At 39.7% G+C, this 72089-nt stretch overlaps 1 protein-coding gene across 1 annotated transcript; it reads right to left on the bottom strand.

The window, feature by feature from the left end:
- Positions 1 to 25006: 25006 nt before the first annotated feature.
- On the bottom strand, positions 25007 to 51135 carry LOC124776264 (hypoxia-inducible factor 1-alpha inhibitor-like). Its single transcript, XM_047251159.1, has 6 exons — positions 50998 to 51135; positions 50425 to 50684; positions 34678 to 34826; positions 33470 to 33615; positions 33211 to 33381; positions 25007 to 30420 (listed from the first exon to the last, which is right to left on the bottom strand). Exons 1-6 carry the CDS (start codon positions 51112 to 51114, stop codon positions 30265 to 30267), a joined length of 999 nt encoding a protein of 332 aa, XP_047107115.1. The 5' UTR covers positions 51115 to 51135; the 3' UTR covers positions 25007 to 30264.
- Between the last annotated feature and the right edge of the window lie 20954 nt (positions 51136 to 72089).

Below are 72089 nucleotides of genomic sequence, written 5' to 3'. Positions count from 1 at the left end.
CTTTTTTTCACAATGTGTCAAAAAATAAATAAATGTATGTGTTCTAGGGTTTCCATCGATTCCAAAAATGTCTTTGCATCTGTAACTCAACTGTAGGCAGTTTTGGTCATTTTAATGAATATATAATCCTTTAATGTACCACATTCAGTTGGAAGGCCATCTTGGCCTTCACCTCCTTTGTCACCAGGTGCATTAGCCTTGGGCTTTCCCCAGGGCCATGCTCTAACCAACATTTCCGATTCACCTGGCCCAGCTGTACATGACAACAAACTGGCTCTCCACCACTCATCTCTATACAGTGTTCAACAGACCAGTCAAATCATTGGTTTTGTCAAAATCTTTTTAAAAAGGCAGCCGAAATATTCTGCAGAAGAAATACAAACTTCACAACTAAACATGACATAGAAGACTTAGTGTAGTGGTTATACTGAAAGAGAGAACTAAAATATCCTAACATCACAATCTAATACTTTTACAGGAAGAGCATTTGCCAAGGTCTAGACTGCATGCAAGTAATGTCTTGTAGTTCTCCTGAATTCAACATCTCACTATTCTAGGGGGGATGCTGATGAGAACATGAAGACATATGTGAGGCATAAATGTATGTATACAGGGCTAGAGTCAGTTTTCTAAAAGGAGTGGAGTTGCCAGTGGGTGACTCAGTGTATGTAGCAATAAAGAGCAAAGCTGTGTTTTATGTTAAAAGTATCTGGAGCTAACTGTGCATTAATCAAAGAACGCTGCACAATAGGGACTAATTGAATGAGACAGTGCACTCATTAGCACAGTGACCTTGTATTCAGGAATATGGGGTGTGCTCTGCATAACTATTCTGATTTACATTTTCAGTGGTTTTCCTAAATCAATTCAGCCACAAGTTGGGGTGGTTCCACTATCAAGGCCATGGGCAACTACCTGTCTTTTACTCATAAAAGCACACTTATGCACTCTGTGTGTATTATGTTTTTCAACTGTTTCTGTTCATTGTGCTACAATGACAAATCCTCTTTCATTGTAAGATCATCCTTGGATGAATAAATAAATAAATGTTGTTACATTTGCATAAAATCCCTTACTGATACAGCTTTACATTAGCTTGGAATGATTCATAATTCATGTAGTCAGATGCCTTAGACAGGTCCAAAGAGATCACATGATTCTTATGTTTCCTTTAAAAAGGGCTCAGAATGTTTTCAACTAAATTTGTAGTTACCATTATCCTAGACATCCCTTCTCTGAAACTGTGCTGTTATGAATGTAGTATTTTAAATTTTGTTGTAAACTTAAAATTCTGTTCTTCATTCACATCTCATAGATTTTCACAAAATTGAAAATTAAAGGACCAAGAGTCAGTTTATAATATTTACAAAAGAATAGAGATATAATTTATACAAGCATGTGACATAAGATATGACAAATTGTATGCAGGTGTTTGTATACCACAACTGTATGTGTTTGTGTGTGTCTGATCTGCAGTTCTCTTTGCTTTTGCTTTGTACAAAATATTATATGCCTCAGTATGCAACCCATGCTGTCATCTCTTGTCAGGTTGATGTTTCGTTTACATTTTGCACATGCATCCATGCCATGCTGAGTTGTATTCTGCGCATGTTCTTCTTATTCTCATTGCATTTTTTTCTTTTCCTTCTTCTGGTGTTATAACTTTAAGCAATTTTTGTGGCAGTTAACTTTCATTTCCACATTTTTGTAATATGAAGTACTTTTGTAATACAGTCTCCCAATTACACTTCTAAATGGAGAGAGAAAGAGGATGTTTACTAAGGTGATGTTGAAAATGCTTTGGAAGAGAAGTTGGAATTTTTGGACATGTACTAGATGGTTACAAAATGGGTATGAGCTGGTCATAAGGATACCAATGTTAGTGTTCTTGGTGCTGTGCTGTGGACATTTATATTACTTTATGCCATGTGGCCTACATTTACAACAAGGAGTGAAATAACTTTGTGATGTCGTAACGGGGGTTCTGATGGTCATGAGATACATACAGGTAAGTGTTCCAGTAGATCTGAATGGGACCACACATTTGAAATATCAACTGAAACTGGAATCTGTATGCATTAGCAACATTTTGATTGGAAAGTAACTTTTACACATTCACAGTGTATTACCTGTTACTGGGTGACCAAAAGAGACACTTCACATGTACGTACTTAGAACTTAGGTACCAATAATAGCTAGAGGTTTGCATGTGTGTTTCTTCTTGTCTATAGTTTTATATTCTATACTTGATTATGAACAGTTTTCAAGCATTATTAAGTTGTTAGTCACATTTTACCCAAGGACAATTTATTTATGCTCATTGCATTTTGAAAAACCTGAACTCTATCATTCAATGGTTACACATGTGTTTTTGTCGTCGTATCGTGTGATGGTGCAGTGTGCTATTTAGAAAGTGGTGTTCTAAAATCTTTTACATGTGTGTGTGTTGAAAAAGAACTGTTAAACATTGTCATAGAATCTGTGAGAATAATATTTAAGTTAAGTTTAGCAAGTGCTGTAGTGCATTTAATTGTTGCTGCATTTTGCACCTTTATTTTAAGGAAATTAAAGGCAGCACACCTGTGGGCATGGAACATTCTAAACAGAATTTTGTATGTGTGTTGTCATAGAATAATGCGAGTTGTATTTGCTTTGATGGTGCACCATTCTTTATTTGTTGCATGAATGTTTTAGTTTTAAGTAATACTAACTTGCAATTTTCCACATGTGGATTTCATCTTTCCAAGTGTTCTGACTGAGGCAGTGACATTTTATCAGATGATATGGCTAATTTAGATTGCTATTTTCCCTACTGAGGCAGCATTGTTAGTCAACCTTGGGCTAGGAACAGGGTTTAATCATGTATTTGCTTCAAGATTCATTCAAACTCATGTTCAGTATTGTTCCCTTACTGGTTAAAAACCATGAGAAACTGAATTGCATCCACAACAGACAGGGGATAATTTGGACATATTTTCAGTGGTACAGTTTTTTTCTGTTGTGCCGACCTGGGTTGGCGATTGCCATCATTGGCTATCTAACTTATTTTTGCTCTTCCCTGTCTAATTCTTATCCTCCTGCTGTGTCAATGACACTATTCTTTATTTCTCCTTTGCCAAAAAAGGGTAGTGTTGACTAAACCCATGAGGCAGTATTGGTTTTGCTACCTCATCTTTACATGCATAATTTTGAGGCATTGCACCTCCCTTATCACAGAGACCATCCATCACTCCTCTCTTGTGGTTTGCCATCAATAGTGAGCTTCCATTCACTTTTCTTGTGCATAATTAGTAAACAGTTGATTTGCTTACCAATGAGTTTATATTTTCTGTCTGTTTGGTACTGGTCCTGCCTTTACTTTTGTAGTCTCATTAATGTTACATGTATATAGGTGTTATGTCTGGCATGAAGAATATGCACTGCCATTCCATATAGGTCTGAAGTGTTTTCTCAAGTACTCTTTTGCTTCATGTCTTACTGTAACTAATGAATAAATAATATTTAGCAGATTGGAACTTTATTAATGGAAATAATTAATAAGGGAAATATTATGCAAATTTTGTTTATGGTCAAAGAAGTAACAGTGAGTGAATTTAGACTTGTTTCTACCAATTACTTTGAGGTTATTTAAAATTAGTGGTTATTTTCAGTGTAAATATCCACCAGATTAACATCTAATTGCCAAAGTGTTACTGTCTGCATGTATTATGAGGATTATTCCATGTTTGAACAATCTCACTTTAAAACGAAACATTTGCGACAACTCTTGAACAAATTTTGACAATGTAACCATTTATAATTTTCCCTGAGCAACACTACAGAAAATCAGATGTAACAGATCCTTTTCATAGAGTTAAGCCTCCACAAGCACCAGTCCCCCATGAATGTGGTCCTTGTGGAATGGGGAAGCATTGCACATGTTACCTAACCAATTTGAGTTATTGGGAGTAATTCATTGGTCATTTTTGAGAATTTAAAATTTTCTTTCACATATGTAGCTGCGACCAAGCTAGAGGCGTAGATTCCTAACCCAAGTTCTTGCAATGCCTATGTAACAAACCAAGCCTGTCCCTTCAGGATAGAATCAGTTGATTCCAGTAAAAGCTGTTGACAGGATATGCTTTCAGCTCCCTGCTGAATGCACTAACATACCCACACCACCAGCTAACCAATATGGAGGCACAAAAGAGGAATCATGTGGTTGCTGCCAGCTGAGTCCTAGGGAGCAGAGGACAGTGCAGTCCCTCTCTTGATTCCTAGCTTTCAGATGGAGCAGATTTCCTTATGCCGTCTGCCTCTGACCCTCCTCTCTCTGCCCAGCCACTGGCTAGTTCAAAGGTGAATCATCTTTCTTTCCCTTTCCTGTTCCCATATTCTGCTAACACTAAGACTAGCAGAAGTCACTACAGTCCAGCCTGGATGAGCCCTCATGTACACTGTACTGTCAGAATATAGTTAATGGTTTTTTTTCTTTCTCTCTTTGATTTCAAACCAGTGCCCCCTCTCCCATCCTTTTGACCCAGGCCACATGCACACCAAGTGTGGTCTGTACAGAAGAGAGCCGCTCAAATTTTATGATGTAGGAAAACACTTTGTTTTAGGAGTATTGTCACTTAGTAATCACAATGAAGTCGAAATCTGAAAGAGGGTAATGAATGAAGTACAACATTTAACAATGAAAACAGAGTTATTATGAATACCGATGTAGAGATGGAAGACTACTGAACTCCTGGGTGGAATGTACTGTCATTTATACAAACATTGAATGTTCCAGAATATACAAACATAAGAAATTTTGAGAATCTTCCAGAAATGATAAACACTAAATAGCAAATAATTGATAGTGCTTGGGCTTGAAGTCACGGCCTGCAGAAGACAGCAGTGATGCTAACCACTACACCACATCACATGAAGTGCAGCTTGCAGCAAAATTATTAGAAATATGAGTTATGCATATCAGTAATAGACATTTGTTTTATTAATACATGTTAATTCAAACTAACTAAATGATAATTTAAAAAAGGAGATAGTTTCATTTTTCCCAGAATGACTTTATACTTTGCAGTGGAATGTGCACAGATTTGGCAGATCAAAACTGAGTGCCAGATCGGAATTCGAATCTGGAACACAGGTGCCACCAGAGATAAAGCTATGAGTATGGGCTATGAGCACTGCTTGGATAGCTCAGTCAGTAGAGCACTTGCATGCTAAAGGCAGAGGTCCTGAGTCCACGTCCCAGTCTGGCACAAAGTTTTAATTTCCCAGAAAGTTTCAGTCTTACATTTGTGTATATTATAGTACTACTATCACTTCATTTTACACATATAGACATGAATGATTGGGGCAAACTATCTTCACTGCAATGAATTTATCCTCTAATCTGTGGAAGATGTCTTAGGGTTCTTAAGCGAGAACAGTTCACCTGTGGTACCTGACCTGATTAAAGCTTTTAACTACTGTATTAGGGAAAGCCCAGTAGTATGGCATCAGGAACTCATTTGGTTATATCCTGAAATTCTACCTTACAATATTATGAAAAGATAGTTGCTACTCACCATATAGCAGAGATGCTGAGTCACAGATAGGCAAAGGTCTTGTAGGCCAAAAGCTCGTTTTGTGACAGTCTTTTTATTGTGCCTATCTGTGACTCAGCATCTCCGTCCATTGTTTGAAATGCTACCTAACTAAGAGGAAGCAGAAAGTAATTTTGCGAGCTGTGGATTAAAAATTGGAAGCATCTGTTGTGCCGTTCTTGAATGTTATTCATCATAGAGTCCCATGGGGCTCTTTAATGTTTCTGATTTATGCTAATGACCTGCCTACAGCTGTGAATAGTGACGAGTGCAAATTTACCATGTCTACAGGCAATACATCTACATCTACATGGATACTCAGCAAATCACATTTAATTGCCTGGCAGAGGGTTCATCAAACCACTTTCACAACAATTATCTATTATTCCAGGCCCGCACAGTGCATGGAAAAATTGAACACATATCTTTCCGTGTGAGCTCTGATTTCCCTTGTTTTATTATGATGATTGTTTCTCTCTGCATAGGTCAGCATCAACAAAATATATTTGGAGGAGAAAATTGGTGACTGAAATTTCATGAGAAGATTGTACTGCAATGAAACCACCTTTGTATTAATGATGATCACCACAAATCCTGTATCATTTCAGTGACACTCTCCTCCCTATTTCACGATAATACAAAACGTGCTGCCCTCCTTTGAACTTTCTTGATGTAGTGCAACAGAAAATCTGCCCCACACAGTTACCAACAAGATCTTCTCAAAAGTTTTTAATTGGTTTACTGTTAATTTTCATTCTGCCAACCCAAACAAGACAAATTTTATGCAATTTTGACCAAGTCACATAAACTCAAAAGAGCACTCAATAACCCACTACAGAGAGTTAGCGCCAGATTCCTGGGCATTTACTTGGACTGAAAACTAAACTGGGAACAACATTCATCAAACTGTGAACAGACCGAACTCAGCAGCTTTTAGATTCAAAATACTCTTCCGTATTGCAACTATGCACCAGGCAAGACATCTGAGTGTTTGTGAATTCATAAAGATAAGTTATTTAGATGCAATAACTGTTATTTTAGTATAAATTAATCGTTAACTACATGTATAGTGTGTTTTTTAAGCTTACTGTTAAACATATCAATTTTCTTTACATATTATTCCAGAGAATATGAGAAGATCATACGGCCTAGTTGCAGTCTTATTTCTGTTTCTGTTTTGGCTTAGTAACTTAGAGAACTGTGTTTAATTGCCCTGTTTTTCTTTCCAGTAATTTAAGTAGAGTGCATCAATTCATTCATTAGTAAGTTCATATTTCCAGAAAATAGCATAAATCTTGAGTTGTTTTGTTTAGAAACCTTTGCTCTAGTAGTTTGTTTACCTAAAGCTTGTGTACATCCTATTGTGAATAAATTAATTAACAGATATTTCAGTTATGTGAGTGCTGAGCTCTTGTTGTAAATGCAAATAATTAAATGTTTTACATTATATCACACACCTGAAAGTATTGGTGTATAAGCCTAATTTTTGCAGCTCGTGAATAATGAAAATTTGTCTGGTGTAAAGCATGTTAAGTAATTTAGTTCTGTTTTCGAATGTGTAATTGGTGTTGCAATGCATGATAAGTGCAGATTTTGCTGTGGGATAATCAAAGAGGGAGTGGTATGTGCAGACTGTGGGCTGGAATTCCACTGGAGTGACTGTAGTGGGGAACTGAATAGCAAACTCAATGAGGCTCTCCCATAGAACTATAGGCTACGCAAAAAGAAGAGAGATTTGCTGAGCGGAAGGCAAAGATTTGTGCTCTTTAGGTTCAATCATAACATGCAAATTTGAACTAGATATGCTGAAGGGGGGAAATAGATCATTTGTACTAGGTAAAGGTAACAAGCAATGCGCAAAAAGGGAACAGCCCTTCAACTTCATCTACATTTCAGCGTAGAGTAGCGAATAAATTTGACATGTTACCTGAAGTAGGAGGGGGAGGAGCCTCATCCAGCTGTACATTACAGTAGGGTGCAGCAGACTTCTAGCAAAGAAACTCAATGTAGGTTGGTACTGAAAGAGAGTAGGAAGAAAAGAGTCTTGCTGCTAGATATAAGTATTGTGAAGCCCAGTTTTAGCCTTAGCCACGTGACAGAGGACACTGGGAATATGTGCAACGATTTTGGCAAAGAGGGTCATGTCGTTGTAGTACGTGGAGCACAGAACAGCCTGGTTAAGGACAGTAATTACAGCTTTATCGATGACCTGGATAAAATAGGAGTAGCAACTACACACACAAAAGTGAGTGTTATGGAGATCCTGCAGTGCCATGACCAGCCCTGGGTCAACACTCCTGTGAGCTGTGTGAACACTGAGTTGATCAGGCTGCTGCTGAGTGAAACGAAATCGCATATGAGTGCAGTGTCTGTTGCTGAAATTAGGAACTGGGGATATACTGTACATGGCCTACACCTGATTGGGAGAGGGAAAGATAAGGTGGCTGAGCTTCTTGCAGTAAATGCATGGGAGGCGACCAGCACACATAGCAGGGTCCCTGTAGTTACTGGTGTCAGAGGGACACTTTCTTTAGGCTAGAATCAGGATTCAGGCACCCTGTTTCGAAAGAAGTGAAAATAACACGTGTCCCACAAAATGCTTAAGAATGCACAGAAAAATAAGGTTGGCTTATTTCTTCAGAATATTAGAGGACAGAATAATAAGGCAGAACAGCTTCTTGTCCGTTTGGAAAATTTAGAGAGCTATGAAAAGATTGACATCCTATGCCTATCTGAGCACCACATAACCACAGGGTCAGAAGCTACATATAAAAGATTACATTAAAGCAGCTTACTCATGCAGAACATATGTGAAAAGGAGGAGTTGTTACATGTATTAAGACAGAACAAAAGGTCCAAAGCATTGAAACCAGCTAGTTTTGTAGTGATAAGCACACAGGGGTGTGTGCTTGTGAATGAATACTGTTTCAGTTCACTTTTAATTGTTAACTATTTATAGATCCCCACTGGATAATTTTGCGCTGTTTATGAGGAATCTGGATTTCTTACTCAGCTATCTATCAGACAATAGCAAGGAGTCTGTGATGACTTCAATGTTGATTTCCTAAAGGTTTCTGACAGGAAAAATGATGATGATGATGATGTTTGGTTTGTGGGATGCTCAACTGCACAGTTATCAGCGCCCGTACAAATTTGTAACATTTGCTCAGTCCGATCTCGCCAATTTCATGACAGATGATGAAATGATGAGGACAACACAAACACCCAGTCATCTCGAGGCAGGTGAAAATCCCTGACCCCGCTGGGAATCAAACCCGGGACCCCGTGTTCGGAAAGCGAGAACGCAACCACGAGACCACAAGCTGCAGAAGACAGGAAAAATGATCTGGAAACCTTATTTGGATCCTACAATTTGATCTCAATAATTAACTTTCAAAAAAAGATTGATAAATACAGTAGAACCCTAAATTACAATGTTTTCTTTTTGTGAAGCTCAAGGAAAGAAAATAACTGGTAACCCAATAAAAAATGCTCTCTCTGATCATGATGGACAATCGGTTAGGGTAAATAATGTAGTGCCTTACAGTGTGGGTATTCCTCAGTGGAAATCAGAATAATTAATGGCTCCAGGACAATTGTTTTTAAGAATAGTTTACTAGAGATGATCTGGGATGAAATTTATAATGAACCAAATGATAACATAAAATTAAATATATTCCATGATAAATTCATATCATTATTTTCAATAGTTTTTTACAAAAGCTAAACAGAAAGGACAACAACAGGAGAGATAAAATTATGTTGTGAAAGGAAAAAGGAGACACACTGCAGCAGTTGCACACTACGAAAACTGCTCAAAATTACTAAGAAAAGTTATTTAAAAAGGCAGGAACATCCACATTATGTCTGACGACAGACTAAGGCTATATGGAATGTAGTGAAATGAGAAACAGGACAACCAGCTACAGAACAGGATAACATCACTATTAAAGTGAATGGATGGGCTATAAACGATGAGTCACAGGTAGCTAATATACACTCCTGGAAATTGAAATAAGAACACCGTGAATTCATTGTCCCAGGAAGGGGAAACTTTATTGACACATTCCTGGGGTCAGATACATCACATGATCACACTGACAGAACCACAGGCACATAGACACAGGCAACAGAGCATGCACAATGTCGGCACTAGTACAGTGTATATCCACCTTTCGCAGCAATGCAGGCTGCTATTCTCCCATGGAGACGATTGTAGAGATGCTGGATGTAGTCCTGTGGAACGGCTTGCCATGCCATTTCCACCTGGCGCCTCAGTTGGACCAGCGTTCGTGCTGGACGTGCAGACCGCGTGAGACGACGCTTCATCCAGTCCCAAACATGCTCAATGGGGGACAGATCCGGAGATCTTGCTGGCCAGGGTAGTTGACTTACACCTTCTAGAGCACGTTGGGTGGCACGGGATACATGCGGACGTGCATTGTCCTGTTGGAACAGCAAGTTCCCTTGCCGGTCTAGGAATGGTAGAACGATGGGTTCGATGACGGTTTGGATGTACCGTGCACTATTCAGTGTCCCCTCGATGATCACCAGTGGTGTACGGCCAGTGTAGGAGATCGCTCCCCACACCATGATGCCGGGTGTTGGCCCTGTGTGCCTCGGTCGTATGCAGTCCTGATTGTGGCGCTCACCTGCACGGCGCCAAACACGCATACGACCATCATTGGCACCAAGGCAGAAGCGACTCTCATCGCTGAAGGCGACACGTCTCCATTCGTCCCTCCATTCACGCCTGTCGCGACACCACTGGAGGCGGGCTGCACGATGTTGGGGCGTGAGCAGAAGACGGCCTAACGGTGTGCGGGACCGTAGCCCAGCTTCATGGAGACGGTTGCGAATGGTCCTCGCCGATACCCCAGGAGCAACAGTGTCCCTAATTTGCTGGGAAGTGGCGGTGCGGTCCCCTACGGCACTGCATAGGATCCTACGGTCTTGGCGTGCATCCGTGCGTCGCTGCGGTCCGGTCCCAGGTCGACGGGCACGTGCACCTTCCGCCGACCACTGGCGACAACATCGATGTACTGTGGAGACCTCACGCCCCACGTGTTGAGCAATTCGGCGGTATGTCCACCCGGCCTCCCGCATGCCCACTATACGCCCTCGCTCAAAGTCCGTCAACTGCACATACGGTTCACGTCCACGTTGTCGCGGCATGCTACCAGTGTTAAAGACTGCGATGGAGCTCCGTATGCCACGGCAAACTGGCTGACACTGACGGCGGCGGTGCACAAATGCTGCGCAGCTAGCGCCATTCGACGGCCAACACCGCGGTTCCTGGTGTGTCCGCTGTGCCGTGCGTGTGATCATTGCTTGTACAGCCCTCTCGCAGTGTCCGGAGCAAGTATGGTGGGTCTGACACACCAGTGTCAATGTGTTCTTTTTTCCATTTCCAGGAGTGTATGTAATAATCATTTCGTAAATATGGCAGACAGTATAGTGACAAATGGTTGAAGAGAAAAATCACAGCAGTATACTGAAAAAGCAACTTTCATAGAATTCAATCACATAAACGTATCAATGGCATCTCCTCCTGAAATTAAGAAAACCATACATTCTCTCAAAAATTTAAGCTTGTTCAGTTTTGTTTGTGTTTCATATAACAAGCCCCATCTTATATTAAATATGTAATGCATCACTAACTAAAGACTTTTTTCCAGAGAGACTGAAATATACTATAGTCAAACCCCTCAATAAGAAAGGAGATAGGAGAGATTTTAATAACCACCGACTTGTTTCACTGCTGACATTTTCCAAAACTTTTGAGAAGGTCATATATCATAGAGTAGTACCTCACCTAAGCAGCAATATCCTCAGCAAATCAAAGTTTGGATTTCAGAAGATTTGTTCTACTGAGAATGCCATTTAAATGCTCACTCACCAAATATTACAAGTGTTAAATAATAAAATAGAAGCAGTTGGATTTTCTGAGATGTGCCTAAAGCATTTGAATGCATTAATCATGGTATTCTCCGAGATAAATTGAAGTTTTATGGGATTGATGGTATAGTCAACCACTGGATAATGTCATATATAACCAAAAGAATGCAGAAAGCTGTACTTAGCAAATTCAAGAAATATAGTCTAGAGACATTATTCTGACTGGGTAGAAATCACGTATAGCATTCTCCTAAGCCAAATCTTAGGTCCACTATTGTTCCTCATATATGTAAACAATGTTCCCTCTCATACACAAGAACAAGCAGTTTTTTTTTTTTTTCTTCAGATGACACTAGTATTGTTATCAACCCGAGCATACACAGAGAAACAGAAGAAAGGGTAAACAAAGTTCTTAAAAGTATCATTGACTGGTTTTCTATGAATGGTCTCAGACCTTAGTTTTGAAAAGACATGGTGTATTCAGTCTGAACACCTAGTGGTGCTACACCAATGATAGGTGTAACGCGTGGTGAGGAAATAATAAATAGGTTGGAAACTTCTAAATTCTTAGATGTTCATAGTCATGAGAATTTAAACAGGAAAAAGCACATTTTGGAACTCATAGACCAACATAGTTCAGCCACATTTGCATTTAGAATCTTTGCAAATCTTGGGGAGAGACAAATCAGTAAGCTGACAAATTTTTCATTTTTTCATTTCATAATATCATATGATACAAATGTTCTGAGGTAATACATGTTTAAGAAAGAATGTCTTCATTGCTCAGAAATGTACTGTAAGAGTAATATGTGGTGCACACCCACAATCATCTTGTAGACATTTGTTTAAGGAGATGGCACAGAGGAGGTGAGTTGCCTTTTAAAAAACCAGATATTTGCAGATCATTTTCCTTGCACCTTCATTGTTGGTAAAAGTGCACAAACAGCATGTGTTAGCAGACTTTCCAGTCAGTGCTGTAGAATAATCTTGACATTAGTGGCAGTCATAAAATTGTTATGGAAGTTTATGGCTTGCAAATGCATCAGGAAAAATGGTATGTTGCACTGGGCATAGTGTGCGAGACCCCAGCAAACAGTAAAATGACAAACGCAACTTTTCTGCTCAGACTTCCTGGCAGGTTAAAACTGTGTGCCGGACTGAGGCTCGAACGTGGGACCTCTGCCTTTCGCAAGCAAGTGCTCTACCAACTGAGCTACCCAAGCATGACTCACGACTCATCCTCAGAGATTTACAGCCACCAGTACCTCATCTCCTACCTTACAAACTTTGCAGAAGCTCTCCTGCAAACCTTCATATGAGTGCACACTCCGTTGCAGAGTGAAAATTCATTGTGGAAACTTTTCTGCTGCTAGAATGAACATGAGCACAAGTGACAGTTTCTCTTACATCATGCCAAACCTAATGCAAGCTGGATGTGCAGGCTGAGGCCTGGCCTATCTCGTCTTTGTTCTGTCCTGCATTGAAGTACCTGGCACAATGTGACATTTCGTTTAGTATTGTGGTGTGGCATTTTCCAATCTGCACAACTCTCTTCAGCTTGGCAGAATCATGGTGTCAGGGCTGTTTACTCTTCACTACTTGTTTGTGGTTTGAAGGATGTTCACAGATCCAGTGGCTGTTTGCAGAAAAGAGGCAGACTAGTGATTTATCATAACAAGCCTTTAAAACTGAATGAGAATGACAGAAGAGAGGAATGAGAATTATCAGTAGCTCTTATGCAATTATATAATTGAAGGTACTGCAAATTTGCTGTGAAATTACATTACAATACTATGCAGAGAGAATTTAAAGATTTAGCTGATGATGAAAGAGCAACAAATTTCAACAATTGACAGACAAGATTCATTGTTCTGTATGTCAAGAAGCACTTTGTGGTAAATTTGCAAGGATGGAGCACATAAAGAAATTGGTCATACAAACTGTAAAATTTCTTATGTTGCTTGAGTTATTCCACTATCAGTTGCAACAATTTTCGATGGAGTTCAGTGAAGAGTATGGAAACTTCATATGTTTTGCAAAGTACATTGGTTAAGTCAAGGGGTAGGCCTGGAACAATTTTTCAATTTAAAACCAACTATTGTTGAATTTATGAAAGAAAAAGGAATGCAGAGTGGAAATTATAATATCCAGAATGGATTGCAGACTTAGCATTTTAGGAGGACTGCCCACAGCAAGATGCTGGTTTGATGGGGATACATTTAAAAAGAAAATCTCATTGTAGAAGACAACATTTTTGACAAACACAGTCCATTTCCCTAAGTTCATCGGCATTAAAGAAAACATGAGCTTTGAATAATTCATTGTGGCCTTGATAGAATTAGAAGTATAGTTTTCTAAACTTTTGAGGACACCGTCAATCTTACTCTGTTTTTGAGATCATTTGCTGTTTCACTTGAAAGTGCACCACGTAACTTTCCAAAATTGTTAAGGCTTTCTTGGCCACTTGTTGACAAACTGCCTGTTGGCTTCGGTCTCAGGTTCTCCAGCCAAAATTTGTGTGACAATTTTTCTGATGTTTCGCCAGCACGAGTGGCTGGCATTGTCAAAGCTTCACCTTCCATTGCTGGAGGTGGACTGGAGCCAAGCTCACAGCCGCAGACTACTTGTACCTTGGCACGCCAGGTCTGTGGCTGCAAGCTCAACACCAGTCCACCACCGGCAATGGAAGGTGAAGCTTTGACAATACCAGCCACTCGTGCTGGTAAAATGTCAGGAAAAATCATCAGACAAACGTCAGCCGAAGAGCCTGAGACAGAAGCCAACAGGCAGTTTGTCAATGTAATTTCCATTTTAAAGACAAATCCTTCTACATTAAAACTTGTAAGGTACCCTTTATTAGCAGATAAGAGTGCATTCTACTTTACTTCCAGTTTTGCTGTTTCACATAAGTGCTGCAGTATGTACAGAGTAAGGAGTGAGCAGTAGGTTCCCACACTGGACAGCAGAAGGCAGTTGTCCATCTGGTGCTTTCAGAGCCAGTGAGGTGAGGTGCTGATACAGAAATCACGTATGATGCCAGCAAAGAGATAAGTAGAGAAAGCACATTTATTCTGGTGCAAATCAGGTAATTGTAATTAATAAATATTTGCTAACAAAACTTGGCTTTTGCCACTCTCTCTCACTCAAGACATTAGGAGAAATCTACCAGTCATAAATACTGGCTTTGCAATGCCACGAAACATTGATATTAATAAATAAATGACTAACTTTGGCATAACCAAAGATTTATGATTTCATATGAACTATACTGATTGTATGCTCAAGTTACAGACTGTGTGCCATAGTCAGCAGTCGTCAGTAAGATGCCTTTCAATCTAGTCATGCAGTAGTCCATGCTCTCATTCCATTAATAGTTAGCTTATTATCAGTGTGAACAAGTTCATTTTATGGCGTTTCTGAAATAAACACACCATAACAGCATCCCATTTAAAATTATTTGCACCAAAAAAAAAATCCTTTTTGCTTCATCAAGTAAAAAATAGACAGTAGTAATGCACTTTCAGAACCCGAGAGCACTCCTACTGTTCTGCAAGGGGACATAAAACTACAAAAGCATCTCCATGTCACAGGCAGGAAGAATTCCTACATGGCGGCTCACTAAATCAATTCAAGGATGGACTGGCTTAAATATCACAAAACTCGGGTGGGAAAGAGTGGCCAGTTATACTGTACACCCCTTATACCACCATCTTCAGACTCACCTGCTAAACTGAGACATTTCTGGAGGTTTGGTATGAAAGGGGGGGGGGGGGGGAGGGGCAGTTCATGCAAACTGTTCAGGATAACTTTGTTTTCCTCTGGTAAGGTTTCCATGGCTCCATAAGGAGGTTGCTACAATATTTCAATCAATGTATGTGTGTGTGAAAGACCTTTTTCCATTATGAATCTAAATAAGCCACAATTATGTGGCAACCTCAGTGCAAAAATCTGTGAAATTATTTGTGTGTGTCCATATGCCAGCAGTTTGTTCCAGATAAAAATTATATTAAGCATACCAAAAATAATTCATTATGAGATTGATAATTTGTTTTGTTTATTATCTATGTTACTGAGAAATGTGAAATGTAAAACCGAGTTATACACAGTGCTACCGCATTGCCCTTTAAATACAACGTGTTTGCAGTTTCCTCCTCTTCCTCTTCTTTTCACACTCAGATAGCGCACTGTAGCAGTGGGGATAGTGTGCAGCAAAGCTGAGCGCTATGGCTGTTGTGTCAGAGCACGGCTCACGAACTAACTTCATGGCTACTGCTATTCTACATCTCGTATCTTTGAAAAAGTGGATGGCACAATTCGAGTAAGTGATGTCTCAGTTCAGGTATGAACTCTCACATCTAGGATTGGCCAGCTAATATACAATGAAATCACTGTAGATGTGTATGGATGTCAAGTAATATACAGTTAACACTCAGACCTCCATCAAATGTGAATTCAATTTTAGTGCTATGGAAAGATACTGTCCCAACTTTGAAACAACATCAGGTAAACTATGTGCCAGATTCTCAGTCCACAACATTTTCAGTTAGGAAAATTAACAGTAATACACACTCCACAAGAGAGAAAGATTCATCTACGTCTATATTCTGCAAACCATTGTGATGTGCATGGCAGAGAGGGTACATCCCATTGTACCAGTTATTAGGGTTTCTTCCTGTCCCATTCATATATGGAGCGCAGATGAGTGATTGTTTGAATGCCTCTGTGCAGATTGTAATTATTCTAATCTTATCTTTACAATCCCTGTGTGGAGTTGTTGTATATTCCTAGAGTAATCATTTAAAGCTGGTTCTTGGAACTTTGTTAAAATACTTTCTCAGGCTAGTTTACATTTATCTTCAAGAGTGTTCCAGCTCAGTTTATTTAGTATCTCTGTGAAACATAGCTGAGATTAAACAAAACTGTGGCCATTCATGCTGCCCTTCCCTGTATACATTCAATATATCCTGTTAGTCCTATCTGGTATGGATTATACACTTGAGCAATATTCTAGAACCAGTTGCACGAGTGATTTGTAAGCAATCTCCTTTGTAGATTGATTGCACTTCCCCAGTGTTCTACCTATAAATCAAAGTCTACCACCTACTTTACCCACAACTGAACCTATGTGATCATTCTGTTTCATATCCCTACAAAATGCTACAATCAGATATTTGTACACTTGGCCGATTCCAACAGTGACTCACTGATATTATAGTCAAAGGGTACTATGTCTTTTTCATTTTGTGAAGTCCAAAATTTCACACTTTTGAACATTTAAAGCGCATTGCCAATGTTTGCACCACTTTGAAATCTTATCAAGATCTGACTGAACATTAGTGCAGCTTCCCTTACATAGTATTCCATTATAGATAACTGAATCATCTGAAAAATGCCTAATTTTACTATTAATATTGTCTGCGAGATCATTCATATACAACATGAACAGCAAGGATCCCAACACACTTCCCTGAAGTTACTTCCACATCTGATGATGACTGACCATCCAAGATAACATATTACATCCTCCCTGCCAAACAGTCCTCAATCCAGTCACAAATTACACTTGATACCCCTTGTGCTCGTACCTTTGACAGTAAGTGTAGGTGCCACACTGAGTCAAATGCTTTTTGGAAATCAAGAAATACAACATCTGCCTGATTTTCTTGATCCGAAGCTTTCAGTACGCCATGTGCGAAAAATGCGAGTTGGGATTCACATGATTAATCTTCTTGAAATCCATGCTGGTTGGCACTGAAGAGCTCATTCCATTCAAGATACCTCATTCTGTTTGAGCTCAGAAGATTCTACAGCAAATCGATGTCAAGGATATTGGACGGTAGTTTTGGGTATCACACCTACTACTCTTCTTGTAAACCTTCTTCCAAGAACTGGGCAAGGTTTTTTGTTTGAAGGATCTGCATTAGATTATAGTTAGAGGAGAGGTTAACTCAGCCACAAATTCAATATAGAATCCGACAGGGATTCCATCGGGCCCTGGAGCTTCATTCAATTTTAACAATTTGAGCTGCTTCTCAACACCACTGACACAAATACTTCTTTCATTCATCTTTTCAGTGGTACTAGGATTAAATTGGGGCAATGTCTCTGGGTTTTCCTTTGTAAAGGAATATTTGAAAATGGAGTTAAGCATTTCAGTTCCTGTGTCATTCACTAGGGACTGGACACCAACTTTTGTGCCACTGGCAGCCTTTACATATGAACAGATTTTATTTGGTTTCTGTGAAAGATCACTTGACAATGTTCTGCTACAGTAGTCACTGAAGGCATCAGGCATTGCTCTCTTGACAGCCAAGCACATTTCACTCAGCATCTCTCTATCTATAGTCCTACACTTTGTTTTATAACTGTTATACAATAATCTCTGTTTTTATAGAAGTTTCTTTACAGTGACTGTATACCATGGAGGTTCCCTCCCATTATGAACTGTTCTACTGGGTTCATATTCAACTGCTGCATGCTCAACTATTCTTTAAAACTTGAACTAGAGTTCCTGTGCATGCTCCGGCCCTGTGCTGAAAGTTTCCTCATTGAAATACACACCACGGATTTTCTATCTAGTTTACTGAACATATATATCTTCCTGCTTGTTTTAGTTGTCCTCTGCACTTGGTAATCATTGTTGTCACAACCATGTCATGATCACTGATACCAGTTTCCAATGTGGACAACCTCAAAGAGATTAGGTCTATTTGTCACCAATAGAACCAATACATTTCCATCATAAGTGGGGTTCCTAACTATTTGTTCTAGGCAGTTTTCAGAAAAGGCATTTAGTAAAGTTTCACACGATGTTTCATCACGCCCACCATTAACATAACTGTAATTGTTCCAATTAATTGTTAGATGGTTAAAGTCTCCACCTATGGTTACAGTATGGTTGGGGAACTTACATACATGGAACTGAGGTTTTCTCTTAAGTTTCTGGTTACATCAGGAGATGAGTCTGGGTGACAGAAGGATCCAACTATCATTTTATGCCCATCCTTGATACTGAGTCTTGCCCAAACAGTCTCACATGCAGCTGCAATTTCTCTCTCTCTGTCAATTTGAGTTTCTTTTCTACTGCGATAAATTCACCACATCCATTTCCCATTAGCCTATCCTTACAATATACACTTTAATTTTCCCAAAAAATCTCACTGCTATCAACTTCAGGTTTCAATCAGCTTTCTGTGCCTAGTATTACGTGAGCTTCACTGCTTTGCATGAGCGTTTCAAACTCTGGCACTTTGTTGTGAATGCTTTGGCAGTTTACCGTTAGGATTTTAATACTCTCATCTGTGGGAGGCATTTCTTTCGATCTTATACTGATACTTCAGTGTTTCCTACAGCTATCATTATCTGGATTGGATCGAGAGTCATGTAATCTAAAATAAAAACATCTGTGTGCACCCCAAACAGGGTCAGATACCTGAGTAGCAGCCACTAAAGTGTAGTGCACACCTGACCTATTTAGGGTGACCCTACACTTCCCAAGTTGCAAGTCCAGGAAGTTGCAGCCTAACGTGTCACAAACCTTCAAAGTGTGGTTCAGTCTTTCCACTGACTCAGAACCAAAGGACTACAATCAGTTGTGGGGAAAATGCTGCAGATTGTGGAGCTTAATTGAAATTCCATGTGCAAGGCTGGTCTCTCAATATTCTCTGCCAGTCGCTGGATGACCTAAGAGCCCAGACAGTGGGCATCATTTGTTCCAATGTGTGCCACAATCTGCTGTTGGCTGCACGCTGTTCCCTCAATGGCTGCAGGAATAGCCTCTTGAACATGCTGGATGAGGCCCCCAGGCATACACACCTTTCCTGTCCCTTGCTGCCATTTTCTGAAGAGGTACCATCATTCGCCGTACGCTCGAACTACTGACGCTTAATAGACCCTTATCCTTTTACGTTTGCAGCCTCCTTGGGGAAAAAAACACCAGGTGAAGTACACCTCAAATTTGCTGGTTGGGGAGAGGGGGGGGGGGGGGAAGGTTGGGTACAACATCCTGTCTCTTCCTGGCCCTGTCCACCCTGTACAGGATGCCTAAATCTACCACTGACACACCACTGGCAGTCAAGTGGACGAGTAATTACAGATCCTGTACTTTCTGCAGAGGAGGCAGTATCCATGGGAGAGCATGGTAGTTGAGGTACTTACAGTACATATATCACAGGTACACAACTAGAGCTCTTCCATTACACCAATTCACAGCAGCTACCAATCATTTGACAGTAGTCAGTACAATTTCCAGCTCCTTATGAATGCCAACCAACTCATTCCATGTTCGAGAACAGCATTCACAGTGGGGCTGCATTTTGGTGCTGCGATGTATTACAAGGCAGTGAACAAATAATAACTTTAAACTAAGCCTGCTCATTATCTTTTAATCTGTTGAGCTAAAAAGTTGCTAATTCCCAAGAATGAAAGGAAATACACGAAACAAGATTTTTATTAAGGCAACACAAAAGCCTGTGGTAAACACTACTAGCTTTACAAGTTTCCTAAAGCTTTTTGATGTTATTATAGTTGTTAACAAACTTGAAAACAGAGTTAAATGCAGATAATATAAATAGGGCTACTTCTGTTTAAGGGAAAACTACATGTAACACAATATATTACAAAATCTGCTCCAGCAACAATCACAAACGCTGATTTGCTATAAATTGCTCATAGATTATGCAAAGGACAAAGGTAGCTTCCAAAAATTCTCAAAAACGCATGTTTATTTGTGTTGATATACAATGAAGTTTAGGGTGATGTACTTCAGCACAAGTGTGAACCACAAATTCTGATTTGCTACGAAATAAATTACGTATCCAAAACACTCTTACCAGCAACTCAGGAAAATATAAGTTTTGTAAGCATCCAAAATTCTCAAAATAACATATTTCTCACGTGATTTAACAATGAAATTACAGAACGATTGTTTTGAACGAAGATAGATCTACTGTTCTCAAAAATTTAAAAGAGTACAATTAAGTTTCAGTCTACAATTGATGACAACAGTACAAGTTTATCTCGGCACTCTCAAATGTTGGAAATTTTGCAATATATCACAACATACAATACAAATGGATCTTGATACAACCAATGATAGAATCCATTGTCATGCACGTATACAGTAACATTAGAAGATTCCAGGAGTAAGATCTCCATTTCCTTTAATTAACACTTTACTTTTTTTATCATTTGGAATGGATTCCTATCATAACTGTTTTGTCTTCTATTACACTACTGCCATTGATTTCAAAGTTATTGTTTCTAGGTTTGGGAAAAACAGTTACAGACAAAAGTGGTAAGAGATGTTTTCCGACCTGTAAAGTAATTATCAAAACAATAGTGTCAAACTGCAGAAGACAATCATATAATACAGGATCCATGGCCTTTACTAATTGCCGACCTGACAATACTTAAGGTATGTGATAACCTTTCAACATGAAGTTTCATGTTTGGCACACAATGCTATCTCGTCACAATAGGTCATGGTGGCTCTGTATAATTGGTTTGTATTGCACATAGTGATAAGTGTCTGCAACCACCGCAAGTTACCTGAATGATAGTGTTATGCAAATCTGGTTACCACTGGATGGGTTACAAAATACCTTTATTTTACTTTGTAGTTTCACCTGCAAAGCAATTTCCTAGTTCTTTTATACTGTAACCCATCAAAATAGATATATTTGGCTCAACAGTCCAAGAAGTCATTAAAACTTACAACAGTAAAACTGTAAGTGGCTGCCTGCGCTTCACAATTAAACATGACACCCTGTGTATCCGATTATCAACAGTCAGCCTGTCCTCTTCCTGGCCAGTAAGTCTGCCCCGACCTGGAGTTCTGGCGAGTTTTCCAAATTCTCCCAATCTCCTAAACCTCGCCTTTTTTTTATTTTTTATTTTTTTTTCATCCATCTTTCTTCCCCTTCACCCATCCTGCCACAAGGAGCTACCACTGGCTCCAAAAGCTTGCACGTTTCTTTAAGCTCCAAATATGTTTTCTCCTGCCACCACTTGGTGACTAGATTTTTTATCTATCCAATTACGTTACCTTAACTGTCCTATACACTCTTGGTGTCATGTTCGTGTTATTCTGAAGTGCAGCCAACCCCTCAACATTTTTACAATTGCATGATTAATGACTACTTGGACTCTTAAGTCAAGTGTAACTATTTGCATAGGTATAGTGGGAATCGGTGAAGTTGGCAGGAGGAATAAGACTTCTGGACAGGTGAATACAGGGTTATAAATAAGAAAATCAAATAAGGGTAATGCAGAGGTAGGTTTAATAATATATACAAAAAAGTAAGGATGTAGAGATGCTACTTCAAACAGCATAGTGAACACATTATTCTAGCCAAGAAAGACACAAAGCCCAGTAGTACAAGTTTATATGCCAACTAGCTCTGCAGATGAGATTGTTGAAATGTACGATGCAATAAAAGAAATTATTCAAACAGTTAAGGGAGACGAAAATTTAATACTCATGGGGGACTGGAATTCGATTGCAGGGAAAGGAAGAGAAGGAAAAGTAGTAGGTAAATATGGACAGGGGATAAGGAATAAAAGAGGAAGCCGCTTGGTAGAATTTTGCACAGAGCATAACTTAATCATAGCTAACACTTGGTTTAAGAATCATGAAAGAAGGTTGTATAAGTGGAAGACGCCTGGAGACACTGGAAGGTTTCAGATATGTTATATAATGGTAAGACAGATTTAGGAACCATTCACACATGAGTGTGTGTGTGTGTGTGTGTGTGTGTGTGTGTGTGTGTGTGTGTGTGTGTGTGTGCGTGCGCGCGCGCGAGCGAGTGTATACCAGTCCTTTTTTCCTCCTAAGGTAAGTCTTTCCGCTCCCGGAATTGGAATGACTCCTTACCCTCTCCCTTAAAACCCATATCCTTTCGTCTTTCCCTCTCCTTCCCTCTTTCCTGATGAGGCAACAGTTTGTTGCGAAAGCTTGAATTTTGTGTGTATGTTTGTGTGTCTATCGACGTGCCAGCGCTTTCGTTTGGTAAGTCACATCTTTGTTTTTAGATATATTTTTCCCATGTGGAATGTTTCCCCACACCCACCTTGAAATTGCGTTATCAGGCTTCTGTGAGATAGATAGTGTCGCTCTGCAACTGTCTGCCAATTCATGTTTTTTAACTGTAATGTAACGCTTTTCTTCAATTTTGTTTATAATCTTAGTTTTTGTTTATCTAACATTTAAATTTCTTCCTTTCTTCTTCAATTCTTCCATCCAGAAACTGATGTTATGTTGGAGGTTTTCTCCATCAGAGGTTACTATCTTAAGGTTGTCTGCAAAAACCAAGCTAGTCATTTGGAAGGGTTCATTTATGATGGCCAGCTTCTTTACTTTTGCTGTTACATGCCTTAAATATTTGGTCAACATACATCACAAAAGGTTTGGAGCTGAAGCTACTGTTTTGCCTTGCCTGATTATAACAAAAATTTTTTGTTGATATTTGAACATACTCACTATGAAATTAATAAAAGCTCGCTACATTTTAAGTTATTTGTGTAACCAGTCACGTCTCAGTGGGAGAGTTCCCAGTTGATTCAAATATGCTGCAGTTATCTTGCTTTACAAGAAAGACAATATAGAAACAGCACCGAATGATTTCAATTTTGGCAGCATCCAGAAATTTTTTATAAAAGTTTAGATAGTTATTGTTTGGGAAGTATAGAATGCAATCAGACAGCTTAAAGGTTGTACAGAGAGCACTGCCCGACTGTCTATGTAACAGGACAATGTGACAAGTTCTCAGTCCATATGTGAATTATTCATAACCTCGTGCACAGAATGTAACTCTGAAAGCCTTCTGGGAATAACAACAGTATAAGGAAAAGGACACATTGCTACTCACCATAAAAACGAAATGTTGAGTTGCGGACCAGCACAATGAAAAGACTGTTACACTTTTAGTTTCACCTCCTACATTAATCTCTGCAAGCTGTTTTTCAACATTTTCTGGATGGGTCAAAATACCATCAGCTGTAGCTCATGCATATTATTTTACAGAAGATTTTCTACCTTCTGCAGTATCATTTTTGCTACTTGGACTCAACTTTTAGTTTGCTTACTCATTATCCAAAATTTCACCCCCGCCCCCCCTCCCCAATTGACACACGACTGCCGTCTCCAGCAGTTTAGACATTCCAGTTTAAACGAGCATGCGTGCGTGTATGTTTATGTTTGTGTGTGTGTGTGTGTGTGTGTGTGTGTGTGTGTGTGTGTGTGTGTGTGGGGGGGGGGGGGGGGGCTTTCTTGAAGAAGGCTTTGGCCGAAAGCTGAAGATGTAACAGTCTTTATGCTGGGCCTGTCTCAATCTGTCAACTTTATATGAAGCTGGTATCTGTACAGATACCATTTGTGATCTTGCAGCTCTCGAAGGATGAAATGCAGCTAATGGTCTGGATTTCGCAGTAATTTCATTCTTCGAGAGCTGTAAGATCACCAATGGTAGATAAGGCTTGCCGGACAATGATCTTCTTCAGTGTGGATGCATTCACATTGCCCGAACTCTTACCGGAATCGGCAGATTGACAATCACAAGTAATGAGTATGGTGGGCAGGCGCACTACATATGTAGTGCGTGGACAGAAAGTTGGAAAGTGTGGGTCTCACTGGGAGCGTGCCAGAGATAAGTCCCTGCAGTCGCACTATCCTCTGTGTCCTCGGTGGCTCAGTCGGATAGTGTGTCTGCCTTGTAAGCAGGAGGTCCCAGGTTTGAATCCCGGTTGGAGAGGGGGGGGGGGGGCGCACACTTTTCAACTGTCCCCATTGCTATTTATGAATGCCTGTAAGCAGCTAAAGATCTGATTTCACTGTAATGTCATCTTTATGGTGAGTAACTATCTATCCTTTTCCTTATATTGTAGATATTCCAACCTGGAGCCTTCTGGAATTGTACGTGAACTGGAGGAATTTGGCTGATATCCTAGGACAGTTTAATGATGTAAACTTTTGTATTCCCAGTCTTGCAATCTTCAAGCTAAACAGTGACTAAATGGCACAATAAACATTGAAAAGAAATCAATTCTGGAATGGTCCTTAATGTCTGAATTTGAATCACTAACTGGAACTGCATGGAACAGTGCACCTAACATCAGGGAAGTCACCTGCACAATTAGTGTCTTCAACATTTAGAACCTTGTCCAATATATATCACAAGATATCTTAAATTTATCGAGGTTCATAGAGACTGTAAATGTGATTGAGACTACTGTTAACTCTAGAGGGGCTCTCCTTGTGGCTCATTGGTAATCCTCCAGACTACAAATCTTGAGGTCAATCCTACCATTTTTATTTGTCACTTATCACTTCTTTCAACTCTAGTAAGCTTCACTGATGTGAAAGATCCTGAGTTTCACCATTGTTCAGAATCCATGTTCAACTGTAGATCCTGTTATTACTGGCTGGGTAAGTCAGTTCAGAGTTTGGAGGAAGGCAACGACACACCACCTCCAACAGGACAATGCCTAATAAAACACTGTGGTGTTCAAAATAATCTTCAGATTGATGACTGTTTTATTTTTTATTCAACTTCATGTCCATGTAACAATGAGTTACATTCACTGCCGAAGATAGGAAATACTTTTAAAAGATCACATGATATCATTAACATGTTACTTCATGGAGACCATTATTTATTAAGTAGATTTCTACATGACAACATGACATTTACAATCACAGAAGCATTCTTAACCTTCCATGAAATACACGCATATATATTACAGCCTTAAACAAATCAATATGCTGCTTAGAATTTAAAAAATAATTTATCACATCTTGGGCAAAAATATTTACACCTTATATATACAAATGAGTAGCAGACATAATGCACATCTGTTAAAATGAGAAGATAACTACAGTTTGTGTTGTGTGTGAAATGGAAATTTATCCAGCAGAAAACTACTGCCGAAACAAACAATACGATCAAGCATTTCTTATGGGACTATTGCACTTCTGTTATGGACTCTGCTTTCAACAGATACAAATGTAGCATTTACCAATACTCATACCTTTTAGTTAATATTCCTTTGGTCATTATACGAGACTGGCAACAATAGGAGCAACAACTGGAGAGATAAATAAGAATCTAAAAAGGTATGTACATCACATTATCCATGAACAAAAGAATCTGCCATACAAATGACAAACCAGCAACCATTATATTACAGTGTACACACATTTTAAATTTAATGTTTTTACATTTTCTGCATTTTCAGACACAATAGTATGACTTAAAACAAGGTAATTTATGACAGGTACCATGTATTATTATTTTCCCACAAATTTTAAGTGGATATAATGTGTTTATGGGCTAAATTCAAAGAGCAGCAATTTAGATTAAGTTACACTTAAATATCTTGGAAACAAATTGGCCCACATTCATCAATTTTTAATATGCTGTAACTCTTAACATTAGTGCAACTACATGGTATATAGCCAACAATTGTTTATGTTATGACACATACACTATTTAGTTACATTCATTTAAACAGTATTACTTCTTCAGACTGTAATATTTTCACTGTTATCTGATATGTCTGAAATAATATATCATACCCCCACCATTATTGAAATCCTCACTCGACAAGCATATGAATTTAATCACAACTATCAATTACTACTGTAATACTGTATCAATGAACCACTACAAACACACAAAACAGCATTTGTATATTTACACTTGCTCACACTCCAAAATTAATATTCAGTATACTCAGTACAACAGCCACTCAGCCAAACAGATAACCAGAGCCATGAAGTTTTAAACATTGAAGTTACTACCCACAGAACTATAGAACATACATATGAAGTTCCTGTAAGTAACCCACAAATCTTAAATACACAAATAAAAAAATAATAAGGCAAAATATATTAGCATCTGTATATACCGTTTATACATGAATACAGTTTTAGAAATTCACTCGAAATTACCTGCTGACAAACAGGCATGTCAGTTTTATGTCAAGTCAAAAGGGATAAATAATGTCAAAACTGAGCAGCGGAAGAGAAACCTCTCCCATAAGCTTGAAGAACCAAGCTTCATTTTCATACCATCTTAACACCATACAGGTGCAGCAAAATATTTGATGAAGACACTGAAACTTAACAGCCAGAAAAATACTGCTGAGTAAATGTGTAAAAATGTCTACCATGTACAACTGGCTATCCGAAAGTAAAGTTTATTCAAACCAAATTAATGAACAAGGAATAGAAATGGTAACTAAAAATGATGTGCTCAAGTACTGCTGATTCACATTCTACAACAAATAAAATTAACAATTGCAGAGGAACAACTTACAATTATTTCTGTAAAAGCTAAACATTGTGGATTTTGGTTAAAACAACATTTGAGGTCGCAATAACATTTGATTTCGGCTTATGTTAAAGCCATCCTCAGATTTTTTTGGCCCCCTATGGTTGGTGCTGGCGGCTCCTCGGCTTTTCGCATGATACCAGTATCAAGGACGATTGGGCAGTGTATAATCTTGGCATCATGCGAAAAACTGTGGAGCCGACAGTACCAGCCATAGGGGACCCAAAAAAAATCTGAGGATGGCTTTAATGTAAGCTGAAACCACTCATAATAAACAAATGTTATTGCAATCTCAACTGTTGTTTTAACCAAAGTATAGCACCAGATCGCTGTGCCTCATGAACAATGTTGTCTAAATTCATAAACGTTGTGCAGTTTACTAACATACACATCTCCAAAGATTAACTTTGCATTGCACAGTGTAAGAAATGGAATTAGAAACTATTCTGTTGCTAATACACGGTGCAAACATCAGGACAGTAACAGAGTCACACTTCCTCTCTCCAGAAGCACAAGTAGGAGCAACCCTAAGCTCTAATCACCGAGCACAGATATTTCTGATTTAGATACCTTCACTTTCTTAAATCTCAGCACCTGGATAGGTAGGATAGGACTGGAGAACCAGCAGCTGTGAGCAGTAGGGTGCCACTTTTTGCAAATAATGAGTCCTTGCAAAATGGTTAGACTGTCAATGTAGCTCAGCATCTTTTGTGCTTTCATTTCAACCTTGGATGCTGCTATACTGTTCCCAGCAGCAATTCATGCCTCAGGTGGGTTCATAGTGTAAATTACGGCAAGTAAGGCAGAAAAGAAGTCACATTTCAATTAAGGTTAAGGACCCTAGAAAACATTAAGAGGTGAAGATGTGTTGCTTTGGAGATAAAGGTGATCTGCATACCCAAGTGAATTGAATTTGGGAATCAGTGTGCATATCGTGAAAGGATTAAAGAGTTTCAACCATACGAATTGTGTGCTATTCGTAAGATCAAATTGTGGTAATGGGAGAACTTTGCCTCAAATGCAAGTGCTGCTTGAAGGAAATGGAAAAGCATTAATCATCAATGGTAATAAAGCTCATTTCCATTTGAGAGGAAATGTTAAACAGAATTTCTGTTCCCAGAATGAGATTTACTCTGCAGCGGAGTGTACACTGATATGAAACTTCCTGGTAGATTAAAACTGTGCAGCGGACTGAGACTCGAACTCGGGACCTTTGCCTTTCGCGGGCAAGAGCACTTGCCCACGAACAGGTCCCGAGTTCAAGTCTCAGTCCGGCACACAGTTTTAATCTGCCAGGAAGTTTCATAATTTCTGTTACTAAGACTAAGAGAATCCTTTTAAAATACATGAAAAATATTTCCGTTCTGAACATTTAACAATGTGATATGCAACTGTCAGCATTAGCCCATATTTTATTGCAGATGAGAACAGCACTACCTTGACAGTCACCGCTGAATATTACAGTCAGATGCTCAGCACTTTGTGACCATAAATGAAAAGATAGCCTACTCAACATACACTGCTTCTTTCAAACATGATAGTGCACAACCCCAAACACTTCACAATTGTCATCTCATTACAAATTTTATGTAATTCTGCATTTTTATGTAATAAAATTGTTTTATTAAACACCAATTGAGAAACACTCATTTCAAAATTCATTTGCCATCAGTCACACACTATATTTTGTGTTGTATTCATGGTTTAATGGTCCTCAGTACAAACCATACACAATGAAGGTTGGTAGTCTTCTGATCTTATGCCAATTTAACAGGCGGAAATACAATAAAATAATTTCAGGTAGCAGCTGAGCTGATTAAAATTACCCTATTATAAAAAAAAAGAGACATCTCAAATACATTTTATGAATTTATAGACAGAATGCTTTAGCATATTTTAAGTTTACCGGTACAAAAAAAAAATTGAAGATAACACGTATTTTATTGCACAAAACTTAATCGCAATCAGGCATACAATTTATTTTTACAGTATATCCAGGTACAATTACTGATGGCAAACTCCCCCCCCCCCTAAGTGTAGACTATGTTAGTAAGCAATTTCAACTAGTCTTTCACAGAATATATATTTTACATGTGTATTTCATATTTTTTGTGGGCTATTGCTCATACAAGCACTAGCTTGCCGTCGCTAAGTTTTTGTATGGTTGCTGTGTTTACAATTCTGTACTTTTACTGAGAAGACGATCCGAGAAAATGAAGGTTTCTTAATGCACCTAGTGGATGAACTGGACTAACGAGAGACATAGCATTTTGAGAATGCACACAAACTAACAAACAGCTCAACTTCTTTCTCAGGTGTATGAAAGAGAGCATCTGTGTCTGACATATTTGTCACTTTTGGAAATCCACTGTAAATTGTTAGCATTCCGAGGATGCATGTTCTTCCCACACATCTCACAAAAAAATTTAGTTGAGGGGTGGAAGATGGATAATGATACACACACTTTTACATGCGGCAAGGTGGACTGCGGATTACATATATACATGTAAAAAAGAGTCCAACTGCTTCTATGAGCCACTCAACTACACTGCAGGATCTCATTTCTCACATAATTATGGATCCTCCACTGATTACATTTGGAAATATTCCTTATTTGTCACTATTTTTCACACAGTAAAAATTGTGGAATAGTAATACATACCAACTAAACACAGCGAAATAGGTTTAGTCTAAGTGACAGAACATAAAAACATGAACTATACTTTAAAAATTGCTTTCCTCCACAAAGAAGTGTTAAAATTTTGAGCTATTACTTGCTGATATAGTCTAGTGCAATAAAACAGTATTAATGTAAAACTGCTTCTGTTCTAAACTGGACATGCCAACAAAGTGTACAAAAAAATTACAAAATTATAGTTTTCAGAAGTCCCAGCATGCCACTAGCAACTGCACAATTATTAGTACTTCATGAAATTCCAATTAATAGAATATATCAATCCTTGCTCAATATGAAAGAAATAAATTATCACATTCCATATAACATTTTGCATTTAATGCAGTAATTTTAAAATTTTTAAAAAGTGGTTAACTTTTGGTAACTAATGACACATTTTCCATTTCCCTGTAAACTTAAATGACAGTCAAGGATCACATATAAAAACAAATCACAAGCGGTTTTAAAATATGACAATGAGTGAATTATGTTAATTGCAGCAATGAATATAAAGTCCCTGTAGCAAAAGCAAGATGCACTACAATCTTGTAATGCAACAGCACTTTATTACACAAATAATAAATGGATCTGCCAAGTGAACATACCTTACGGAGCATCACTGAAGGCATGAAAGCAACCCATATCAAACCAAAGCAAAACTGCTTGATGGCTTCAAGGAGTACATGAATGGCAGCAGTTTCAGAACTTTTACAGCTCTTTACTACATGACTGTGACAAGGAAAATGATTACAGCTATCTTACAAGTAGTAAAAAAATAATCACAGTATCATCAGTCTGTGTATCGGCCCAGGACCAGTGCTCTGAGAAGTGGGCCAACTTCTTGCGTGTTTTGCAATGCTTCAATCAACATCTTCTCTACATTACGCATCACTGCCACTTTCTGGTGGCCCTTCAATGGGTATGTTATTTGGCCCGTTGGACCAGCCTGTCAACACAATGAGCAACAATGTACTGAAGAAATCTCAACAATGGTTGAACTAAAATACACAAGGAAACCGGCTAATTAAGCCTGCACAACTCAACTGAGGGCAGATATCTTAAAATTCTATACAACTGTAATATTTTAATGAAACATCTAAATAAATAATCAGTACACACTGAAAAACAAATATCAGCTTTGAGGAAGGGTGTGCGCAAAAAAACGATCAGACTTTTGAAATGGTGCATTATCAACTGGCAGGGTTTACACACTGTGGGTAGCAAATGCACCTAGTGGCAGGTTAAGACAACAAACTGCTGTCAGCCTTATTTTGCTGTGGCCGTTAGTTGCTATGCTACAACCAGTGAAGTGGGCACACTCTTACAGTGTACACTGGATTAATGACAAAGAAAGAGCTTAAAGAATATCTCTCTCTCTCTCTCTCTCTCTCTCTGTCTGTCTGTCTGTCTGTCTGTCTGTCTGTGTGTGTGTGTGTGTGTGTGTGTGTGTGTGTGTGTGTGTGTGTGTGTTTAATTATTTGATAGTATCACTTCACCTCCTATTTACATTACAGTAGAGCGTCGATTATCCACAAGTCGACCAACTGAATTATCGCTTAACCAAACTACTAACTGCTTGCGCGTGATGCCCTTCCCACGCTACAGTTTTCCCACCATCCTCTCACTGCATCAATGCCAAACTGCCAACATAGTAAACGTTTGCCCTCTGTTACAACATTTTGTGTCAACTTTGCTGCATAAAGTAAACTTGTAATATAAAATGCATAAACTTAAACATGTTTTCCTTCCTATGAGAGATAAATATGACATTAATAGAAGGTTAGAGAAAGGTTAATTGGAACCAAGTTGAGTACGAGGTTGGTAAATCAACGATCACGGATCTAAAAAAAAGGGAAGACGAACATCACAAGTTTTATATCTAAGATCGATTCTACTGATGGATCAAGAAGTCATAAAAGTATGAAGCTCATCAGTAACATGGATCTAGATTGTGCTGTTTAAAAGTGGTTCACATTAAAAAGGTCACAAGAAGGATCTATTTCCGGTCTCATGCTAGCAATTAAATTTAATGAAACTCTTTGAGGGCTATTGGATTTTAAAGCAAGCACAAAGTGGTTGAAATGCTTTAAGTCAAGATTCGGCATTTGTGAGCTTCAAATACATGGACAAAAACTGTCTGCTACTACATCACCAACTGATACTTAAAAAATCAAACTAAGTGACGTAGGCCTACTGAGGGAAACTGAGGGAAGAAGATTATGCTCTTGAAAACATGAACAATGCTGACAAAACTTGGCTTAATCGTAAGCTTTGCCAAGAAAGCTCTTGCTTCACATAGAGAATTAGCAGCACCATGCCCTAAAATAAACAATGATCTTATTACTGTTTTAGCTTGTTCTAATGCTACTGGAAGCCACCAACTGCCTATGGTCGTCATTACTCATTGGTAAATTTAAGAGACTACATTGTTTCGAACACATTAGAGTGTCTGTGGTGCCTATTATTTACACTACACAAAAGAGTGCCTGGATGGATAGTATGAATTTCACAAAATGACTTATGGAAGATTTTGCACCCTCTGTAAAAGCTCATCAGTTAAAAGACTTGGCAAAAGGGATATAACATTACTGCTCCTTGACAATGTACCAACTCATCCATCATGTGATATCTTTAAAGGAAAGGACTAGTTCACAGAAGTCTTGCATCTAATGAAACTGCCTTTTTAAAGCACTCGGATCAAGGCAATATTGAGACTTTTAAACAATATTAAAGAACATAATTGTTATGTATGTTATTGTTAGAAAGAGAAGAGGGAGATGAAAGTCTGTCACTAAACCATAAAAATATTGATTTAAAAGATGCATCCTACATGATCGGAACGGTATGGGACAGTGTAAAGAAACATAATTTAAAAAATCCCTAAAATAAAATTTCAGGTTTTTTCCAAGGTATAGCTGAAAATGACGAACTGAATGATGTGTCCCTAATTCTCAATTAAAAGAACCCAATTGCCATGAATGTGACGAAGCAGACATTCAAGAATGGACAACTGTCTTTGATGCAGATCCAGGGCACCGAATCACACACAATAGCGAAATTTTGAACCTTATCAGTGATACAGAAATGAAGATGAAAATATACCTGCTGCTTCTGAAGCATTTACATGTTTGGATACTGCCTTGTGACGGACTGAAGCTCAAGATGAAAGGGACCAGTATGAAATACCTGCCATGAAAAATGTGCACAACTTAGCTGCTTGTAAGGAGGGAGGCTTGCTTACACAGATCAAAAAGGATTTTTTTAAAGTGTTAAGTCTATACATAGTATGTATTGCACATGTAAAATACATCAGTATTACATATTTTTGTTTACAGAGACTTGTATCATAGATGTACATAATTTTTGGTAAATAACAGTACACAGTTCGATTATCTTAATAAACCAGTTTCCCAAATACTCACGTCTACCAATTAGTTCAAAAAACCAACACTCCACTGTATTTGTAAATTATGAAGACCTTGTGTGACATGTTGGATTTGAGGAAACTCAATAGGGACGACTTTCATGAAACTTGGCGTGTGTGTAAAGGGGGCAAAATAATGCAACACCAGTACGCATTCGTTTGTGCCCAAAAACATAAGGAACTCCCTTCTTCCTCTTCAAACATTCTCATACAGAATGTGTTATGACATTTCAATAAGATAGCTTGGAGCTTCTTCTAACAAATGCAAGTGAATATCATACAAATAAAATGTTGACCAAATTCCATACATACCTTAAACCAAAAATTAACTGAAACTGTGTAACCACCACGCATCAAGGATTCTACGTGATGCCACCAGTATATAGGTATGTACAAAACATCTCCAGGACCCAGAACTGCTTCCTGGCCATGAGCTTCTCGAAGCTTTGGGAATCTACTGTAGTCTGGTCGTTCAAAATCAACCTGAGCAACAGTAGAAAGGATGGAAGCTCTCAAATGTTTAAAACATTTTCTGAAAGGATACATTGAATTCCCTCGTTTCGAAGCTTACCTGACTTTGCCGATCATGAGGATGGTACACTGGGTATGGATAAAAACATTCAAATTGTTCAGGTGGAAATAAAATACATCGCTTATAGCCTTTGATCTGGGCAAAGAAGTTCTGCTGCTCATCATAATGGCATGGTGTAACATTACCTGAAAACATCGTTTTTCAATTTAATGTGACAGCTGGAAGGGAGAAACATTTTACATACATAAAATTTACTGTAAAGAACAGTTTCTTTTAAGAACTTCACCTAAATTCCTGCTCTTTTAATGGCATGCCAAACAGTTGTTTATATTAAAAGTATCTAAAGTCTTCGCAGGGAGGAAAGTTTCCAACATTTTGGTAACAACAGCTACATCAGCTTCCAAGGAAAGAAAGTAGCTGATTCACAATAGAATATTAGCTGTCACCTTCCATTGTGTATTACGGTGATAGCTTACATTCTTTATACCAAGCCACAATTTGTAACCTGGTATTACACTGTGTTCTATCACCTGAGCTATCCAAGTATTCCTCACCCCCTTGTTGTTAAGTTTTTCTCTGTTGCTAGCTCCATCTTTGCAAAAACTGGGCCGACACCCTAGTTTTCGAGAAGATTTTAAGTGGTTATAATAGTTCATTTCAATACAGTTTCAAAGCCACCATCCTACCACAAAGGATGCTGGTGAAGTGTGAATAGCAGATGTGAGATGGTGGTGGTGCTGGTGGTGGTAGCAAGAGAACGTAAGAAGACAATTTAAGTGTTCTGACATTGACAGCAACAGGAAATATGGAATTTGATCTTGTTCCAGCAAACAATTTTACTTTGTCACCAATATCCAAAAAGAAAAGATGCCTTTTATCACAGTTCTCAATTAACTGTTGGAAAGCCCAAGTTCTGTTTATAATAAAGCAGCTGCTATAGCTGTTTCTATTGCTGATTAATTATTAGAAACTCACATTTTTGTCAAAGAATAGAAATGATCCCATTCTTGTTGTTGGAATCAAGTACACTCTGTTTGCTAACACTAGAAAGACCATAACTGTTCTGCAAAATGTACATTTAACTGTTAAAAGCTTAAAACAGAATACAGCAATAGACGGCTCTTCCTGTGAAAAATAAGTTAAACTGAATCTACAGCAGATAGTAGCAAAAAGAACTAAATACCACAAACAAAAATACTACACTTATTTCTTCAGTGATCATTTTACAAATTACTCCAAGCTCTCACCTTCCATTGATATCAAAAGCAAATTTGATGTAAGCGGACCCCAGCCATTCTTTTTTTGTTTGCTGTTGATCCAGTCCCAGTTGAAGTTAAGAAAGTCATGAACTATTGCTTGACCAACAGAACTATTCAGTGCTTGCTGGAGGTACATCCTAAAATACAAGACATGGTACACAACTGATGCAATGACGGTGAAATCATTAATGCGAAAATACATTATCTAGAAATAGTGACACGAATTTTCATCTAACAACAATTTCAATTCATATAAGTTTTAAATCTCAATTACATATGGTGTCAATTCACCAAAACGTAACAGAATTTTAAACAACGTTCATGACATATAACACAGAAGTCAATTTTTTTTTTTTTTTTTTTTTTTTTTCAAATATTCATACAATAATATTTTTGTTTGTGGAGTCATTAACTAAGCAGGTACTCTGAACAGATATGTTCCTGGCAATATATTTCTAACAACACAACTGTTACCACTACACAATGTTTGACAACAAAATACAATGCCCTCAATTATTTCTGATTTTTCATTGATTTGAGACAATTTGAAACTTATTTCAAGGTCCACAATCAATCAATGGTACAGTACCAGACTGCAAATCTAAAGGTCTTGTGTTCGATTCCCAGTCAACCATTAGATTTTTATCTGTCACTTATCACTTCTGGGAAAGTTTATTGATGTGAGAAATAAGGTGCACTGCGGTTTGGAATCCATGTTAAGCTCTAAGTCTCCCAGTAACTGAGTGACTAAGTCAGTTCAATGGTCGGAGTGAGACAACAGCATATCATCTCCAACAGGATGGTGCCTCGGAAAGCGTTTATGTATTTAACACAAAATATAAGAGGTGCTCAAACAGTTTCCCTTTGAGGGCGCTGCTGCATCTTATATGCAACCTATCACAACTGTGATGCAAGTGTATAAGCACTGATGCAGACACATGAGCTACACTGAGACATTATTACCAAATGCGCCCAAACAGGAACAAAGTGCCAATATTCTTTTCTTGGCTGCCACAAAACAAACACCAGTAAGCATCCATCAAAGGACGAAGAATTTCTATGGAGCAGCATGTCTGTTGAAAACCACATTCTGAGAAACCTGCAACAAGGGATGGTGCTGCTTCATGATAATGCACGTCTTGGTATTGCAAATGTAGTAACACAGAAGTCACACCTCGAGTGGAAGACACTCTAGCACCTGTCCTATAGTCCTGATATCTCTCCATGCAATTACAAAGCCTCCGGTTCCTTAAAACAGACCTCGAAGGCTCAACTATTCCTGTCAGTTGAGAATGTGCAATGGACAGTTACAGACTTCTTCACGCAGTAGGACACAGTGTTTTATCAAATGGATACCTTCAACTTTGTGTGTTGGTTGGATGACTGCCTCAATGCCCACAGCAATTCTGCCCAACTGGCACACCAATTTTGGACTGTACATCCTTCGAACAAAAACATTTTGATCATCCTTTATATATAAGAGAGATTTACTCCTAGTGAACTTTCTCAGCTATCTACATTGATGTATTCACATAGTGCATAATGTGTGTGTGTGTGTGTGTGTGTGTGTGTGTGTGTGTGTGTGTGTGTGTGTGTCAAAATTGCTACAATTAATACTGTAACAAGGATATGTCTCCTCTATGCAACCTCTTGGTTCTACTCATCAAGCTACACCACCCACACTGCATTAGCAATCACCATAGATCATGAAATGCCTTCTGCTATAGCAATTGTCTATTTCCTGTTTACATAGGTCAAAAGTTGACTGTCTTCTCTGATTTCTTCAACACAAAGCTGGCTTGATTAATGCGCTGAATTCCCACAAAACAACAAGAAATTTTGCTAAGTAGCAAAACTATTGGTAAATGTTATTTTTGTAATGATTTTGCTCAAACAGATGCAAGTAAGTGTTTTTAATAACAGCTATGTTAAGGCATCAAAGTCACATTTTTCGCATACATGGATAAAACGATTTTATTGACTACTGCGGCCCAGATACACACACAGAGTACAGAAGTTCACAGGCCTAGGCCAGTGCAACGAGACTGTTTAGGTTTTGTCACCTGTGATAATACGCTACGTACACCACCTTGGTTCAACCATATTGTGAGACTTCTTTCCATGTATAACCAGTCTTATTTCACCATAGTGTTCTTTAGCTTTGAAGTCATCAGCTTTTCATCTTGTCTGAAGCTGTCTTCTATTTCTTGCTGTTAAGTGACAAATTGTAAATCTCTTCTATACCAATGTCAAGGAGAATCTCTCTTACACCTTCTGACTTTTGTTTGGTCATAAAAATTTCCCCTCTACTGCTTCTTGAGTGAAGCTAACTATTCCTGGACATGTTTGCAAACATCCCATGCTTATTGCCCTGTAGAGTGCCAAGTTAATCATGCCTGGTTTCTGTATGTTACCACAGAAGTGTTTCAACTTATTTTTGTCCTCACTGCTGCTTTTCATTACCTTACCATTACTTTCCCTCATACAATGAGTCCCCGTATAGGGTGAAGCATACTGTAATTTACTTCATTTTTCCATTACGCTGGTAGCTGTATAGTACACCAAAATACCAACTGCTTAGTATATCAACAAAAACAAATATCTGTAAAAATGTGGCTTCTAGTGAAAATGTTTTCCAGTACACAATTAAACTATATTAAATTTACTATGAAAAGGCCCTATTCATTTTTCTCAAGAAAAATCCCCGCAGGGGATTGAAAAATCACAGATGATTGAAAACACTGTTGTAACAGCATAAAATTAATGTTCATCTTTAAATGAAGTGCTTTAAAAACAAATATTAAATGTGTGTTCCATATGTAAATGCAGCAGAGTGTTCCAAGGTGTAACAGGGCTGTTGGCGGGGAGGGGAGGGTAGTGTAGAAGTCATGGAAAGGTCGGTCACTGGATTGTGTTCCTGTAGCTCCTACTGAAGATCAAGTAGATGGTTCCCCAGACTAACTACCACACATCGTTACAAGCAGCATCTACAAGATTTTTCATAAACTTATACCAGCTCTCCACAGAGCATTTTATGAATCGCTGCCGACAGAGTGTGCACAAATGCCTGATGAAGCGGAGGCGGGGGGGGGGGGGGGGGGGGGGGGGGGCATTGCATTGTTAACAGTAAACGGACTGCAGCTATGAGTTACTAAAGACAACAAGCACTGCTCACTTTTCAGTTTACAGACAGACTGTTCTTTCCAAGCATTTCAATTCTCTTATGTAAGTAGGCAAAATAACTACAGTGAGTGAGTGTTAATGCAGTGGAATTATTTTCAGTTTATTCAATGAGTACCAAATTTGCAGTCGTTAAGTGAGCTAATACATAAAATACATTCCCGTAAACAATGGCTGAGAATTGTTTAATTTCTAAGTGCTACGATGTCAGTGACCTATCGGATAGTTATAATTAAGAGTGAGGCTACTCACAGACGTCCAGTGTGGGCTGTAAATATCACATGGCAGTGAAATTTTGTTGATATTCTAATGCATTAATGCAGAGCCAATTTATACAGGAAAAAAAAATTAGTTCTAATTTTGGCCACCAGCTGAAAATCTGGTGCTGTGAATGCAAGAAAGACATATAGAAATGTTTCCATATGTAATGGATTAGGGAAGGGCATGGGCAAAAAAAGGTGAAACATGTGAGAAAGGCATAATGTTGACTTTACTTTTACTGCCACTTACACAATTTGTTCAACACGGGCACTAGGGAAATATGAGATGCTGCACCCTTAAACCGACATAACCAACAATTGCTCACAACAGTCCTGGTTGAATATGAGCAGTATGTCCCTGTATACTGGCCTTCAGATAACGTAGAGCCTAAATGTATTCTTCGTAAACAAGTTCTCTTGGATAGCCCCAAGTAACATAGACTCAGACCAGGTGATCTCGCGGGCCATGCATCTGGAAAACCTCTGGAGATACACTCATGGAGGCAGATCTTTACTGGGAGAGCCACATGAAGTGTTGCCCCATCTTACATGACAACAGTGGTTTCCATACAGTTGTGCTCTTCCATACAATTTCGATTTGTGCTGAAAATTGAAAAGCAAATTTATAACATTGCTGCAGATCATGAGGCTTCAGTAGCTATGCTGTCTGGATCTTGTATGGTTACTAGTGTAAAATAAACTGCAAAACTTCCCATACGGCTGGCCATTGGATGGGCAATTCCTGTGACACTGCAAAAGTACTAGCACTGTCTGGGGCACATGCTCATTGCCAGTTATAACAGCAGCAACCTTGTCAATAACTTCCACGGGATACAACGCGTTCCTCTTCCAGGAGCCACACTAAACTCACCCATGTTTTTTAATTCTGTTATCTCATATTTAAACCATTAAATGACCTTGGGCCTCACGTCAGTCCTTTCAGTCAGCGATACTCATCAATGCAACACTGTAATTGCTGCCATACACATAGAACAGTTTCACTAACAAGAGCTCTCTTGTCGGTAGTCTTATTGTTATCTACCAACTTCCGATGCCGTATGATAATTACAGCCCACCTCCGTGAGTAACTGCAATTTAATTGTAGCTGTCCAGTATGTAGTGTCGGTGGCAAAGGGATGGGACTGGTAAATGTTGCACCTGCTGCTGTCTATCAATGACAGTGTATTGTAAAGCCGTGTAATTGTGTTTTAGTCACTAGATTGTGAATTAATGAATGACCAGAAACTGTAATAGAATTTCAGAATAGTCAAGCAACGCATTACAGCAGATTACTGTTCTTACCTTTAACATGATCAGTCCCATCACATCAGACATAGTCATACCCATCTTAAAAGATATACTGTGAATTTGTAGTAAATGACTTCACTCAATGTAGCCGACCCTCCAAGTAACAGCAGTTTCTAAATGGAAGAGATTTATGCAGTAATTAACAGTGAGAGAGGTGCAGTACTTTCTGGTCATTCTTTGATTCACTATCATCTAACTATGACATAATTACATTTTTATAATACACTGTCAACAACAGTCAGCAGCAAGGTGTCATAATTATCAATCCAATCACTTTTCTGCCATCAGTACACAGGGCACTGACAACACCACACTTATGAATTATACCCTTCTCAGCCCTTGTTTACAGGATTATACTTTAGGTAAAAACTCATTGCAAATAAATACTCATTTAAGTAACTGAAAATAACGCCCCTATATAAACACAAGCTCACTGGAGTAATTTTGTCTACTCATCACATAAGAGAACTGGACAGGAAATGCTTGGTAAGTATAGTCAGTCTGTGAGCTGAAAAGCAAGCAGTGCTCATGAAGAGGGAAGTTGCCTTGCAGGGACGAATGTTAACATGACTAAAAATCAATTTCCAGAACGGGATTTTCACTCTGCAGCAGAGAGTGTGCTGATATGAAACTTCCTGGCAGATTAAAACTGTGTGCCGGACTGAGACTAACTTGGGACCTTTGCCTTTCATGGGCAAGTGCTCTACCATCTGAGCTACCCAAGCATGACTCATGACCCATCCTCACTGGCGGAATTAGGTTGTGAGGACATGCCATGAGTTGTGCTTGGGTAGAGCAGATGGTAGAGCACTTGCCCGTGAAAAGCAAAGTTCCAGAGTTCGAGTCTCAGACTGGCACACAGTTTTAATCTGCCAGGAGGTTTCCAGAGAAGTTATTCTGCAAACCTTGCAGAACTTCTGCAAATTTTGGAGGGTAGGAGATGTGGTACTGGAAGAATTGAAGCTGTGAGGACAGTTAGTGAGTCGTGCTTGAATAGCTCAGTCTGTAGAGCACTTGCCTGTATAAGGCGAATGCCCCGAGTTCAAGTCTCGGTCCGGTAGACAGTTTTAATCTGCCAGGAAGCTTCAAGAACCAATTTCACCATTAGCAGTCTGAAACAATGTTTGGAGATTTATTTATCTGTTCATGTGTGTTTCTTGCATTAGTGTTATCAGTAACTCATAGCTGCAACCCAGTAGCGTTATTAGTGTTATCTCATTTTGTGGAAGGAAGGAGATTTTTTTAAAAAAAGCCTCCGGCATGCGTGCTATCTGCAATGTCAACAATTTGTATGGTGTGTTGGGGAGGTTTGGTTTAATTTTGTGAAACTTCCTGCTTGATCTTCAGTTTGCAGACTTATGAAGGAGGTAAGTGCATGAACAGAAGCCAGCACCCTTTGTTCCATCACTCTTCTACCCCACACATCCTCCTCCCACCCCTCAACACTGTTATGCCCCCAGAACACAACTTATCCCTTAATATGGCTCTGATGCACTTAGGTGTGGCACGAATATTTGATATTTGTTCTCAACTGACTTTGTTTAAAGATAAACATTCATTTTATGCAGCTAGAATAACATTTTTAATAATTTCCAATTTTTCCATCTCCTCCAACATGGGGATTATTATTAATTTAAACTTCCGGGCTGAATTGCCATGGTCCATATATAAAACTACTTCTCCTTCCTGACGTTTTGTTGCCTACTGCAGACAACATATTCCAAGGTGAGTCGGCAACTGGCTCCTAGGTGCTGGAGGTCCCGCTTATATAGAGCACTTAGATGGCGCCACCACTCATCATGTGCTTTCGACTTAAAACTATCTCTGGCTAGTGCCATCTCTCAATTACAGGTAATCGATTGTCATTTTGTTGGTGCAAAGTCGACCGCCATATCTTGTCTAGTTTAAATTCTTCTTCGTTTTTATTAAAATTATTTTCACGCATGTAGATCTCTATAGCTTCTCTATACATGCGGGTATAATAATGTGAGGGCCTAGCTATCATGTTTGTCTCATTAAATTTTATTTCGTGATCACCGTCTTCGAAAACGTGTTCCGCTACAGCTGATTTGTTAATTTGTCCCAATCTACAGTTCCTCTTGTGTTTCGTTAGGCAGATATTAACACTCCTTTTAGTTGTTCCAATATAAACCATGCCACAGCTACACGGAATTTAATACACACCTGCGGTAGCTAAGGGGTGTCGTGCGTCTTTCACCGATCTTAAACTTTCACTAATTTTCTTGGTAGGTTGAAAAACTGTCTCCACTTGAAACTTGGCCAAAACTTTCCCAATACGGTCTGTGATGTTATGAATAAATGGAAGAAAAACTTTTCCAACCGACACTTGTTGTTGTCATGTATTTTCAGACACTTTTCTTCTAGAGTGGAGTGCTCGATCTATCTCTTCGCCTGCGTACCCATTTCTCCTGAAAGCCGTTTGCAAATGGCTTAATTCATCTTGCAAATAAATTGGCTCACATATGTTATTAGCCCTGTCCACTAAAGTTTTTATGACTCCTCTCTTCTGCCTAGGATGATGATTTGAATCCTCATGTAGGTAACCATGTGTGTGTGTGTGTGTGTGTGTGTGTGTGTGTGTGTTGTGTTTCCTATATACCTTGTGCCCGAAAGTCCCATCTGCCCATTTAATAACCAATAGAGCCAAAAAATGGAGACAATATTTCAACCTACCAAGAAAATTGGTGAATGTTTTAAGATCGGTGAAAGACGCATGACACCGCTTAGCTACCCCAGGTGTGCATAAAGTTCCGTGTAGCTGTGGCATGGTTTATATTGGAACAACTAAAAGTAGTGTTAATACCCACCTAACGGAACACAAAAGGAACTGTAGATTGGGACAAATTGACAAATCAGCTGTAGCAGAACACTTTTTCAAAGACTGATCACAAAATAAAATTTAGTGAGACAAACGTGATAGCTAGGACCTCACATTATTATACCCCCATGTATAGAGAAGCTATAGAGATCTACAAGCATGAAAATAATTACCTGTAATCGAGAGAGATGGCACTAGCCAGAGATAGTTTTAAGTCGAAAGCACATGATGAGTGGTGGCGCCATGTAAGCGCTCTATATAAGCGGAACCTCCAGCGCCTAGCAGCCAGTCGCCGACTCACCTCGGAAGATGTTGCCCGCAGTAGGCAACGAAACGTCATGAAGGAGAAGTTTTATATATGGAGCATGGCAATTCAGCCCAGAAGTTTTAATTAATGAAGATTCTGGCTGTTAAAGCTTATATGTTACGATGACGATTATTAGTCATAGAAAAAGAATGAGTAAGACCATTTTGTAGAAAATTTAATGTAGTCTTTTTTCTAATAAAAACACTGTTGCTGCCACTGTTTTTGAGTTTACATTAAAAACATACAAGTGACCTGTAAAACAACCTCCCCTCCGATGCTCACAACCCATCTGCCAGCATTTTTAGCATGTTTCTAATGGCACTCCCTCCTATTACTTTACAAAAATTTACGACAACCCAATTCCCCCCCCCCCGACTTTTTTTTTTTGTCTTTGTTGACTGAACTATTTACCAAAAGTAACTAAATGATGATGTGGCATGTAACATGTGCACAAAGGGGGAAAAAACGGAACACTGACAACATTGTTTTGGTGACTGTATTACATTTTGGAATGTATGCTGCAGTGATAAACTGGTCTGCAGTGTAGCCCATGGTCTAGGTTAGGTTGAAAGGTGACGGTTTGGTTGTTTGTTTGTGAAGTGGTATCAAACTCTTCAGTTTAGCCATTAATACTAATACAGCCATTAAGGCACTGCATAAATGGTGCATTTACAACACTTAATTGAGGCTTTGTATGAAGAAATTACCAAAAACATGGTACCACAAAGTGAGTGAATAAATTTTTGAGATTCTTCAGATAACAATTATCTCCACGAAATGTTAAACGAAATTACGAATTATATTTTGTATACAAAGAATTTGAGTGCATAACAGGTGTTGATTACAGGCCAAATATGCTTGTGGAAGGATTTCACAAAATCCAATTTTGAAAGGTAAAACCATAGTCTGGACTTTTGGCACAGTGTGAGTAGACAAAATTATAGGCATTATCCAAAAAGAAGCAGACTGAGATTTAACATTTTGTCAATGAAGATGTCTCTAAGGACAGAGCAGAAGATAGGACTGGGGATGGTGCAGGGAGAAGAAATTCAGCTGTGCCCGTTACAAGGGAAATATCCTGTTATTTACCTTAATATATGTAGCAAAACTACAGAAAACTTAAATCTGGATGCCTGGATGGTAATTCTGACCACTGTCCTCCCAAATGCTAGTCCAAAATCTTAACCACTGCACCACCTCTCTTAGTTTCTGACTCGCAGGATTTATGAGCAAATTATGGGGGAACTACCTGTTATACAAAATTTCTAGGCCGTGCACACAACAAGCTGGACCAAAATGTAGCACACCTGGCACATACGAAATTATGGTAAACCAAGGGAATGTGCCTGTCAACAAAACAACTACCGAAATGTCAAAAGTGTACGAACTGGACTTCAACCCTATTTCTGAAAACACGTCCCCTTATTTCTTTAGTCTTTTCTAGCATCTACATATTTTTAATGGAAGAAATTTATCTGTGCTTTGCTTGGGTATTAGACACAGCTGCAAATTAATTTCTGTTCTGGGCTCAGAAAAAAAATTAGAATCTTACTGAAACAAATGTAGGAGTAGTGAAGGACAGAATAAAACCCCATCAAGTTTGACCAGTCGTGCTGTGAATAAGGCATGTACTCAGCAGCAGTACATAATTGTTATTAACACCTTCAAACGTTTAAAAAAACTGAAAATACCACATCATAGTCGCAAAAACAGGATTTTCTTTGTGGACAGAAACATACACTGTAATGTGCAATTTCTTTATTTACAAGAATTAAAAAATGAATTGTCACGAGATATTTGTTTGCTTTGCACACTTGAAACTGAGCTGTCACTTTTCAACTTAATGTAGACCCCAGACTGTTCAGAGATCAGTCTGTCAGGACGAATTTTGTTGAAACTGCACTTACAGTGCCACCTGCTTGTCCTCTGTGTGCTGCTGTTGGTAATGGTTCGCACAATTTATCATGGGAAGCCGACATTACAAATCTCGAGAGAGCAGTGGGTAGCCAATGAGTTTCTTGCTCGTAATTAGCTAGTATTCTGCTATATAATGTTATAATTTAACTACATCATGAGAATTTTTGGAAAATTAGGGAGTAAGACATAGAAGTAGATTGCTGAAATGATGAATATCTCAGGCTACACAACACATGAAACTATTACAGCAATCTTATTTGAATATTGGCCTATGGCCCTGCTACAGTGGTAACATCAGTTCCCATCAGAGCACTGAAGTTAAGAGCTATCAGACTGGGCTAACACTTGGACGGGTGACCTTCTGGTCTGTCAAGCACTGCTGGCGACTGTGGTGCACTCAGCCCTTGAGAGGCAAATTGAGCACCTACTTGATTGAGAAGCAGTGGCTCTGGTCTCACAAACTGACATATGGCCAGCAGAGTGGTGTGCTCACCACATGCCCCTTCATATGTGCATTCAGTTAAGCCTGGGGCCTGAGAAGGGGCTAAGAACGACATGGCGGCCGGTCAGTACCATTGGCCTTTATGGCCTGTTTGGGTGGAGACATCTGAATATTGAGATTTGTTGATTTCACCAACTGGCAAACAAAGAATCACATTCCAAACTAACATAGACCTCTGGCGATGCTACAGATTAGTCATTGCCTACTCACAACCAAATTGTCACATTCCACCCAACTTAGGCTTCAGACTTAACTACAAGTCCGTCTGTCAGCGCATCTTGATTTTTCCAATCACCAAAGAAACACAAACATCAATATGCATCCTTAAAATTTGTAATAGCCAGATGTTTGACAGTTATTCTGGAGTTCTCCATATCAGAAGCAAGTATAATCAATCTGTATCTTCTTCCAAAAGAAATTACCAGATTCAGCAATTCCCATTAGCTATCATATGCTGTCACATGAACGCTACGACCAACGTCAATGAACTGCCAATATCTGCGTATAACAGAGCTACCGACACTAAGTGCACTTTAGGTCAACTTTCACTTTAAAAAGTAGTACCAATGGTAACATCACTGGTCAAAGTAACATGGAAATATTGCCAACTTCAAGGTAATTCAAATGCAATGAGCTGAATGGAAATTGTCTTAGTTGTCAAACTTTTAAATTCATCCTCATATGTGGTAATTAAACTCTGCAGTTAATTATGCAACTACGTTATTTGGGTAGCTTAACACAAATTACTGTTTCCTTGCCATCAAAAGGAAGTCACTAAAAAGAAGAAAAGTTGTTCAAGATGATCTATCTTGATAGCTCAATCAGTAACATTAGGTAATAAAATGAAGCCTGTGGAACAATGAAGTTATATTGCAACATATTTCATAATACGTTGTCACCTTTGTTCACTATTTCAAAATGGAGCTGGGGTTTTTCAAATGCTCTACTTATCTTAATAAATCGCGATAAGCAAAAGGATAAAATTACTAAATATCAAATAATTTATCATGAAGTTCCTGCTGCTCCCTCCAGATTTGAATGTACAAAAAGTGTAAGCACACAATCAATAACAAGTTAGCCAGTTTTTATAATACACAATACTGAAAGTAAAACACTATGTAATGAAGATAATATTAAACCAAATATTGAAGAAAATAGCCAGTGTGCTGTAGATACACAAAGACCTATTCAAGTGTCACCTGATACTGTTGCAGGGTGAAGAAACAAAGACAGATAAAGATTCAACTTCCAATGAACTGTGAGATCACTGGAGAAAGCAGAACAGCACACGCTGAGAAGACGCATGGCAACGTATGAGAATTGGGGATCAAATATAAGTTGATTAACAATGATTTGTTTGACCAATTTCCAGTCAGCCACACTCAGCTAGCAGACAGCATTGTGTTTACTATGTCAACATCAAGATATGCAGAAGTGGTATCCAAAGTTAAGAAATGTAACCTATCATTGAGCTCTGAATCATATGTACTGGCATGTTTGACACACAGGACTGCCTGTAACCTACGATGGGAGCAAAAGAAGAGTAGACAATCCTAACTGAGGTCATTTGATTTATATCTCCTTTAAGTACTCTCATCGAAAGCCACCATCCTGTCTCCTGAGATGTACATCTACTACATTTTAAACAACTCACAAATCCCAAAAATGAAACCTGAACTCTATACATATTCGGGAAACGTGTTATCATAATCGATGTTTTTTAAATGTTTAAAATCATGACATGACCCATGTTTCATGACTTGTGAATTATAAGCAACAATTCAAGAATATCAGTACAAAAATCCAAATCGAAGTTTCAAGACTTTCTGAAGAATCAGACAAAGTTCTGGAACAATTACTGTCTGCTGACAAGACGTGTGTCTGCCCTCATTCTCACTACAGGTGGGTGCTTATCATCCAGGATCTGAGTGAACTGACCTTCATTTATATACTTCATCTTCATCTACATCTCCACTCCGCAAGCCACCCAACGGTGTGTGGTGGAGGGCACTTTATGCGCCACTGTCATTACCTCCCTTTCCTGTTCCAGTCGCGTAAGGTTCCCGGGAAGAATGACTGCCGGAAATCCTCCGTGTGCCCTCGACTCTCTCTAATTTTACATTCGTGAATTCGTGATCTCCTCGGGAGGTATAAGTAGGGGGAAGCAATATATTCGATACCTCATCCAGAAACGCACCCTCTCGAAACCTGGACAGCAAGCTACACCGTGATGCACAGCACCTCTCTTGCAGAGTCTGCCACTTGAGTTTGCTAAACATCTCCATAACACTATCACGCTTACCAAATAACCATGTGACAAAACGTGCTGCTCTTCTTTGCATCTTCTCTAGCTCCTCTGTCAACCCGACCTGGTAAAGATCCCACACTGATGAGCAATACTCAAGTATAGGTCGAACGAGTGTTTTGTAGGCCACCTCCCTTGTTGATGGACTACATATTCTAAGGACTCTCCCAATGAATCTCAACCTGGCACCCGCCTTACCAACAATTAATTTTATATGATCATTCCACTTCAAATCGTTCCGCACGCATACTGCCAGATATTTTGCAGACGTAACTGCTACCAGTGTTTGTTCTGCTATCATATAATCGTATAATAAAGGATAATTCTTTCTATGTATTCGCAATACATTACATTTGTCTATGTTAAGGGTCAGTTACCACTCCCTGCAGCAAGTGCCTATCTGCTGCAGATCTTCCTGCATTTCGCTGCAATTTTCTAATGCTGCAACTTCTCTGTATACTACAGCATCATCCGCGAAAAGCGGCATGGAACTTCCGACACTATCTACTAGGTCATTCATATATATTGTGAAAAGCAATGGTCCCATAACACTCCCCTGTGGCACGTCGGAAGTTACTTTAACGTCTGTAGATGTCTCTCCATTGAGAAGAACATGCTGTTTTTTGTTTGCTAAAAACTCTTCAATCCAGTCACACAGCTGGTCTGATATTCCGTAGGCTCTTACTTTGTTTATCAGGCAACAGTGCGGAACTGTACTGAACGCCTTCTGGAAGTCAAGGAAAATGGCATGTACCTGGGAGCCTGTATCTAGTATTTCCTGGGTCTCATGAACAAATAAAGCGAGTTGGGTCTCACACGATTGCTGTTTCCGGAATCCATGTTGATTCCTACAGAGTAGATTCTGGGTTTCCAGAAATGCCATGATACGCGAGCAAAAAACATGTTCTAACTTCCGCAACCTATCCCTCTCACCTCCCTCAGGTAGGAACTATTCGTTCCGAAATCTCTGTGGTGAGCCACTTTTAATTCTGTATGTGTCTATCAGTGGTACCACATTTTGCTGCCCGTAAAAAAAAGCAGCACACTGTAGTTGTGTGAAACCAAAAGCATGTCCCTCCGAGGAATCAGCAGGGCAGGTTGTATCTAAACCATTACACTTTTTGCAGGAGAACCAAGTAATTACTGCAAGGTACGAAGAGAAGTATCCATTGATGACACAAATACAGCAATAATCTATGCCATTTCTACATATAACACAAAATAACCAAATTGTACTTTATTTACTTGAAGAATTTGGCTTTCCTAGACATCGGTTACTGCACCCACACCTCCATTAGCCCAGTTACAAATGATTTCCTAATCTTAAGAAAATGGTGAACAAATATTTCCACTCAAGTTAGGTAATACTGCAATAGAAAAGCAGCAGACAAGGAAATTTCTGAGAGATCGTAAAACTTAATATGTATTCAGACCGTTTTGTTTCCCAGGAAATGAAAAGAATGGTTCGTGATGTCCTCTGTCTGCAACTGGAAGATTACTGTTGCATCAAAAACAAAATAATGTAAGTCAACAATGAAGCCAAAGAATCACCTGACGAGTCTTTCAAAATAATGGCTGACTGACAGTCGAATACAGCAGAAAAACAAAAATTGTGTGTAAAGTTTGGTAAACTAAATAAGATCTTCGAAACTAAAATGCCTGCTTATGTGTGTAAAAGGGGACATTTTTTTTACTCAGTGTACATTTTCAGTTTCAACTTATAACAAAGAAATGAGGTCTGTTTAATACAAAAACTAATTCAAAAACTGAGGGCAGCTCAGGATGCAATGAAAAGCTGCACACTCAGAATTACTAAGATAACAAGAAAATAAAGAAATGTGTTAAGGAACAAGTGGAAGAGGGAAACATAATAATGCTCATAATGAAAACGAAATTGTGTTGGTAGAGCATGAAGCCATATGAATGGATGGTTGATGAGCAAGTAAAGTTCCTTCCTGGTGTCCAAGAAAAAAAAAGTTGTGGTGACAGACTGACCTGTATGCACTCAGAAATCTAGATTAGCTTTGAAGATTCAGGTTGACAAAGTATTATTTGAAACTTTAGTTAAATACAACACATTCTACAAATGGAGGAAACTTGTACAGCCTGTTCAAAACAAGGTTCAAATGGCTCTGAGCACTATGGGACTCAACATCTATGGTCATCAGTCCCCTAGAACTTAGAACTACTTAAACCTAACTAACCTAAGGACATCAAAACAAGGAAAGAGGTGTATACCCCCTTACATGTGAGAAGGAATATCACATGAACATTTTGAGACTACTGAATCTATTTGAAGGAATAAATTTACTACACTAATTAGAGACATCTGAACATCTACACAAGATCTAAAGACAACAGAGTATCTTTCACAGTAACACATTTCCACAACATGGACAACTGCATCAAAGCATCTACATTTATATTCAGTGACAGTCAAGAGTGTGACAAGAAGCGTTATCATCCAATCAAACATCCGAAGTACAATAACTTTCAGACCTACTCCCACAAGAACTACAGCAAATAATACCCCACAAGAACTATGGGAATAGATTTCATAAATAAATGGAAAGTCTGCAACAGGGATTTATCTGTGCTACCTAATTTATCTTATATGCTGTCAATGCATACAGTGACATTTTGTGAGGCTAGCTACAAAAGCTAAATCTCATTTTAAAGTCAATGATTGTGTGTAAAGTTTCATTTCCATTAGACAATGTTCATTTTAAAGAATGCTTAAGCAAACCTCTATTAAGCAGAAATGACATATGGCACGAAGAATCACAGAATAGTGCAGCCAGCTGACTTTTTAACGTAATACACAGAATTGAGCTTAACATGTAGAACTGTAAACAAAGCTGTCTTGAAGTGCAAATCCTCTGTTTTCCCTTAAATAGGACCAGTATAAAGCACAACCTGTTTCCAACCAGCACATGTTTCCATTTATGTACTACATGTCCCATAGCCCTGGTTTATGGGATGTTTCTAAAGTTCAGTTTTGAAGCTATTATGGTGTGTTGTGAAATCCACATTGTGGTAATACATCGAAGAAAAAGTGAGAATCAAATCACAAAACAAACACAGGAGGCAATGGCAAAATGCTGAAAAAAGCAATACCTTTCCTCTCCTCTCTTCCAGTCTTTCAGGCGCCGGCAAAATTCAGGAAATTTCATGTCAAGCCGCCGTGTTGGAGGCGTAAAGTCTATTTTTCCTTCATTCGCACCATGTGGGACCTTTTTGTCATCGAAATACTTGAATTTGTGGTTGCGAGAAAGAAAGACCGTGTGGTCTGCAACACCCATATGTTTTTCCAAGTATTCTAAATCCCATTTCTCTGCCGAGCCGACCAAATTTGTTCCCGTTATAACAACTGGTTTCTAGAAGTGCAAAATTTAAAGCCACATTATTCCTACAACAATACAAGTTCTTCAATTACATTTCAAGAAATGTTTCAAAGAATTCAATTACATAACAAGATTTTTTTAATATTATCGACATACGTTATACAATAAAAATAAAATGAGTTCACTATCTGTTCGTGGCGTAATATCACAACACGAAGCGAAGTCTTTATTTGTGGCACTGACATTGACAGCTCCAAATTCAAGTTGATAAACAATACTACGGACAACCCCAACCTCAAATTTAGATTGAAAACGTTGTTATTCTGAGAAATAAAGCATCACTTACATTTTCCGATATGTACTTGTCAACTAGTGGATCATTTACGTCGAGTCTTGGTATTTCATCCAAGGGAATGTCGTATTTTCGCAACTGACTTTGATCCCAGCCATTCTTGTCCCCCATGATTGGTGCGCCCACACACCGCTACTGCCAACTACGATATACACTGGCAGAGGGAGAGGTTCAGAAAGTCACGTAGGCACCTTCGGCGTCGCAAGCTTTTCCCGCCATGCCACAGTCGCAAGAACAGCGAGAGGGAAAAATGAAATGCACGCCGTTGAAGTCAGGTTTTTATGCTGCATATAATCGGCCTGGCGCTTGTTCTCCTGATTATTTAGTCATCATAGTATTCACTTTAGCTCACAATTAAAAATATGTTCCGAAAAATCAAATTAGTGAAAAAATCGCAAAGTTGGAGTTGTTGAAAAATCAGCATGATTTATGCTTCCTCAAGCGCAGAAATGAAAAGCAAATTTTGGACCAAACTACGACTACGTAATACTTAGCTCGATAATTTACCTCACTGTAATGCATAGTTATTTCCGGACGGATGCTACCGTTTTTAAAATCACTATGCTCCATTGCGTTAAAATAACGAGTTATTCACCCATCAAACAATCCTACATGATATGTTTATAACAAGAATAAATGAACGTATTGGAAACATTGCACTACTATTAGGCAGATTTCCTATACAGATGGACTAGACCGGCTCCACCTTATAGGTGAACTAGGGAGCGACCCAGGTTTCCGATAGGGGCGTTAAAGATTGGGTTACTGTGTCTTTGTCTTGAAAGCCATGCAGCCACCCCCACTCAGTGTTTCGGAGTTTAGTTGCATTTATCAAATAATTTCATAATTAGTTATAAAAGTAAGATATTATTCTGATGAAGGAGAGTGGTATAGCCGTTGTAAATGGTTGACTACATCGGATTAGTTGTATGAAATCGATACAGTTTACATTAAAAAAATTCATGATTGATACCCCCGACAGTCATTCCGTTACATTCACAATAAGGGTTATCTCGAAAGATCGCTAGAGAATCATCCATGATTAAATCTCATGCGAATTAAGGAATTTACATATTTTTTATTCGCCCCAGTTGTGAGGAGCTACAATTTCGAGGGAATGTTTTGACTGCATTTTATCTTGATAGTTCTCTTTGATGCTTATTGATAATTGATTTTCTTCTTCCCATTGCCGACTTATCTATACTTATATACTATTACACAAAGCCAAGTCATTGTTTAAGGTTGTTACCAAAAATTTCCAATAGTTCTTGACCGATTTACTTCAGATTTTTACACGATACTCTAATAAACGATTGGATGCAAATCTTTTTAATATATGCCGTATATAAATGTATATAAAATTTATACTACTACATATAGTCCGTTGCTTAATGTTGTTACCAAAAATCTCGAAAGTTCTTGATCGATTACTTCAAGTTTTTAGGCGGTACTCTAATAAATGTTCGAACGGACATAGGCTACTAGATTTACTATATAGAGGGAAACTTTGTTACAAAAAAAAAAAACACTTGGGCAGGCATAGGCTATATATTTTTTAACGTAGGCCTACACGGCAAATATAATATATAAAGGGGAAATGTTCTTGGCAAAAATTTTGAAAAGTTCTTGACCAATTACTTGAAGATACTATAACACAGGGTGGCGCAAAATAAGTGTTAGGAGGTTCTTGTCTACTGCGACGTAATAAGGGGTGGCATAGTCTCGTTGTCATTTCTATGCTCTAGCAGACAACCTGAAATTTAATACAGAAGGTTTTCAAAGTGGTTTCCTTCTGCAGCAATGAGTATGTGGGACCTTGAACTGAATCCAGTATGTCGTTCTGAAGAACTTCATTTTCGGCTGCACGAACCTGTTTGGAAAGATCCTGGAGTGTTGCAGGAACATTTTCGAAGATTTTGCCCGCCAGATAACACCATAAGAAGTAATAACCGGGGCTGAGATCGTGATTATAAGGGTGTCATTCCACACAACGTCTATTGAATGCTAAGGTGTCCAGAGCGACGATTCAATGTCTGAATATTGCCAAAAGATAATGGAAGACGTCCGTAGTACCGTGTAGACGTGCACCATCTCGCATGAACCGGTAGTTGCAGAGCATTAGGCGGCAGCGGGCACAAATTCATGTTCCGGGATTTGGCTGAATTTGTCTTCTGTGCTAGGTTCTAACAAAAAATGTGCCAAAGAATGCATTGTGCACCGAACAGCGACTTTTTGTGGATGCAGTGGAGCAGCGGTTTCAACGCATAGGTTCACAATACTTCTTTTCCAGTGTAACTGCTTCCATTCTGAAATATGAACTGAGACAACAATGAGTGAACTGTAGAACTTCCAGAGCTACAGTACAATAAATCACAAGGAGAATCCTTTACGGCTTACAATTAAACCACGATAGACAAACACATCCTAACAAGTATTTTGCCCCACTGTTAATTCAGATGAACATATTTTACATGTTTTTTTAAACAACAATGCACATGTTTTCTGTTAAAACCGACAGCAAGAAAGAAAATGTTATATTGTGAAAATGTGCAGTTTCGTTTTCTTTTCTATAGTCGGTTTTAACTACAAAAGCAGGGCATTTAAAGACTTAGCAAACAGTTTATCCCATATTTGTTCTTTCCCCTCTGTATAATCTTAAATAAAAATTCTATACAGTTGATAAAATGTTCCGGGCTATTAAGTCGTGGTCGAATGGCTTACACATTTAAACCAACACTTCGTCCCCAAATGCGGAGGACATTTTCAAGGGTTATCGTAGCTTCTTTGAGTGCACAATCCACAACATGGCTCTCTACTAACTGCAGCAAAACTCCGTTACGCGTGCTTCAAAAATGGTTCAAATGGCTCTGAGCACTAAGGGACTTAACTTCTGAAATTATCAGTCCCCTAGAACTTAGAACTACTTGAACCTAACCAACCTAAGGACATCACACACATCCATGCCCGAGGCAGGATTCGAATCTGCGACCGAACGCGTGCTTCCTCACAATGCCGTCATGTCATGTTTTGAATACTAGAGCGAAGTTTGCCGTTGTCTGCTGTTGCTACCACCCCATGGTGGAAGTCTGGTGTACATCTTCTTCAGCCGAGATTAAGTGTGCAGTCCATTCGACCACAGCATCATAGCCCGGAGTATAATATTAATTGCGCCTTTTCCGGCCGTACATTTTTACATTTTTCAAAAATTGTGTACACAACTGTGTGCTATTTTGTGTTATTTCTCGCAGTCAATTTTATTAGAAAGCAGGAAAGTTGTACTTAAAGCTTATCGGTTTTAGAATACAGGGTGTAACAAAAAGAATCATCCGATTTGGCAGTCTATATTTCTGAAACTAATTAACATATACAATGAATTTTATATTTGACGAACAGGAAACTCTAAATTTTTTTTCATACCTTTTCATAGGTGTCCCCTTGAGATGCATAGCATCCTTGTGAAACTACAGCGGATGAGTTCGACGTCAGTGTCAGACACTCGGGGATGGTCCGGCGATTTGCCTTTACGCAAACAATCTGTTTCTCGGAATTGTTCATGCCATCGTCTAATGCTCTGTTCTGAAGGAGGATTCACGTCATACCTACTACGAAAGTCACGCTGAACAGTTATTACTGGTCTGCTCTGCGCAAAACGTATAACACAAAACGCTTTCTGTTATCCCGACACGATTTTTACTAGAAATGAAATGGGCGCACACTGCTGATAACCTAGCGGAAACCGTGTAAAACTCGAAGAGTTTGCTCTTTCCAACATTACATTGTTCACGCACATATCTCAAATAACATAATTGTTATAATTTTTTATCGGAAGATTCTTTTTGATACACCTGTATTACCACTGCGGAATCTGAATCGCCTGAAGCTTTATAATTCTAGGCGTTTGCAGATTAAAACGATGTGAAATACTGTCTTTGACGAAACCATCCTCACAGAACCAGCAGCGGGAGTGGTCTCTTATACCCCGCATACTAATCATCCCATTCATTTTAAGCTACTTCAGTTCCCAGTCAAGGATTCGTTGGCAATAATAATTAATAAGGCTCAAGGTACAGAGAGAGAGAGAAGGGGGAAGAAAAGTTGGACAAAGCGAAAGGGAGGAAATGGGCATGGAGAGGGGTAAGTAGGAGATGGAGAGAAAGAGGAGGGAGGAGCAGGTGGAGAGAGATAGGGAGGACGAGGAGGTGTAAGAGGGGAGGAGGAGTTGACGGACAGAGAGAAAGAGAGGAGGAGATGGACAGAGAGATGGCGGAGGGTGAGATGGACAGGGTGGGCAGCAATCTGCGGTTGTTTCCTTATGATGCTGTGGTGAACGAGGTGTTGAAGCTGAGTGACTGTAGGAAGTTACAAGATAACTTAGACAAAATTCTCAGTTGGTTTGATGAATGGCAGCTAGCCCCAAATGTGGAAAAATGTAAGTTAATGTGGATGAGTAGGAAGGTCAAACCTGATATGTTCTGATACTGTATTACTAGTGTCCAGCCTGACAAAGTCAAGTCGTTTAAATATCTGAGCATAACGTTGCAAAACGGTACGAGGTGCAACGAGCAAGGCAGATGGTCGACTTCGGTTTATTGGGAGAATTTTAGGAAAGGTTGGATCACCTGCAAAGGGGACCGCATATGGGACGCTGGTGCGATCTATTCTTGAGTACTGCTCGAATGCTTGGGATCCGTACCAGCTCGGATTGAAGGAAGACGTCGAAGCAATTCAGCGGGCTGCTAGACTTGAAGTAGGTTCGAACAACACGTGAGTGTTACGGAGATGCTTCGGGAACTCAACTGGGAATCCCTGGAGGGAAGGCGACGTTCTTTTCAAGAAATACTACCGAGAAAATTTAGAGAACCGACTCTAAAGCTGACTGCCGAACGAGTCTACCGCCAACATACATTGCGCGTAAGGACAACAAATATAAGACACGAGAAATTAGGGCTCATGTGGAGGCCTTTCAGACAGTCGTTTTTTCTCTCTCTATTTGAGAGTGGAACAGGAAAGGAGATGACAACTAGGGGTACAGGGTATCTTCCGGCACGCACCGTACGGTAGCTTGCGTAGTATCTGTGTAGATGTAGACGTAGAGAGGGCTGAGAAGGAGATCGGGGCGTATATCCAAATCCCAATCATATTTAGCAATTGAGAAGCATTGCTGGGTTCACTAGTTCTGAGTAACGAATTTCTGAGTTCTGATGACGATAAAAAGACGTTTTTTGAAGTGCCGTTTCGAACAACGGTTTCTGTTAAGTCATCGGATATTTCTTTATGTTTGATGTTAACATGTCCTTTGATTCACATAAATGTTCTCTTCTTTTCGAGATATTCGTTTTCCTTTGTAGCTTTCATAAGTTTTGTGTTGGCAGAAGAGCCAACACCGTGTTACGAGTGGAGGCCGAAATGCACGCGTTTTAGCTCACGCAGGCTGGCGTGAGGAGGGAAGAACTATACTGACGTGAGGTCTGGAACATGACAAGGAATGAGCATTCAGAAAGCGGACGTAATTAGTTTGAAACTTAACTTTAATCCATTAATGATGAACGTCGCTCTTGACGGTACATGAGTCACCATATTATCTGTTCAGAATACATTCTTGAAGTAATTATAGTAACTGAATATGGCGCCTTGCTAGGTCGTAGCAAATGACGTAGCTGAAGGCTACGCTAAACTGTTGTCTCTGCAAATGAGAGCGGATGTAGACAGTGAACCATCGCTAGCAAAGTCGGCTGTACAACTGGGGCGAGTGCTAGGGAGTCTCTCTAGACTAGACCTGCCGTGTGGCAGCGCTCGGTCTGCAATCACTGATATTGGCGACACGCGAGTCCGACTTATACTAACGGACCGCGGCCGATTTAAAGGCTACCACCTAGCAAGTGTGGTGTCTGGCGGTGACACCACAATAAGGTCCGCTACTAGCGGATTAGTTTTCTTGAGAATGGCAAGTGTCTGCATAGTTTGGAGGAAGCTTCTGCAATCCTTTAAAATCAAAATGTTTCTAACTGGGAGCTTCTGCGAATAATTCAAAGCTATAACTCTAGCTTCTGGCGAGAAACTAGATCAGTTCTTTGTTACTTGTGCTTGAGCGTCTGGTGATACGAAAGAGCTCGACGACACAGATACATCCATGGGACACACATGGCTTTCGATGTTGTGAGAATTTCATGAGAAGCTTATCAGATCTAGTTCTGTTGTATGATTATGATGTCAGTCTCGACCTGGGAAACACTATAATCTGGCTGCAGTCCCTCGTACATAACAAATTCTCTTCACCTTGGCTTACCAGTGTACTGAAATATACGTGACACAAATCAAGATATTTAGAGAATCACCTGCGAAATCCTACTAATTTTCTTTTATGATGTGTTCTCCGTCGTGCATGTCATGTAAAGAAATTTCGTTCATTTTCTGTGCTTGATGTGAAAAACTTTACTTTTTAACCATTTTTTTTACAGATTACCATTACGGTAAAGGTTTTCTGTCGTAAGAACTAATTACTTATTATATTCAGTTTACAAAATACACGTAAATGAAATGGTAAATTAAAAAAACAAACAAGAATTCATGAATGTAAAACGTAAAATAACGATTTAAAACATATAACAAATATAAGTAAAATAAATAATTAGTATTATAATGAATATTTAGATATTTTAAATAGGTATGTTGAAAGTATCTGACAGCTCATTGCGTTCAGCTAATTTTATAAAAATGGTATTTCAGAAACCAGCGTTATTACACACGGTAGAATGTGAGTTGAAAGCTTCTTTAATTTATGTTGTAACAACAGTTGTCATTTTTCAAAATTAATTGATAGTGATAAGGTATTTTGCTCAAGTGTAGGTACGCACAACCCACTCTGCCATTGCCTAGGGTTTTGGAGCCGTCAGTATAAATATGGAAATATTCCAGAAAATTATCAGCAGTACAGTTTTTTACTGATTGTTTCGCTCTCGCATTTGCTTTTGTTGGGAAAAAGATGGCACCAGCTGCTTGAATCATTTCGTTATAATGGTAGTCTTAATTAGGATACGTTGTTCATCGGAGTTTAGGTAGAATATCCTTTAAATCTATGAAGTTTGTACTTAATTCTGTTTTTAGAGCAGTGTTTATTCTCTGTTATTCACTCATGTGTTCTTGATACAATCTGTCGAGTTTCTGTATCAGAGGGTAGTCAATTGCAGAAAGTCTTTTTACCAAGAATATGTCAGTCATTAATTTCAAACGTTATGCATTGAGCGTATCTGCGGGCTTCCGCTAACAATCCATTTATTGGCGTGGAATGGATAACTCCTAGGCAAGTCCTGATGAAGTTAAACTGGAGTTTTTTCTAGTTTCGAAATTAATTTCTGTTGCCCCTGCATAATAACATGCTTTCATAGACGGTATTAGACCTTACTGGACACCTGTATATTAATAGCAGAATATTATGGCCCACTCCCCACCATACTCCTGTAATCGTGGTCAACACACTGAGACAAGCCTGGATCTTCTCTATAAGATGTGCAGTATGCCCCATCCATGATAAGCATGAGACCACAACCATTCTTAGGAATTTAGTTTGACTCTTCATTCCGAAAAACTGGTTATTTAATCTTATGTTGGTTCCTGTGGAATCCTTCACCTGACAAAGTTAACACTAGTCGTCTTCGGAATTGAAAGCTGTAAGCCTTTAGATGGCAGCCAGGTTTCTAACGGAGACGTTGCTGAACTCATTATCCCCTCATCTTTTAAAGGCTAGTATCAAAAGTAAATATACAAACATCATCAGCGTATTGTAGTACTTGAACAGCTCTTGGCAACTTCGTCCCAGTGTCTGATGTGTAAACATTAAACAGAACAGGACTTAATCTTGATCCCTGTGGAAAGTCACAGTGGACGACCTTGGGCCAACAGTTTTATTTTTTAGGGGTAAGAGGACAGTCCTTTTAATGAAAACTTTGTTTGTATCATAAACAAAATTGTAGGACAATCGTATATCATTTTTTGCCTTAATAAGGGAATAGCGAGATTATCGTATGCCCCTTCAATTTCCACAAACATTGATGTAACATATTGTCTTTTCTCAGATGCACTTTGTACATCAAAAGTGGGCTGTGTCACATTATCTAACGTACAGCGATGTTTTCTAAAACCATTTCGATGATCTGGTAGTATACTATCAGTTTCGAGTCATTCCCTCCCCTGTTCCACTCGCCAATAGAGCGAGGGAAAAACGACTGTCTGTATGCCTCCTTAAGAGCCCTCATTTCTCGCATCTTACCTTCGCGGTCCTTACGCGCAGTGTATGTTGGCGGCAGTAGAATCGTTCGGCAGTAAGCTTCAAATGCCGGTTCTCTAAATTTTCTCAATAGTGTTCTTCGAAAAGAACGTCACCTTCCCTCCAGAAATGCCCGTTGCAGTTCCTGAAGTATCTCTGTAATACGTGATGTTCGAACCTACCAGTAACAAATCTAACAGTCCGCCTCTGAATTGCTTCTATGTTTTCTTTCAATCGACCTGGTAAATTCTCCCACTAAACCGACCTCGACCATTCGCCTTCCCTGCCACAGTTCTCACATGCTCGTTCCATTTCACATCGCTTTGCAACGTGTCGCCCAGATGATAAAACGACTTCACTGTGTAAAGCAGGACACTACTATTACTGTATCCGAACATTACAGGTTTGTTTTTCCTACCCATCCGCATTAACTTACATTTTTCCACATTTAGGACGAGCAGCCATTCATCACACCAACTAGAAATTTTGTCTAAGTCGTCTTTTATCTTCCTACAGTCACTCTACTTCGTCACCTTACCGTACACCACAGCATCATCAACAGACAACCGCAGATTGCTTCTCACCCTGTCCACCAAATCACTTATGTATACAGAGAACAACAGCGGTCCTATCACACTTCCGTGGGGCACTTCTGATGATACCCTCGTCTTTGATGAACCCTCGCCGTCGAGAACAACATACTCTGTTCTATTACTTAAGAGGGCTCCGAGCCACTCGCATATCTGTGAACTTACTCCATATGCTCGTAACTTCTTTAACAGCCTGCAGTGGGGTGCAGCGTCAAATGCTTTACGGAAATCTAGAAATGTGGAATCAGCCTGTTGCCTCCTCATCCATGGTTCGCAGTATATCATGTGAGAAAAGGGCAAGCTGAGTTTCGCACGAGCGATGCTTTCTAAAACCGTGCTGATTCGTGGACATAAGCTTCTCGATCTCAAGAAAGTTTATTACATTCGAACTGAAAATTTGTTCAAGGATTCTGCAGCAAACCGAAGTTAGTTGATATTAGCCTGTAATTTTGTGGGTCTGTTCTTTTACCCTTCTTATATACAGGAGTCACATGCGCTTTTTTCCAGTCGCTTGGAAGTTAAGCTGGGCACGAAATTCACGATAAAAGGTAAGAGGCCAATGCCGTAGAGTGCTTTTCGTAAAACCAAACTGGGATTCCATCCGGACCTGGTGATTCATTTGCTTTCAAATGTTTCAGCTGTTTCTCTATGCCAGGGATGCTTAGTAGTGTGTCGTCCGTAGAGGAGTCTGTCCGATGGTCAAATGACGGCATATTTGTACTATTGTCCTGTGTGAACGATTTCTCAAACGTGAAATTTAAAACTTCGGCTTTCGTTTCACTGTCTAGCTGCGACACCAGACTGGTCAACAAGAGACTGAATGGAAGTCTTAGACCCCTTTAGCGATTTTACATAGGGCTAGGATTTTCTCGGGTTCTCTGCCAGATCTTTTGCTAAGGTATGACGTAGTATGTATACTTCGCGCATAGATCTTTTCATAGACGCACGAAGCGTACTAACCTCTCCCTGTCGTTAATTGTCTGTTCTCTTTTGAACTGTGAGTGCAACAGCCACTGCTTCCTCAGAATCTTACGAATTTCGTTAAACCATGGTAGGTCTTTGCCATCCCTTATCCACTTACTAGGCACATAACTCTCCAGACCGCGGTTTACAATCTGCTTAAACTTTGCCCATAATTCCTCTACGTCCGTCTTACTAGAACTAAGTGGAGTCAGTGCACTGTCTAAATGAGATACTAACAACTGCTCTCTCCAGCAGAAACACTCTGCTAGCCTTCTTGACTGATTTGTTAACTTTCGTAAACATAGTTGCTATAATGACATTATGTTCGCTAATCCCCGTTTCTATACTGACACTGTCGGTAAGGTCCGGCCTACTCGTAGTTACAAGGTCTAAGATATTACCATTGCTTGTGTACAACCGAGCTAGCTGCTCAAGACAGTTTTCAGAAAACGTGATCAAAGGTATTTCGTACGACTGTCTGTCCGTATCTCCCGCAATGAATTCATAGGTATCCTAGTCTATACTCGGTAGGTTAAAGTCGCCTCCAACTAGTAACGCATAATCTGGGTATTTACGTGACCGTGGACTACCGTCGAATAACTCTAGAACTGCAAGTGGAATCGGGTGGCCTATAGAAACATCCAACAATTAACTTGGCTGCCACCTGTTACACTACTTGCTTTCATGTCCACCTGTCATACACGACGCCGGCCGCGGTGGTTTAGCGGTTCTAGGCGCTCAGTCCGGAACCGCGCGACCGCTACGGTCGCAGGTACGAATCCTGCCTCGGGCATGGATGTGTGTGATGTCCTTAGGTTAGTTAGGTTTAAGTAGTTCTAAGTTCTAGGGGACTGATGACCACAGATGTTAAGTCCCATAGTGCTCAGAGCCATTTGAACAATTTGTCATACACGACCAGATAAATTAACTATATGAAGATGGTATCTGTTCTTTCGGACATGCCCGAAAGAACAGATACCATTTTCATATAGTTAAGGCTAACCAGCCATTGACCTTCTTCTTCTGTGCTGGATGCACACGCATTGCCCGAACTCTTATGGGACTCGGTAAGATTGTCTACCGCGAGTAATGAGTGTAACGTGCAGGGACACTACGAATGTAGTGTGTGGACATTAAGTTGGGAATGTGGGTCTCACGGGGAGCGTGCAAGGGATAAATCCCTGCAATCGCACTATCTTCTGTGCCCTCGGTGGCTCAGATAGATAGAGCGTCTGCCATGTGAGCAGCAGATCCCGGGTTCGAGTCTCGGTTGGGGCACACATTTTCAACTGTCCCCGTTGATGTATATCAACGCCTGTCGACAGCTTAGGGTCTCTATTCAATTATCATTTCAGATAAATTCACTGTCACACTCAACTTAGAGCACCTGTAAAGCACACTCCTACGGCTTCTAATCCGTCTTTCCGATATATATTCCACGACTCGCTAGATAACTTAGAGCTTTCCACTTCGGGTTTCAACCATCTCTCGAATTAGTATGTATTGTATGGTTTGGTTTAGAGACGAAGACCACTTTTATTTGGATGGGTTCGTCAATAAGCAAAATTGGCGTAGTTGGGGGACTGAGAATCCGCATTTCGCGATCGAGAAGTCTCTTCACCCCCAACAGGTGACATTGTGGTGTGCACTGTCCAGTCACGGAATAATCGGTGCGATATTCCCTGATGGCACGTTGACTACCGAACGGTACGTGAAGGATTTGGAAGATGATATCATCCCCATTATCCAAGGTGACCTGATTTTAACGAGATGTGGTTCATGCAAGACGGAGCTCGATCTCGTCGAAGCAGGAGAGTGTCTGATGTCCTGGAGGGGCACTTTGGGGACCGCATTCTGGCTGTGGGGTACCCAGAGACCACTAGCATGGGCCTCGATTGACCGCCACATTCTGCGGATCTCAACGCATGCGACTCCTTTTTGTGGGGCTATATTAATGACAAGGTGTACAGCAATAACCCGAAAACCGTTGCTAGGCTGGAAACAGCCATTCAGGAGGTCATCGATGGCATCGATGTTCCGTCACTTCAACGGGTCATGCAGAATTTCGCTATACGTCTGCGCCACATCAACGCCAATGGCAGCAGGAGTATTGAACATGTCATAACCTAGATCCGAATATCTGTAGTGACGTTTGCATGTTGAATAAAGTGTATGCACGCTGTAGTTTGTAACTAATTCAGGTTTACTTCATATAGTTCAATAATTGTCATCCTGTATCAAGAGGTCTGTAGGAGTCGGCAGACGCTGGAATTGGTGTAATGATATGTGTAGTCCAATCTCCAGGAAATGATTCTTATAACCATATTCGATTGTAGACATCTAACAGCCTCCCTTTTGCGGATTCAGGAAAATTCCGCAGCACTGCACGATAAATATTGTCCACTCCTGGTGCTGTTTTCGCTGAGAGGGTTAAGGCACCCGACAGGTCTTCCTTTGTAAATGACGAGCATAGGAAATGATGTCATATTTCCACTGGAGCACTCAAAAGTGATTCATCCATCCTTTTGAAATTGGTGTTTCCTTGGTTCCTACGTCGAGGAGCCTTAATACGTCTCCATACATCTGTGACATTAGTATCAGTACGTAATTTGTTACAAAATATTGTCTAGATCTCTTTCTCCTTTTTATTTAAAACACGCCTCACTAGGGAATCTGTTTCCTTATATTGTAAGTGCTTATCGAGTGATGTTTTTGCACTGTATTCTCTCAATGCGTTTTTTCTTGCTGCATTTGCTCTTGAAGTTTATGCATCCGACCAGATGTTTGGATTTTTCATTGGTTTCTTTGATATTTCCTTCACTGAGATTGTTTCTAAAGCTGCTTTGTTCATGAGTTCGATAAATATTTTATAGTCTTCCTATTTGTTGTGGTATATTCTTAGTTCTGAAATTTGGTGCTGACTCCATGTCCAGTATTCTTCCCATGGTGTTTCTTTTATTCTTGATTTCCCATTTATCCCTACCTCTTTCTCTAACGTAGGAATTAGTCCTAGATTAATTTTAATTGGGAGGTGATCCGAGCCCAGTCTATCACTGTTATCTGCCCAATGAGCTAAAGTAGCCAATTCTGGTAAACAAGTCGTTAGGTCTACCGCTGTCTGTCTCTCTCCAGGTTAGATGGTATGGCAATTTTTCCGTCATTAAGTACGATAGTGGTTTGATAAGTCTGGTAAAAAAAAAGATTTGTTTCGTAAACAACCCACCTTACTTCTCAACATAGTCTCCTTTGAGAGCTATACGCTTCGAGCAGCGATCCTTCAACTTTTTCATCTCATCAGAAAAATAGGTTCTATCTATCTCTGCAAAATACTTTTGGACTGCAACTACCACTTCCTCATTCGACGAAAATTTTTTCGCAGCAAGCCAAAGTTTCAAGTCACTTGGGGCTAAGTGTGGTTAATAGGGTGAATGAGAAACATTTCATATCCCAGTTAACGAGCTTTCGCCACTTTTATCGCTGATATGTGGGGTGGTGCATTATCCTGGTGATGTGCGTCAACCTTTGTCTTTTTTCAGCCAATGCAAATTTCAAACGATCCAATAATGACGCATAACATGTTCAGTTATGGTTCTGCCTTTTTGCAAGTAATCTATGAGGATTATTCCTTGAGAATCCCAAAAAACAGTGGTCATTATCTAACCAACTGACAAAATGGTCGTTGCTTCGTTTGGTGAACTTTCACCAGCCTTTGCCCATTGTTTTAACTGCCGTTTTGACTCTGATGTGTAATGATGGATACAGATTTCATCATCATTCAGAAATCGGCGCAAAAAATCTTGCGGATGGCGCTTAAACAATCCTAGAAGCGGTTTTGGTCGGCTGTGAGCAAACGTAGTATCCACCAAGCACAAAGCTTCTTCATAGCCGATTCTCTGTGCAGGATATTATGCAGTCGCTCAGTTGAGATGCCTACAGTCTCAACAATCTCACGAATTTTTGTTCAGCGGTCTTGCATCACCATATCACGGATTTTGTCAGTGGTTTCCTTTTTGGTGACCTCAACTGAACGGTCGGAGCACACTTCGTCTTCGGTGCTCGTCTGACCACATTTAAATTCATTAATCCAAAACTAAATTCTTTTCAGTGATGGCGCAGAGTCGGCCTGAATTTCACATAGCTCTTTTTTCATTTGTGTGGCAGTCCAACCCTTCAAATGAAAATGTTCAATAATATCATGAAACTCGATTTTCTACATTCTCTATCGCAGTCGACAAACACTGACCTATTCAGACGGCTGTCAACAATGAACTGTACGATAAACCCTGTTTAAATTCTCAATACTAGAGATGGGCAAACTCGTTCATCCTTGGGAACTAGTTCACTGGTGATCGCTCTTTTTTGGGAACCGTTCATTATTACTCGTTCACTGTTCATTTGTGCTTGGTATATGGTTCTTATGAAAAACTGAAAATTAGTAGCATAGGTGACTGAAGATGGAAGGCCCCAAGAGGGGGCACTTGCCTCTCCCCTGGAGTACAGAGTTTTTATTCAGAACACAATTCTCATACACTTGTAAATTAAGTGATTCTGCAACACCTCTCGTTTAGCCAACTGTAGCGTTATGTGGCTGATCACAGTGAAACAATATAAGGTGGCGCACGAAAAACTGGTCCCGAGTACAGACTGCTCTCCAATTACGCACGATTTGTTGGCCGCTATTATCAGAATAGATAAACATTTAATAATTAGGCAATGAAGAAATAACAAAAAAGCTAATGCAAACAACAACTTCGAAACAACAGATGACGATTGGTGGGCGACATGAGCACTCTAGTACTCGGGGCCGTTTTTTGTGCGCCACCCTGTACCACTGAAATAATATTGTAGAAGTTATCATATATTCAATTTAATTGATGAAAGGAAAAAATATAAAAATGCAGTAAATGAAGCAGGCAAAAAGGAATACAAGCGTCTCAAAAATGAGATCGACAGGAAGTGCAAAATGGCTAAGCAGGGATGGCTAGAGGACAAATGTAAGGATGTAGAGGCTTGTCTCACTAGGGGTAAGATAGATACTGCCTACAGGAAAATTAAAGAGACCTTTGGAGAGAAGAGAACCACTTGTATGAATATCAAGAGCTCAGATGGCAACCCAGTTCTAAGCAAAGAAGGGAAGGCAGAAAGGTGGAAGGAGTATATAGAGGGTCTATACAAGGGCGATGTACTTGAGGACAATATTATGGAAATGGAAGAGGATGTAGATGAAGACGAAATGGGAGATAAGATACTGCGTGAAGAGTTTGACAGAGCACTGAAAGACCTGAGTCGAAACAAGGCCTCGGGAGTAGACAACATTCCATTAGAACTACTGATGGCCTCGGGAGAGCCAGTCATGACAAAACTCTACCATCTGGTGAGCACAATGTATGAGACAGGCGAAATACCCTCAGATTTCAAGAAGAATATAATAATTCCAATCCCAAAGAAAGCAGGTGTTGACAGATGTGAAAATTACCGAACTATCAGTTTAATAAGTCACAGCTGCAAAATACTAACGCGAATTCTTTACAGACGAATGGAAAAACTGCTAGAAGCCGACCTCGGGGAAGATCAGTTTGGATTCCGTAGAAATGTTGGAACACGTGAGGCAATACTGACCTTACGACTTATCTTAGAAGAAAGATTAAGAAAAGGCAAACCTACGTTTCTAGCATTTGTAGACTTAGAGAAAGCTTTTGACAATGTTAACTGGAATACTTTCTTTCAAATTCTAAAGGTGGCAGGGGTAAAATACAGGGAGCGAAAGTTATAAGAGTCGAGGGGCATGAAAGGGAAGCAGTGGTTGGGAAAGGAGTGAGACAGGGTTGTAGCCTTTCCCCGATGTTATTCAACCTGTATATTGAGCAAGCAGTAAAGGAAACAAAAGAAAAATTCGGAGTAGGCATTAAAATTCATGGAGAAGAAGTAAAAACTTTGAGGTTCACCGATGACATTGTAATTCTGTCAGAGACAGCAAAGGACTTGGAAGAGCAGTTGAACGGAATGGACAGTGTCTTGAAAGGAGGATATAAGATGAACATCAACAAAAGCAAAACGAGGATAATGGAATGTAGTCAAATTAAGTCGGGTGATGCTGAGGGAATTAGATTAGGAAATGAGACACTTAAAGTAGTAAAGGAGTTTTGCTATTTAGGGAGTAAAATAACCGATGATGGTCGAAGTAGAGAGGATATAAAATGTAGACTGGCAATGGCAAGGAAAGCGTTTCTCAAGAAGAGAAATTTGTTAACATCGAGTATAGATTTAAGTGTCAGGAAGTCGTTTCTGAAAGTATTTGTATGGAGTGTAGCCATGTATGGAAGTGAAACATGGACGATAACTAGTTTGGACAAGAAGAGAATAGAAGCTTTCGAAATGTGGTGCTACAGAAGAATGCTGAAGATAAAGTGGGTAGATCACGTAACTAATGAGGAGGTATTGAATAGGATTGGGGAGAAGAGAAGTTTGTGGCACAACTTGACTAGAAGAAGGGATCGGTTGGTAGGACATGTTTTGAGGCATCGAGGGATCACAAATTTAGCATTGGAGGGCACCGTGGAGGGTAAAAATCGTAGAGGGAGACCAAGAGATGAATACACTAAGCAGATTCAGAAGGATGTAGGTTGCAGTAGGTACTGGGAGATGAAGAAGCTTGCACAGGATAGAGTAGCATGGAGAGCTGCATCAAACCAGTCTCAGGACTGAATACCACAACAACAACAACATCATATATTCTTTACAAAATGTGACACCAGACACTCGATTATGGAGCGCCGGCTTCATTCGGTTGTAAGTCGGCCTGTCTTCCAAAACAATGAATATGCCTTTTTACCGTGGATCAAAAAAAGACGGTAAATGGCCACTCGTGTGTGCCGTGCCGACTTCCTTTGCATGTGTAATAGCAAAAAATCTTACCTTTTTACAAGTATTTCTTCTGCTGTTTATCGAAATAGTGAAGTAAGCTGATACTCTGTTTTGTTACCTGAAAAATTGTATGCATTACATATCACGTAATTTTTATGTAATTTACGTAAGTATAAAATACATTTTAACTACTGGTCGTGGACGCTCAATAGAATACGAAAAGAACCAGAAGTTCAGTGTTCCAAAAAGGTTTTGAAACACATCTAGAATGGGTGTGCGCAGCGAACGAAACGAACAACTCGATACTGAACTAACTATGAGCAGTGGAACTGCGACGAGTGGCCACGCGAAGGACGAGTTCAGCCGAGCGAGACCGAAACCGACGGGAACGGGACCGAGGCTGGAACGAGACCGGCCGAAGTGCCACTGCGTGAACGCGACCGACCGTTTCCGTTTCCGGGAACTACAAGTAGAAAGCCGCGACCGAAGTGAACTATGAAAGACCGTTCCTTAGAATTCGTTCGTCGCTCGTTCCGTTCATCTTGATGAACCGTTCCTTTGGACCCGTTAGTTCGCGAACGACCCATCTCTACTTAATACGATCCTTGGAATAATCAAGCTTCCCAGCCATGAAGGTGTAACAAAAATTTTCCATTCTTTCATAGAAATTAAGATACTTATCAAACCACCTTCGTATTCTAACGCATAGTCTTCAATTATCTCTGCTAGTTGTGGCCCATAGCCATCTGTAACTCCACATCGACACAAAACAGCATGTGCATTAAAAGTCATCATAAACTAGATATGGCGAATGCGTCTGGATAAAAATATTGTTCCATGTTCTATCCTGAACTCTGCTTCTTGGCGGCGAGTAACCTGAAATTTACCGAAAAACTGTGCCTATGTGAATAACTCCAACAGCTATAATTTGAAGCGCTTCGTCCGGTGCCGAAAATGCTATAATTTTAGTAGGTTTAAACCATGTTTCCAATGAGAAGGTACGTGAGCTGTACGTTGGTCTCGGCAGTAATTGTTGGCTTACGTTAGTTTCCTGCTGGACTATTCTTTAGTGGAGGATATTTGTCTGGCACTGCCTAACAGGCACATTGTTTGGGTGATTCTGTCCTATCGAACTGTATGCTGCAGTGGCGTAGCTATACGAAATGAACACGTCGCTTGCGTCGTTACAAGATACGTTATTGTCGGTAGCTATTTCTTGTATTTGTTTCCTCCTGGTCTATTAACGGCTTCTTCTTTCTGGGGCCGTATGATTTTCTTCGCAGTAAATGCATACAGTGGACGGAGATGTGCATGTCTGTGATGTCCACATCGTCTTTCGCAACTCGTTTGCCCTCTGCGTAGATTGCTAACGTGGTCGTAGCAAAGGCATCTAAAACATTGCCTCACATGTTATAGTGGAAATGGAAGTTTCAGGGAAAGTATACCATCACTGGTGATACTGCCACTTCACTGGCCCATTTAGTGAAAGTGGATTACTGATTCCAGTTCTGTCAAACAATACACATTGACTAGGGATAGTGCACTATCACTAATGAATGTACACCTTCACTGCCAAGAGGTAAGGAATGTGAACCATGGCTATAATAACGAAACAGTCGTACTTTGAAAGTTGTATTTATCACCTGCAGTTTGAAAATATAGTCATACTATGTAAAATTCATTTATTGCAGCAAGGACGTGCACCATGGCACTTTCAGTTGCACACTACATTTTCGTTTTTGCAATAGCACGTCAGAGAGTGACATTTGTGCTGGCAGTTGCATTTGAAGAATCCCTGGCCGCTTCCCATTGACTGAAACGTCGCAGCTGTCTTCAGGGGAACAGCTTTCTGTGCTGGAACTTCCTCCTCTGATATTATTCTTAGAGTACAAGTACTGAACTGGGACCTGAAACAAAATGTTGTAGTTGGTAGCCGCAGTGGCATATCGTATCGTCCCTTCGATAATTATTTAAAAACCATCAGTTTGTTACAGAGCGTATAGTTGGCTAATCACACCATCTCTCGTACCGATTCGGTAGAAGCCATCGGCCGTTGTCTCGAGGACGACAGCCAAGATCTCCTGGGCATCTCCTCCTCCTCTATCGAAGTTGGGAGTTGGAACTCTCACAGTACAGCCCTTTTCCACTGTTGGGAAGCAGCGATCTGAACACTGCCGCGTTCTTTGCGCTTATTCTTCTAAGCACTTGTACGCTTCAGTTCCGTGTTCTTTAATAGCACGAGCTGACTCGCCTAAATCAGGCAGTAGTCATTACTGTCAGGAATACCTTCTTTCTCTCTGTTCTCAACTTCTGTTCTTGTTGGTATGTTATCCTCTTGCAATGGAGATTTACTGTGATCATTATCCTGCAGAGTTTTAGCTCCTGTCTCACTGCTAACACTCGCGACACTCACTTGATTAACTACCAAGGTCATGCTCAGAGTGAACGTTCACCAATGCTTCAGGAGGTAAACTTGTTGAAGACAAACCATATTTAGGAGGGCAGTCAAACATCGCTTCGTACGGAGATATTTTAATTCCAAAAAGTACAGCGCTATTCTCCATTAGGTGCACAAATCTTAAGGCACGGCTTCACTCCGCGGTTTGTTCTCCTACATCCATGTAGTTAGCATATTTTCTATGTCTTGATTTGCTCGCTCTACGCTGCCTTGGCTCTGACTGTGCCTAGGTTTACCATGGACAATCTTAAAATTGGGCCATAGTTCAGGTAAGCTGCTCATTCTTTTGTTAACGAACTCTCTACCATTGTCAGACTGCAAAACTGAGGGCGCGCTTAACAACGTAAAAATGTCAATAATGCTATCGCATACCTCTTCAGCTGTTTTGGGCTTCAGTGGCCTGAGAACAACGAATTTAGTGAGGCGATCCGGATGAACCGTTACGAATTTGTAATCTCCATCTGGTTGCGATTGGAAGTCGATGAGATCAACTTGACATCTGGAATTTAGCTCCTTGAACAGCATTGGCTTCACTACTATTCCTCTTTTCTGACCTTTTTGCTTCTGTAAACAAAGCTCACAGGAACTAAGATAAATTTGGACATCTCTGAATGTTATGTTACACAACCAGGACCGGCGCAAGCCCGAGTGCCGCCCCGTGCGAGTTTCTAAATTGCCGCCTTCCCCCCCCCCCCCCCCCCCCGTTTTTTTTTTTTTTTTTTTTACAAAACGTTTGTGGAATTTTATTTAAACAAATCTGTACGAAATGTCAGCAATCAATCGCAATTTTTCTTACGAAACGCGATCTTCTTACGAATCCAATCTCGGCCAACTACCGAAACGAATTCTGTAGTTTTCGTTGTATAGAACGCAACCATTCCTATTCCCTGGAAAGGCGAAGTGGTGACGCGGCAGTGCCAGGAACTGTCACGCGACGAGGTACAGCGAGGCTACGGTTAAACAAGCGCCCAAGAAGAAGAAGCAAGAGGCTCACAATAAGAATGTGACCGACGATATGGATGAATGTATTATCGGGCAGCAGTTTCTATGGCATTACGAACAATGGAAAGAAATACGAAAGTCGCGAAAACTGCACAATTTTGTCAGACAGAAATGAGCTTCAAAGCTAGCAAGGATACCCTTAGAAGCAATGTTCTGTCTATGGATTTTCGTTTTAGAAGGTGTCAAAATTAACGTTTTGTTTTGTGCGGACGAGAGGACATTGTTGCTAAAAGACCATACTTTCTCAGGTTTTCATCAGAAGCGACCAGTAGTTTACTAAGATGGAACATGGATTCACACACATCATACAGTAAATAAATGTTGGCAAAGTGATACTGTGCGAGTAGTATTGCCAAACAAAAGTGCCGGCCAGAGTTTAATTGTTGTTCATGCAGGCGGAGACAGGTGTTTCATGGCTCAAAAACCAAAAGGTCCGACTATCACTCAGAAACGGATAGCAAAAATTTTCAAAAATAAGTCGAAACCCAACTTATGCCATGCTTATTAGCAATGTCTTTCTTCCTTGTAATTACTCGCAGCGTATTTACGCATTCGGAATACTTCTAGCCATTGTAGGCGTTGAACATATTTGACTGTAGTAATGTTCAACCATTTTTTCCATAATGCGGGAAGAATAAAACACTCGGAAACTGCCATTGAAAGGTTTAGTTAATGCGTAGTCTTACCCAGACGCACGGATAACACCGCAGCCCGGCATCCTGTTCAAATGGTTCAAATGGCTCTGAGCACTATGGGACTTAACTTCTAAGGTCATCAGTCGCGTAGAACTTAGAACTACTTAAACCTAACTGACCTAAGGACATCACACACATCCAAGCCCGAGGCAGGATTCGAACCTGCGACCGTTGCGATCGCGCGGTTCCAGACTGTAGCGCCTAGAACCGCTCGGTCACCCCGGCCGGCCCAGCATCCTGTGCTCCACCTG

This window comes from Schistocerca piceifrons, chromosome 2, assembly GCF_021461385.2.
Source record: "Schistocerca piceifrons isolate TAMUIC-IGC-003096 chromosome 2, iqSchPice1.1, whole genome shotgun sequence".
Classification (NCBI taxonomy): domain Eukaryota; kingdom Metazoa; phylum Arthropoda; class Insecta; order Orthoptera; family Acrididae; genus Schistocerca; species Schistocerca piceifrons.
Note: the sequence above shows the minus strand (reverse complement) of the source record. Positions and strands in the feature narration are given on the sequence as shown.

Bases quoted from the DNA above. Each gene is read 5' to 3' on its own strand.
- LOC124776264 (XM_047251159.1), bottom strand. From the start codon at position 51,114: ATGGGGGACAAGAATGGCTGGGATCAAAGTCAGTTGCGAAAATACGAC. The intron at 50,685-50,997 runs GTAAGTGATGCT...TTGCACTTCTAG, and splicing joins ACAAGTACATATCGGAAAAT to AAACCAGTTGTTATAACGGG. The intron at 33,382-33,469 runs GTAAGCTTCGAA...ACTGTTGCTCAG, and splicing joins CTCATGATCGGCAAAGTCAG to GTTGATTTTGAACGACCAGA.